The sequence below is a fragment of the Rana temporaria genome, chromosome 13 (assembly GCF_905171775.1).
Source record: "Rana temporaria chromosome 13, aRanTem1.1, whole genome shotgun sequence".
NCBI classification, from domain to species: domain Eukaryota; kingdom Metazoa; phylum Chordata; class Amphibia; order Anura; family Ranidae; genus Rana; species Rana temporaria.
The window spans coordinates 64,495,046-64,567,134 of NC_053501.1; positions in this window are offsets into that span (position 1 = coordinate 64,495,046).

Sequence of the window (72,089 nt, forward strand, 5' to 3'; positions counted from 1 at the left end):
GAAGTTTTTTACCTGGCAGCTAGGGGCGTTATTCTGCTCCAGCAATGCTGGTCCCTGACTGGTTTCACCAATGTCACGCAACGGGGGGGTACTTATCGGGATGTTCCAGCCCAGGACCGGCCTCCCTGGCACTTTCCCCCATCTACTCTGCTCTGGTGTCTGCCACTGTTTATCTCCACCCGCCTCTGTGCTGGCCCCTGCCGACACCTGCCTGGTACGATCCCAACTCTCCTTTAGTATGGAGAGTCTTCTCAGTGTTGACAGTTGCTTCAGAACCTGGGCTTCCAGGGAAATAATGTGCTTACATTTTTCACAGCAGTATTCGCCCATATACATGCTACAAGATGTATATCAAGTAGCATCTCCACACCCGCCGGGCATCGTACCCACTAATTTAATGGAAATTGGAGATTGTACCCTGTCCAAATGAACTAACATCTAGCTTCCTGCCACTAATACTCAACAATACATAGGTACTCAACGATACAATACACGGGTAATCAACGATACAATACACTGGTACTCAACAATACAATACACAGGTACTGAACGACACAATATAAGGATAATCAACGATACAATACACTGGTACTCAATGATACAATACATAGGTACTCGCAGCACTCATGCATCCACAGCACACGTGCACTCACAGCACAGGTACACTCACAGCATTCGTGTACTCACAGCGCATGTGCACTCACAGCATACGTGCACTCAGATACTCACAGCCCACGTTCACTCATAGCACTCGGGTACTCACAGTATTCGTGTACTCACAGCCCATGTACACTCAGATACTCACAGTTCACATTCACTCACAGCACTCGGGTACTCACAGTACATGTGCACCCACAGCACACGGGTACTCACCATACACAGGTACTCACAATACACAAAATACACAGGTACTCACAATACACACAATACACAGGTACTCACAATACACAGGTACTTACAATACACACAATACTCAGGTACTCACAATACTCAGCCTGTGGGGAACAAATAAGCTACTGCTATTTGTTTGTACTGTGGATGCAAACCAAAACAAACAGTTCATGTCCAATAAATCTCCACTTTTATGAGGAAACAGTCTCCAAGTACATCCCTTGCCAATCTGTGAATACCTTTTAGGGCCATAAATCTTTCACCATAGACAGAAAATGCAAACACCAAACTGTGCCTGAGCCTTTGTCCTTTTTTTTTTATTCAGAAAAATATCTTTAGGAGATCATGAATTGCCATCTTGTTGGGCTTGAACATATCTTTAGTATGAGGAAGGCTTGGATAAAAAATGTATTCTAAAAGCTAAAAATTCTCTGGATAATTAACCACTTCAGCCCCGAAAGATTTAGCTGCTCAATGACCAGGCCATTTTTTGTGATACGGCACTGCGTTGCTCTAACTGACAATTGCGTCGTACGACATTGTACACAAACAAAATTGATGTCCTTTTTTTCCCACAAATAGAGCTTTCTTGTAGTTTTATTTGATCATCTCTGCGGTTTTTATTTTTTGCGCTATAAACAAAAAAAAAGTGACAATTTAGAAAAAAAATCACAATATTTTGTACTTTTTGCTATAATAAATATCCCCATTTTTTTTTTTTTTTTATGTTTTCCTCAGTTTAGGTCAATATGTATTTTTCTACATATTTTTTGTAATAAAAATCACAATAAGCTTATATTGATTGGTTTGCGCAAAAGTTATAGCGTCTACAAAAAATAGGGAAAAAGATTTATGGCATTTTTATTATGTTTTTTTGTTTTGTCGGTGATCGGCTATTTTTATCGGTAAATTATGAAGGTAAAGATGGGATTTTTATTATTCTGTATCTTCAGAATAATATTTAGACGTATACCAGTTATCAACTTTATTCCTTGTTATCAGAATTTAAAAGGTACATAAATTCTTGTTTGGTTCTTTCCAGCTAGGGGCACTTGAGAAATATTTTCAATTTCTACCTTTTCTACCTTAGAACATCTGAATTCAACCCAGAATCTGGCTTCTTAATTGGGCTAATTTGTATTTAATTATTGGCCTCTGTGGTACACCAGATGAGCCATGCTTATACAAGGGTTTCGTTGATCTCCGGGCCTCCACATCCATCTATTAGTGATTGACATCACCTGTAGGTAATTATCAAACCCCACTTTGGTCTGCTCGTGAAGTCCTAGCTAATAGGGTATTGTGTATTTGTATGTGTCATTTTATTTTATTTTTGTATATATATTTTTTGTTTATGTGTTTTTGATTTTATGTTTTCTATCCTAGCAGACAGTGCCTGATTAATCCAATCTATTAAAGAAGCTATTCTATTGGCGAAACATATGTAGAGAAATTGTTCAAAGTCTGCACTTTCAACCTATTTGTATTGTATATTGGATGGATATTTTGGGGTAGCTCCACAAAGAAAGTACGCCGGCGTATCTATTGATACGCCGGCGTAATTTCAAAATTCTTGCGTTGGATCTTTGTTTTGAATCCTCAAAACAAGATACGACAGCATCTGGCTTAGATCCGACAGGCGTACGTCTTCGTACGCCTTCGGATCTTAGATGCAATTTTTCGGCGTCCGCTAGGTGGCGTTCCCCTTCGTAATCCGCGTTGAGTATGCAAATGAGCTATTTCCGACGATCCACGAACGTACGACCGGCCGTCGCATTTTTTTACGTCGTTTCCGTTCGGCCTTTGTCTGGCGTATAGTTAAAGCTGCTATCTGGTGGCGTACTCAATGTTAAGTATGGCCGTCGTTCCCGCGTATAATTTAGAAAATTTTACATTGTTTGCGTAATTCGTCCGTGAATGGGGCTGGACGCCATTTACGTACATGTCGAAAACAATGACGTCCTAGCGACGTCATTTGGAGCAATGCAACCTGGGAGTTTTGACGGACGGGGCATGCGCAGTTCGTTCGGCGCGGGGACGCGCTTCATTTAAATGAAACGGCCCCTACCCGCCCAATTTGAATTCCGCGCCCTTACGTCGTGAGAGATACACTACGCCGCCGTAACTTACGGCGCAAATTCTTTCAGGATTCAAAGAAAAGAAAAGTAAGTTACAGCGGCGTAGCGTATCTCACATACGCTGCGCCCACGCAGATGTATGTGGATCTGCCCCTTTATCTTTTTGTATTTTGATACTATAATACATTTTTATTTCTTGATATTTTTTGTGTATTTTCACACCCTAAAAATCCCATGTTTACCTTCATAACTTATCGAATTTAAGGGGTGAGGTCCCAATCAATGCAGTTGATGAGTTTGCTTTTATTCTATTTTTATCGGGACTGCGACATTATGGCGGACAATTCAAACACTTCTGACACAGCGATCAGTGCTTTAAAAATGCACTGATTACTGTGTAAATATCACTGGCAGGGAAGGGGTTAACTGCTTTACCTAGGGAGTGATTCTAACTGCTGCCTGAGTGAGGAGACTGATCATTGTTCATACTTGGTATGAACAAGAGATCGCTCTCCTCACCTCTGACAGGGTGGAGATCTGTCTGTTTACATTGACAGATCTAAGTTCTGTCTCTGTGTGGAGCGATCACGGATGCCTGTCGAGCATTGGCTCTGGCGACACGCGCGCCCACTAGTGGTCAAAAGGCGTATAACTAAGACAGTTCGCCCAGGGGAGCCAACCTGTCGCAGTATAACTGTGGCGGATGGTCGGGAAGGGGTTAAAGGAGTTGTAATGGCAGAAGTTTTTTTATCTCAATGCATGCTATGAATTAAGATAAAAAGGCCTTCAGTGTGCAGCAGCCTCCCCAGCACCCCCTAACACTTACCTGAGCCCATCTCTGTCCAGCAATGTCCACGAATGTCTCAGCCTTCCAAGATTCTCCCTCCTAAATGGCTAAGACACAGCAGCAGCATTGGCTCCCGATGCTGTCAAAGTCAGCTAGCTAATCTGGGGAGAGAGGGGGCGGGGGCGGAGCTCTGTGTCTGAATGGACACAAGGAGCTGTGACTCGGCACGGGTGCCCCCATAGCAAGCTGTTTGCTGTGGGAACACTGAACAGGAGAGATAGGCCAGGAGCACAGAAGAGGGACCCGAGAAGAGGAGGATCTGGGCTGCCCTGTGCAAAACCAATTGAGGGGACTTTGGTATAACATGTTTGTTATTTTTATAGGAAATAAACAAGCCTTTACAATCACTTTAATATATAAACCTAATGCCCTGTACACACGATCGAGTTTCCGTCGGAAAAAACTCCGACTGGGTTTTCCGACGGAATTTCGTTTAAGCTGTCTTGCATACACTCGGACACACCAAATTCCGACCGTCAAAAAAAGTGATGACGTACAACACTACGACGAGCCTATAAAAATTAAGTTCAATGCTTCCGAGAATGCGTTGAATTGTTTCCGAGCATGTGTGGGGTTTTTTTCCCGTCAGAGTTCCATACAGACGAACGGAATTTCCGATAGAAATTCACCTAATGGGCCTCTGCATTCACCAATCATTACCTAAAAACTTTGAGCCAGATTCAGGTACATTTACGTTGCTCCGCGGCAGCGTAACGTATCTGATTTACATTACACTGCCGCAAGTTTACAGCGTAAGTGCCTGATTCACAAAGCTCTTACCTGTAAACTTGCGGCGGTGTAACGTAAATCCGCTCAGCGCAAGCCCGCCTAATTCAAATGGGGCGGGCGCCATTTAAATTAGGCGCGTTCCAACGCCGAACGAACTGCGCATGCTCCGTCGGGAAAATTACCCGACGTGCATTGCGCTAAATGACGTCGCTTAGACGTCATTGGTTTGACGTTAACGTAAATGGCGTCCATCGCCATTCACGGACGACTTACGCAAACTACGTGATTTTTTGAATTTCAACGTGGGAACGACGGCCATACTTAACATTGCTTAGAACACCTAGGAGGCAGCCCTAACTTTACGATGCGTATCGCTACAGGAACAACGTAAATTTAGATCGTCGGGCATCGCGGACGTTCGTGAATCGCCGTAACTAGTCATTTGCATAATTTACGCCGACCGCAATGGCCTCGCCACCTAGCGGCTGGCCTACAATTGCATCCTAAGATCCGACGGTGTAAGTCAATTACACCTGTCGGATCTTAGGGCTATCTATGCGTAACTGATTCTATGAATCAGCCGCATAGTTAGGACGGGCGGATCACAGAGATACGACAGCGTATCAGGAGATACGCCGTCGTATCTCTTTTGTGAATCTGGCCCTTTATACTTTATGCAGTCTATATAAACTCTGTACTTTGCATTCTAATTGCATTAGGTAAATATTATTGCTCCTTCTGGACTTGGCAGCCTTTGGTCCCTTAGGCCGCGTACACACGATCGGTCAAAACCGATGAAAACGGACTGAAGGACCGTTTTCATCGGTCAAAACTGATCGTGTGTGGGCCCCATCGGTCAGTTATCCTTCGGTCAAAAAAATAGGAACTTGCTTTAAAATTAAACCGATGGACGCCTAACCGATAGGTCAAAACCGATCGTTAGTATGCAAAAGCATCGGTTAAAAACCTGCGCATGCTCAGAATCAAGTCGACGCATGCTTGGAAGCATTGAACTTCGTTTTTTTTCAGCACGTCGTTGTGTTTTACGTCACCGCGTTCTGACACGATCGGTTATTTAACCTATGGTGTGTAGGCACATCAGACCATCAGTCAGCTTCATCGGTTAACCTTCGGACCATTCTCATCGGATGGACTGATCGTGTGTACGCGGCCTTAGATTTATGTGAGCCAGGCTGATTTATTTGAAAGTGCTGCTTTTAATCACAGTGCACCTTTAGTGGGAGTTCTTCTTTAAATACTTACATTAGAAAAGAACAGAGAAAAATTCTAAACATGTACACTGAGCAACATAGAACCATCACTGTGTTCCTGGAGCCCCAAGCGGTACAAGACCCAGAAGCCGTGTCTTTTTCAAGAGGAACAAAATGAGAAAAAAAAAAATTCCTTCATTTTGTCATTGTTTAGCAACAGAGATGCTGTAAATATTACCCATGTGGCAACGCTAGGATGCTTGTTTACTTGCAATTTAAATGATCGGGCCCAACCCTGACAAAACGAATGAAAGTGTTGTCATGGCAACGAGGACAATATACGTCTTTTTATTTCACAGCAAGCCGGCGAACATATGGTTTGGTTTTAATGGACGCTTGGCTCCCCATTATCATAATAGCAATGTACGGATTCAGACGGAAAAAAAAAGACAAGATCATATTCAAAACAAAAGATATAAAGAGAGAGAAATGTTAGAATCTCATGTGCCTCCCACCATTAGTAGATTTGCTGGGAATAATACAATTCAATCCTACTTCTATAGATATGCAAAGTTTAAGATTAGGTCAGAGACATGACCTCAGCTCAACAACTGTGGGACCTTCATTACAAGAACCTATTTTACACCTTCACACACGTCCTCTCAAACCAAGATCACATTACGGTAATTAGGTGTAAATTATGCAGAAACCACTGACTCATTAACATTTATTTTTCAGTTCTGATTGAGTACAACATTGCTATTTTTGCAGTTGCGACATTAGTGGTACAGAAGATAGTGTTCAAGCTGGACATAACGATGGACTTTACATATCAGGGCATAAAGGGCAAAAGTAGAACATGAAAATGTGGGGCGTTAAGCCTGGTACACGCTACAGGTTTTTTCTTGCATCTATTTCTTCTATGGGGGGACTTAGGGCCAGATTCACGTAGAGCGGCGCAAATTTAGTTTGTCCTAACGTATGTCAGTTAAGTTAAGGTGGCTCAATTTTGTGACGTAAGTGCCGTATCCACAGAGCATTTGCGCCCAAATGTGCGCCCGCGTAACGTAAATACTGAGGCGTAAGGCGGGGTTATTGCAAGTGGGAAGGAAGTGGGCTGTGATTATGATTTGGTTTATGTGTGTGAATTATGTATGAATGTGGGGGTGACATTCCTGATGAAAAAAGGGTGTCACCCTCAGTTTTGGTGGAGTAGGGATCCCCAGGACCAGGGAGAAGTGATCCCAGGTCCATGTGAATGGTGTATGAATGCACAGTGACATAATTGGAGCCGTGGCAGGGCGTTGCTGCTCCCTAGTACCATGGGGGGTACTTTGGTCTAATCCAATTCGATGAGGATGTGATGTGTCTGTGCTAGGGACCACAGTGGGTGTGCATGCATGCATTCTCATTGTGCCATGATTGTTTGTGTTTACTGTGCAAAGATGCATTCTGCGAGGCGTCTCCTGGCTGCTGTTCCCACAGAAGAGGGGGTACCCTCGGTTACTAAAGTCACTAGTATAGCTTTGAGCATGGATGCCCCTGGCATGTTGGCATACAGATTGTTGTCCTGCAAGTGTGTGTGCTCAGCTCTTCCCTAACGGTGTTGCTTTAGCTGACATTTACACGGCTGGTGTAAAGTTAGGGCAGCTTTTAAAAGGTGTAATATTCCGCCGTGAAACTAGCAGATGCGCACAGGGCGTAGCCTACGCCGCACAAGTGTACTTTTGTGGATCGCCCTATCTCCCTCATTTGCATATTAGCATAGAAAATCAATGGTGTGTCTAGCGTATTTTGCGCTTCAAGATGCGCCGGTGTAATCGTTTTACGTCGGACGGAAAAATCTGGTTTTCAGGCGTATTTCGTTTTGAGGATACGGCGCAAAGATACGTGCGGCGCATTTTTGAATTACGCCGCGCATCTCTAGAATACGTTGGCGTAAGTGCTTTGTGAATCTGGCCCTTAGGGTATATTGTTGATGGTCTAATTAGAGGTAATGGCTTTATCTTCTGGTAACAAAAGGGGTTGAGTGCATTAGAGCAAATATGTTTCTAGTCATACACATAAAAATATTACTCCATGTTTAAGTTTAATTATAATCAGCAGAAAACACTGTGTGATCACGCTCAGTTGTGTAGCAGCTTTGTTTTTCTGGGTTTAAATGTTCGTTAATTGAAGATAAATGTAACAGGTGTTTCTAGCCCTACCATCTACATGTAAACACAAAATACTGTGAATTGTATAATGTGTACAGTGTAGCTTCTGCATAAACAAGATTACAGCTCCACTTTTATAGAGTTTATTACTGGTCATACTCTTATGCCGCGTACACATGATCGGAATTTCCGACAAGAAAGGTTCGATGTGAGCTTTAGGTCGGAAATTCCGACCGTGTGTCTTTTTCTGTCGGAAAAAAGCTGGTTCTCAAATTTTCCAACGAGAAAAGTTCTTGTCTGATCGTCTGTATGCAATTCCAACGCGCAAAAAAAACATGCATGCTCAGAATCAATTCGACGCATTCTCGGAATCATTGAACTTATTGTACGTCACCACGTTCTTGACTGTCGGAACTTTGTGTTTGAGCCAAATTTCCTTCTGAAAAAAAATCCATAGTTTTCTTGTGGGAATTTCCGATCGTGTGTACGCGGCATAACAGTTTTTTTAATTTCTTTATGTTTGTAGCGCATACAGTACCCCAGACTGAGCTGGCTGTATTATCCAAGGTTTCATTCTCTGTGGGCCAGATTGCAGCCAGGCACACAGCAGTTCACAGTCACTCAACTTTTTGTAGTTTATATGCTGGTTTAACTTGGATAGGGTGTGGGTGAGCCTTGAGATACTCCAAACTAGCAGAAAGATAATGGAGGAGACTTCTAACTGCACGGTCTCTTCAGGGTACAGCCACCCTCTTGTATTCAGTGCCTGACCCTACAAATGCGCTTCTGGAAGAATGGTCAACCATTCCTATCTTCCCAGAACAGCCTTCCCAGAAGAGGGAATCAACTCAACATTGAACAGTTGCAGCTGGTGCAAAAAAAAATTGGTGGGGGGCAAACAAACCCCTTCAGGTCCACACTCAGCAGAAGACGACGTGAGACTTACGGTACCTACAAATGGAGCCCTGCAGCGGTCACGGCTCCCCTCATACCTGGCGGCTTCTGTTTTAACCCAGTTTTCTTTCCAGGTTCCAAATCTTCAGCCTCCTGATTGGTCGGTACGAGAAGCCGGAAACTGGAAGTGACGCAATTGGAAATATTTTTATTTATTCCAATACGTTTTTATTGAGGAAAATAAAATCAGGTTACAATGTCATCAATACGTGAACAATACGTGTATACAAAACAGTATTTGGAGTAGATCTGTAGTACAGAACTTATGCATGTATAACAAAATCAACATGTATTTTCTCCGTCTTAATACCTAACAATGTAGCAATATTAAAATAATCACGAAAGAAGCAAAAAAGGAAGGAAAGGAAGGAAGGAAAAAGCTCCTCTACCATTGGGTTCCTAACGGGTGACGCTTTATGTATTTAGGGTCCCCTTTCATCTTAATTTGCGTTGAAGTGTTTCATGAGGAACAACGTAGTGGTATTAGATATTAGGACTTACTCTGGAGAATTAAGCTAAGGTATTGTATGGATGTGAGGGTCAGGGAGGGTAGGAGAAGGGGAGGAGGGGGGATACGGAAAAATGGGGAAGGATGGGCAAGGGATTTGACTCCTGGGTCACCACCAGAAGCCCTATTTTGTCTGTATGACAACCTATTGTTGTATGTGGAGGGATGGAGGTGGGATGCTCATGCTGTTGGTATGCTTGTGGTTTGGGTCTTCAACTATTCCCCCCCCCCGTACTCGTCTCTTGGTTAGGGGCAGGGGGCTCTGTGTCTATTTGAGAGGCATGGCTTGGTTGCTCCATAATTTCATTCAATTTAACCTGTTAGTGCATGACATCATTGTGTGACCCATCACTGTTGTATAGTTATCCGTGGTTCGGAAGCGAGTCCAGCATGCCCAGGTGTGTGCGAATTTAGATGCGGCATCTCTAGCTGAGTGGACTAGTTCTTCCATTTCTGCAATTCTATTGATGGATTGAACCATTCTTAGATGGTTGTGATATGAGATGAGCCCCAGTGTGTTGGAATGTACATTTTGTCAGCGCCAATATAGTGGAGTGATGGAGGAGGAATTAAGTCGGAGTCTGCTCCAGAGCATATGTGGAGATTTGCGTTGTTAGTTTATGTACTTGTGACCAGAAATTTTGTAAAAGGGGGATTGACCACCAGATACGTTGTAGAGTACCAGGTTCCCTGGAGCATCTCCAGCATGTGTTAAAACACAATGGCAATTGGCTCCAATCACATGCTTGTAAAAAAATGACAGACCTAATAGAAACCCATTAGTCTGGCGCCCCACACAGTGCACACACATAGAACAATTGATTTTTAAATAAATGATGATATGACTAACATTTTTTAACTTTAAGATGTTAGTCATATTATCAGTTATTTAACCACTTTAAACCCGCACGCCGTCAAATGACGTCCAAAAAGGGGATCTGTTATCCCGGGTGTATGTCATATGACGTCCTGTACTTTGTGCGGGGATGTCTGAATGATGCCTGCACCTAGAGGCATCATTCAGATATCATCTTCTTCCGGCGGCGATCCTGCACACTGTAAGAATGATCATAGCGGCGGTTACACCGCTTGATCGTTCTTACAGGCGGCGGGAGGGGACATCCACCCCCCTCCCGCCGCCATCCGGTGCTTCTCCGGGCTCTCACGTGCCATCGGGGGCCCGGAGAGATGATCGCCGTCCGCCTGACTAGCAGCATAGAGATGACTGGTGACCAGATGGTCACCAGTCATCTCTATGACTGTCTGATGCCCGGGCGCGATGTGATGACGTCACGCCCGGGTACCCGTAAGTAAACAAACCGCATTTTTCACGATCTCGCTCTTTCTAGCCTGGAGGAGAGATGTGGGGTCTTATTGACCTCCACACACTATTCCTATTACAGGGGATGTTTACATTCCTTGTAATAGGCATAAAAGCGATCAAAAAAAAAATAAAAAAAAAGTGTAAAAAATAAATAAATAAGTAAAATAAAAAATAAATAAATAAATAAGAATTAAAACGCCCCTGTCCCCGGTAGCTTGTGCTCAGAAGCGAACGCACACGTAAGTCCCGCCCACGTATGTAAACGTCGTTCAAACCACACATGTGAGGTGTCGCCGCGTGCGTTAGAGCATGTGCAACAATTCTAGCACTAGACCTACTCTGTAACTCTAAACTGGTAACCTGTAAACATTTTAAAGCGTCGCCTATGGAGATTTTTAAGTAACGAAGTTTGGCGCCATTCCATGAGTGTGCGCAATTTTAAAGCATGACATGTTAGTTATCTATTTACTTGCCGTAACATCATCTTTCATATTTTACCAAAAAATTGTGCTAACTTTACTGTTTTGTTATTTTTTAATTCATGAAACCATTTTTTTTACAAAAAAAAGGCGTTTGAAAAATGATTGCGCAAATACCGTGCAAGATAAAAAGTCGCAATGACCGCCATTTTATTCCCTAGGGTGTCTGATAAAAAAAACATATATAATGTTTGGGGGTTCTGAGTAATTTTCTAGCAAAAGAATGATGATTTGTACCAGAAGAGAAGTGCCAGAATAGGCCCGGTATGGAGGTGGGTTTTAAAGCCCGGTATTGAGGTGGTTAAAAATAAATTGTTCTATGATTAGCTTTCTTATTTGAAAACTAACTTTTGGAACTTTGGGGGGGGGGGGGGGGCGGGCAGTTGAGGTGTATTTGGGGTCGTTATGTGGCCCAGTCTCTGAAGGGAGGGGTTCATGGTCTGCTTCAGCATGTCACAGTACATGTTGCCATTCATGGTTCTCGCAATGAACTGTAGCTCCCTAGTGCCGGCAGCACTCAGACCATGACACTCCCACCACCTTGCTTGACTGTAGGCAAGACACACTTGTCTTTGTACTCCTCACCTGGTTGCCACCACACACATTTGAGAGCATCTGAACCAAATAAGCTTATCTGGGTCTCATCAGACCACAGGACATGGTTCCAGTAATCTTTGTCCTTAGTTTGTTTGTCTTCAGCAAACTGTTTGTGGGATTTCTTTTGCATTATCTTTAGAAGAGGCATTCTTCTGGGACGACAGCCATGCAGACCGATTTGATGCAGTGTGCGGCCTATGGTCTGAGTACTGATAGGCTGACCCCCCACCCCTTCAACCTCTTCAGCAATGCTGGCAGCACTCATACGTTTATATCCCAAAGACAACCTCTGGATATGACACTGAGCCTGTTCTGAGTGGAATCTGTGCTGCAGCTCAGTTTCAGGGTCTTGGCAATCTTCTTATAGCCTAGGCCATTTTTATGTAAAGCGACAATTCTTTTTTTCAGATCCTCAGAGAGTTCTTTGCCATGAGGTGCCATGTTAAACTTCTAGTGACCAGTATGAGAGAGTGAGAGAGATAACACCAAATTTAACACATCTGCTCCCCATTCACACCTGAGACCTTGTTACACTAACAAGTCACATGACAGCGGAGAGGGAATATGGCCAATTGGGCCCAATTTGGACATTTTCACTTAGAGGTGTATTCACTTTTTTGCCAGCGGTTTAGACATTAATGGTTGTGTGTTGAGTTATTTTGAGGAGATACTCTAGCAAATTTACACTGTTATACAAGCTGTACACTCACTACTTTACATTGTAGCAAAGTGTAATTTCTTCAGTGTTGTCACATGAAAAGATATAATAAAATATTTTCAAAAATGTGAGGGGTGTACTTACTTTTGTGAGGTACTGTATGTATATGTATATATTGGTTTCAGTAATGTATATGAGCACAATAAACTTTTTTGTGGTGTTTATGATATAGTTACATTGTATTGATTCCAATAAAACACAATATACACTTTTAGTGGCATTGCTATCTCTGGCTTAAAATAGTTGTAAAGGAAAAATTCCTTTTTGCTAAAATATCCTGCTGTTTGTCCTGCTGTATAGAGCCACAATAGTTTAATGATTTGTTTTTAAAAAGAGTAAAAAGCGATTAAATTGATTCATATCTCTTACCTGCTGGTTTTCGAGTTTCGTTTCTGCAGTAGACTTCCTGATTCTCGGCGCTCGTTCATGTGAGCGACATCGCCGTCATGCTGGGAACTACATTTCCCAGTATCCTTTGCGCATCGCGCATGCGCAGTTCAAAAAAGCGGGCACGAGCGCTCTGGAATATTATTTGAATAACCTGCCCACTATACCTCCCACTATACCACCCAACGATCATTATTCAAGCTATTCAACACACCCACAGCGATACACTCCAGAATTCAGCAGCACCAACAGAAAAAATAAAAATAAAATGTTAAGATTTATTCTAAATTTATTATCAGCAACTGGAGCATTTGAAATTTAATTTGAAGTGAAGGGAATGAAACGAAACTGATTCAAAGGGAGAAGGTGCTGTGGGGTTTTTAGACACACACTGCTCACACCTCCTTGAAGTCTCTGGATCACGTAGAGAGCTTTCCTGACGCACTGCTATAGTCCATACAGTGGCGTCACTAGGGTTGGTGTCACCCGGTGCGGAAAAAATTGGTGTCACCCCCCCCCCCCGATCAACTATAGTCCCCCTTCAGTATAGATCACCCTCCCTCTTTATTGACCCCCCCCCCCCCACTAAGTACAGACTCCCTTTAGTCAATATAACCCCTTCCCATTAAGTACATACCCCCCTCCATCAGTATAGACCTCCCCTCAGTGCAGACCCCCCCTATCAGCATAGACACCCCCCAGAACAGACCCCTTTCATAAGCATAGACCCCCCTCAGTGAAGCCCCTCTCCATAAGCATTGATCCCCCTCAGTGCAGACCCCCCCTCAGTGCAGGCCCCCCTCTCTATAAGCATAGTAGATCCCCCTCAGTGCAGCCCTCCGCCATAAACATAGATCCCCCTCAGGGCAGACCCCCTCTCCATTAGCATAGATCCCCCTCAGTGCAAACCCCCCTCTCCATAAGCATAGACCACCCTCAATGCAGGCCCCCTCTCCATAAGCATAGTAGGCCCCCCTCCATAAACATAGATCCCCCCAGGGCAGACCCCCCTCTCCATAAGCAGAGATCCCCCTCAGTGCAAACCCCCCCTCTCCATAAGCATAGACCCCCCTCAATGCAGGCCCCCTCTCCATAAGCATAGACCCCCCTCAGTGCAGAACCCCCTCTAACCACCCATAGCACCCCCAGGCTATAATATATATATATATATATATATATATATATCTGTGTCCAGTTCCCCCCCCCCCCTACCATCATCAGACCAGCACGGGCTACCGACACCATGGCAATCCCCCCTCCTCCTCTCACCTCGGGTCGGCGGCGGTCAACCCCTCAACACATGCTGACACCCTTCCGGCACTCTGCCCGTTACAGCACCAGCTTGGGGCCACGCAGACACACGTGAGATAGTGCAGGCACATGTGACAGGCTCAGCACGCACTGCGCAGCAGGAAGGACACACGCACAGCTGCAGCGCTAGAGATGTTTGGCCAGGACCCTCCTCACCCAGTCACCCTCAGAAGAGTCGGGATGGTGTCACCCCGCTCTAGCGGGTGTCACCCGGTGCAGAGCGCACCCCGCTAAAGGGGCATGTCAGCTAAAAAAAAAATCCTCAATGTCATCGGGATGGTGTCACCCCTCTAGCGGGTGTCACCCGGGTGTGGACCGCACCCCTAGCAACGCCTCTGAGTCCATAGGACGGGGGCCAGCACGTTAGTGACCACAGAGAGAAAGCTCCCAGTACTGTGGTCATCAGGAAACAGACAACAGAGAAGAATTACAGCAACATCAGAGCAAAAACGAACAATGAGGACATGAAACCAGGACTGCAGTAAGGTAAAGGAAACTATTTAGCTAAAAAAATAAATCCTTTAGTGACCCTTTAAGTACTTATTGTAAGTCAAGTCAGAAACTTAATAAGTATTGAAGCTGAAGGCTCAGCATGAAATCACGGCAACCAACAATTTCCAAAGGAAGGGTCAGCAATGCCGGTATTTGTACTACTCTGAGTTTAGATTTCCTTTACAATAAAATCTTGTGACACCTTTGAACTATTTGCACTTTCAACTCCTTACCAATACCACCACAGACATGGAAGGAAATGCTGGGCACTTCACACCAGCCCATCTCATTTGCATGACCATGGAATAAACTGAGCAATTTTTGCTTTTTATGATGCTAATAGCTACTATCTAACTACAAGAAAGGCAAAATTATTACAAATGAAGTCAGGATTGCTATCGTGACATATTTCTGGGAGGAAGATAATGCTTGCCCTTTTCATTTCACATTTCAGTTTATGTGAATAATAGAGGAAATGATGTTACAAAGGAAATTATATTACAAACTAACCAAAAATAATTTAAACTGCAAATGTCTATAGGTGTAAGAGGCTGTTATTCCAGAGAGCTTAGTATGTAAATGATATTCATGTGATAGCACAGGTGAGACTTTATAATGTGCTCAATTACATCTACCCTTTAAAATAAAAACAATGAATGAAAGTAGACAAATCAATTTTTTTTATATGCAAATAAAACTTGCAAAAAATATATATTACTAAAGTTAATAATTAGCAATTAAAGAGCCAGCTGATATGAGTGATATTTGTTTTGAATAGAGCAGGAAGAGTCAGAATCTGTGTCAGTTTTTTATTTCTGTTTTTACTTCCTGTCATGCCAGCAAATCTCGGCAATGGGAACACAAGCAGAAAAAAAAGGAAAATGTTTGCTTTCCTACCAGTAATTTTCTGTTCCTGGCACATATCAATATACAAAAATACAAATGTGGCGCTACCCCCGCAGGAGCCGCTGGTTGTTTTGGGATCGGCGTATTAACCACTTAAGGACCGCACCAATATGCTGCTAAATGACCCAAGGGGTTTTTACAATTCGGCACTGCGTCGCTTTAACAGACAATTGCGCGGTCATGCGACGTGGCTCCCAAACAAAATTGGCGTCCTTTTTTCCCACAAATAGAGCTTTCTTTTGGTGGTATTTGATCACCTCTGCGGTTTTTATTTTTTGCACTATAAACAAAAATAGAGCGACAATTTTGAAAAAAATGCAATATTTTTTACTTTTTGCTATAATAATAAAAAAAAAAAATATATAAAAAAAAATGTTTTCCTCATTTTAGGCCGATACGTATTCTTCTACCTATTTTTGGTAAAAAAAAACGCAATAAGCGTTTATCGGTTGGTTTGCGCAAAATTTATAGCGTTTACAAAATAGGGGATAGTTTTATTGCATTTTTATAAATTTTTTTTTTTTACTACTTATAGCGGCGAGCAGCGATTTTTTTTCGTGACTGCGACATTATGGCGGACAATTTTGACACATTTTTGGGACCATTGTCATTTTCACAGCAAAAAATGCATTTAAATTGCATTGTTTATTGTGAAAATTACAGTTGCAGTTTGGGAATTAACCACAGGGGGCGCTGAAGGAGTTTCGTTTCACCTAGTGTGTGTTTACAACTGTAGGGGGGTGTGGCTGTAGGTGTGACATCATCGATCGTGTCTCCCTATAAAAGGGATGACACGATCGATACAGCCGCCAGTTTACACACGGCTCTCCCCGTTCTTCAGCTCCGGGGACCGATCGTGGCGATCTTGTCCGCGGGACACACGGTCCCGGAGCTTCGGACCGGGCCGCGGGCACGCGCCCGCGACCCACTGCTGGGTACTAGTACATGACGTACCTGTTCGTACATGTGCCCAGCCGTGCCATTCTGCCGATGTATATGTGCAGGAAGCGGTCCTTAAGTGGTTAAGTTACCTCTTACCGTTGTCTAGGGGTGAAGTTGATGAGTAGATTTGTAAGCGAATGTCCAGTCGTCAAATAAAGGTTTTCTGAATGCTTTATTTTCGGCCCAACATGACCAACATCAACATGAGGTAGGGAGAAAAGGTTGATGAAGCAAGAGAACTTTGCAGTATCAGGCCTGGATATGGAAAAGAACGATCCTGCTCTCAGTAGTAGTAGATACAGTTCGTCGCCACTCTAGCCAGAGTGGGTGAAGTGCCCTCGGACAGACTCCTGCCACGAGTCTGGCAGCCGAAGTGTCACTTTAGGTTGCTGGGAGGAACAGGTCTCTGCCACAGGCCCGGCTCTAGGGACCTCTGCCACAGGCCTAGTACTTAGATGATCTGAATGGATCGAGCGAATCCTCCCGGTAGATTAAGTCAGGGTCACCGGTTGACAGTGGAAGTGTACCTGTCAATGTCCCTGTCACCAGATCCACGATGGTTCGCTTAAACCCTCCTGGAGAACCTGCCTCAGGGTTCTCCTCAAGTCGATCCCCAGCCGAGCGGCATACAGCCTGGGATCTCCTCAGTAGATGGGGGACCCAGTAAGTCACTGGGGCCCCTTAGTAGCATCCGTCACTCCAGGCCAAGAGGGCCCAGAGTCTGTAACTCCGCGTAGCGTGTGACACCAAGCCAGGTAGGCCATAGTGGTGGGACCCAGGTGTGTTAGAGCAGCAAATGAATATTTGCTTTCCTAACATTGAACCGCCTCTCTGGGAATCATGTGCTTGGGTCTGTTACCCGTCACCTGATTGTCTGAAATGACAGGCACTGTGATTGGACACCTGATGGGAGGAGAGGAGGAGACGCACAGAGAACACAGCTCGCCGCCGTCACCCGCTGCCCCACCGAGACAGGGTAAGTTTGATGGGCACAGTGGCAGCATTTGATGGGCACAGTGGCTGCATTTGATGTTTTTTTCCCAGTATTTTTCATTTTGTCTGCACCCCCCAATTTTTGAGCACCAGCCGCCATTGAAAACAATACAAACTCAGTAAAACATTTAGAACCAAACACAATTGTAACAGTTCTCTATATGAGCTAAGACTCAAAAAGTCTAATCCCTAGACATGTGCAATTCAAATGTAAATTCGTACAAATTTTTGGTTATTCAGATGTATCCAAAACTCTGAATGAAATAGTAATGAATTTCATTGAAATTTGTTTTATTTATTCACTTTCTATTTCTACCGAATTCCAAATTTCCGTAAAGATTTATATTTGGATCGAATAAGGATCGACCGATTCAAAATCTGTGTGAAGAATAGCTAGTTGTTAAAGCAGAGTTCCACCCATTTAAAAGTCAGCAGCTACACTTTTTACCCTTAGGGTCTGGTATGGACTTTAAGGAGAACCCCAAGCCAAAATGTTTTAAAAAAAATGGCGTGGGATTCCTTCCCAAAATCCATACCAGACCCTCATCCGAGCATACAGCCTAGCAGGAACCATACAGACCACATTCCCTTAACATTGGGGGGTGCATTGGGGTCAAAGGCCTCATTCCCACAACCCTGGGTGGTGATTGTGGGGGTTTACGGAGGGCTTATCAAAATCCGCAAGCTCCTTTAACAAGGGGGTCCCCAGATTCTGCCCACCCCCCCCCCCATGTGAATGAATATGGGCTACTCCTACCCATTCAAAAAAAGTGAATAAAGATACTACACAAGTATTTGGCAAGTCCTTTATTAAAAAATCCCCCAAAACAATTTTTTAATTGTGACCTGGCATGGATGGGGGGGGGGGGGGGGGAATCCCACGCTGTTTTTATCAGGATTTTCTATCTATGGAATTCTTTTCTTTACAGCCTACTGACAGCTGATGACTCATTGGTTGTCGACCGCCCACCACATACTGCCTACTTTTCCGTCTGACATTTCTTAAATAGCTAAGGGGCAGGGACACCTGACAGATGTGACATCACTGACCCAGAATGCGCTGCTCCACAGAGAGGCAAGATGGGGATCTGCCTATGTAAAGGCAGATCCCCGTTCTGATAGGGAAGTACACACAGGGCCGGCCCTACCATGGGACCAGATGGTACCAATGTACCAGGCGGCACTTTCGGGGGAGCGGCAAATTGCCGCCCGCCATCACCGTTCCTGGGGTAGCGAGAGCAGCCGATTCCCCCCGTGCTTCCAAACAGTGGCCACATTATAACAGGAGAGCGGGACAGCTGCGGGCTTCATGTGCTTAAGCCGGATCCCCGCGCTGCTTCGTCCTCCCCTCCAGCATGACAGACATCCCCTCTTCCACTCCTCTCTCCCTGCTTGTGTGCTGCTGCATCTGTGAAGGGGAAGTGGGGGCAGGAAGATTAAGGAGCCGACAGCCACATCGAGAGGAGCTGCTGACTGAAAGCCCCCAGGGACCATTCATGTGAGAGCACTGTGACCAGACCATGCCCCTCCTCTCTCTCTCTCTCCCCCTCCCTCCCTCTCTCTCTCTCCCTGACCCCTCCTCTCTCCCTAATCCCCCTCTCTCCCTGACCTCCCTTTCTCTCTCTCCCTGACCCCCCTCTCTCTCCCCCTGACCCCTCTCTCTCCCGGACCCCTCTCTCTCTCTCTCTCTCTCTCTCTCTCCCTGAATCCCTGTCTCTCTTCCTGACCCCCCTCTCTCTCTCCCAGACCCCCATCTCTCTCTCTCCCTGACCCACCTCTCTCTCCCTGACTCATCTCTCTCTTTCTCTCTCCATGACCCCCCCCCTCTCTCTCTGCCTCTCTCTCTCCCCTCTCTCTCTCCCTGCTCTCTATCTCCGCCCCTCTCTTAATCCCTAATCTCTCGGCCCCACCTGTCTCTCGCCCTACCTGCTCTCTCTCTACCCATCTGTCTCTCCCTGCTCTCTATCTACCCATCTGTCTCTCCCTGCTCTCTCTCTACTCCCTCTGTCTCTTCCTGCTCTCTCTCTCTATACCCCCTCTGTCTGTCCCTGCTCTCTCCGCCCCTTCTCTCTCTCTCTGTCACTTCTCTCTCAGTCCATCCCTTATCTCTCTCTGTCCGCCCCTCCTCTCTCTCTGTCCGCCTCTCCTCTCTCTCTCTCTATGTCCGCCCCTCCTCTCTCTCTGTCTTTCCCTCCTCTCTCTCTCTGTCCGCCCCTCCTCTCTCTCTGCCCCCTCTATCTCTCTGCCCCTCTCTCTCTGCCCTCCTCTATCTGCGTCCCTTTCTCTCTCTATCTGCCCTGCTCTCTCTATCTGCCCTGCTCTCTCACTCTCTCCACCCCCTCTATCTGCCCCGCTTCTCTCTCCATTCCCCTGTCCCCTCTCTCTCTCTCGCTCTCTCTGCCCTCTCTTGCTCTGCTCTCTTCCTCCATTTAACACTGGCAGAGGTGCTTACAGTGGTCATTTTCTATTTATTCAAAAACACCTTTATCCCAAAAGGAAAAATACAAATGAATTCAGCCACCACATCTAAGTATTGGTAAGCTGTACATTGTAATCCTCCCCATTTACAGCAGATTCTGTGAGATGGCCAGTGGGTCTACCCTGGGGAATGTTGGTGGTCAGGCCAGGGGGGGGGGGGGGGCAGTACTGAAGTATTGTAAGGGGCCCCAAAATTTCTGATGGCTGCCCTGGTGAGGACACTCGCAGCCTGCGAGGAGCCCGGCGCCACTGCCGTTAGTGGTGGCGGGCGGGCAGAACACTCGCAGCCTGGAGGGGGCAGTCAGCAAGTGAGGCAGTTAGCATGTATAGAACCATGACAGGTCCTCTATATACTCCTACATACATGTATAGAGCCATGACAGGTCCTCTTTATACTCCAATATACATGTATAAAGCCATGACAGGTCCACTTTATACTCCTATATACATGTATAGAGCCATGACAGGTCCTCTTTATACTTCTATATACATGTATAGAGCCATGACAGGTCCTCTATATACATGTATAGAGCCATGACAGGTCCTCGTTATACTCCTTTATACATGACATGTATAACAGAGTATAAAGAGAACCTGTCATGGCTCTATACACTTATAAAGAGGACCTGTCATGGCTCTATACATGTATAAAGAGGACCTGTCATGGCTCTATACATGTATATAGGAGTATAAAGAGGACTTGTCATGGTTCTATACATGTATAAAGAATACCTGTTATGGCTCTATACATGTATATAGGAGTATAAAGAGGACCTGTCATGGCTCTATACATGTATATAGGAGTATAAAGAATACCTGTCATGGCTCTATACATGTATAAAGGAGTATAAAGAATACCTGTCATGGCTCTATACATGTATATAGGAGTATAAAGAGGACTTGTCATGGTTCTATACATGTATTACATGTATAGAACCATGACAGGTCCTCTTTTTACTTCTATACATGTATACCTTGACGGGTCCCCTTTAGTCATCATGATATATAATAATGAATGTGGGGGCCTTTTGGTGGGCGTGATTTTTTTTGGGGGGGGGGGGGCAGAATTTCATTCTTGGTCCCAGGCAGCACAATGTCTTGGGCCGGCACTGCTTGTAAGCAGGAACACAGATCTATGTGTTCTTCATGTCAGTCCATCCCCCACACAGAAAACACTCCCGCAGAGGTAATAAAATACCACCAAAAGAAAGCTCTGTATGTGAGAAAAAAAAAACATACATTTTATTTGGGTGCAGCATCGCACGACCGCACAATTGTCAGTTAAAGTAACACAGTGCCGAATGGCAAAAAATGGCCTGGTCATTAGAGGATAAAACCTTCCGGGGCTAAAGTGGTAAAGGATGCGGCAGTGCGCTCCTTAACAACCAGATATTCTTCACACAGAATTCGAATCAGTCGATAATTTTTTGACAGATCTGAATTTGAATTGTTACAAAAATTTGAAAATTCGTTAGAAAATTAATAAATAAAACTAAATTGAAGAGGAGGTCCAGCCTGGGTGAAAACAATTAAAAGTCAGCAGAATAATGTAGCTGCTGACTTTTAATATTAGGTGAAGCGCGCTGCACTTTCTAATTGGCCCAGCGGAGGGGGAAGGAGGAGGGGGGCCGAACTTTCAGGAGATCCATCTGTAACTAAACACATTTTTCTGTTCTGCGCATGTTTATTAAGCCTCTGGTCAATGGGTCAATAAACAGCCTTCCATGGTTCTCCTCTAGGAGTGCTCTATGAGGGTGTCAGTAAAGTGCTGCAAGACTCAGCTAATGAGCCTTTCATTACAAATACAGTTCTGGTCTCCTGTAGTCCCCTGTAGGCAAGGTCATGCCACACCCACACACCCAGGGCTCCCCTCTCAAGCCAGCAATAGCTAGGTTAGAGGCCTTCTCCTTAGCTAGAATTTCCTGACACCAGACATGGCAGCACATATATGATATGGTTCCGCCCCTATATCCACCCACAGGACTCGTTTAACTCTATAAAAGACTGAGAGCTACCTCCCCCACTCAACCTGGGCAATGCCATCTTCTTGGGCAGCATGGGCCGGATTGTCTCTGGAGACAGTCTGCAAAGAGGCTAGCTGGTCATCACATTATACGTTCTTGAAAAACTACAGGGTGGATCCAGCAGCTCTTACTACAGTAGAGTTTGGGAGAAAAATCTATCCAAGTGTAGCGCCTGTGTACTTATCAGTACAGGTGCTATCGTTAAATTTAGTGGGATAAGAGACTTACTTGCTCTCATCCATGTTGATTTATTCAAATTTGGCTTTCGCCAACCCTGAATTGTTCTGTGGGTCATTCTGTGTTCGGAGATGCCGTTTCATCTCTGGATGACAGGTGGCGCCAGAGGGGTCCAGGCGGAGCCGCTTCTTTCCAGCAGCCAATAGGAGGAGTTTTCCCTTGCGGAGCATGCTGGGGAGGGTATTTCTGTGGCGGAGGCCATTACTCTGGGTTCTTCGCGGGTTCCTGGTTCCAGGTGCAGCACCCACCTTTAGGGTGTGCGCACATCAGGGGCCCCGGCGATATAGCCTACCAGGCCGGGCGCACGTGCTACGCAGAGTTCCTGACTCTGGGCTCTCATGGCCCGGAGCAACTGATGCTGCAAAGGGACCCCAGTGATTGACTGGGTTCCCCATCCCTCACCAAGCGAGTTGTGCTGTTCGATGGGGGGGTCGGTCTGAGGTGAACCCGGAGGCAGGTGATCCAACAGGGTGCAGACGAACCATTGGGGATCAGGGTGGTCGGACACTGACAGGTTGTATGCTGCAAACTGTCAGTCGGTGACTCAAGGACACAAGGTCTATCTGAGGGAGATTTAGACTAATCATTGACGGGGAGGATTCGCTCTACCAATTACGCTCTCGATACACCGGGCCTGTGGCAGAGGCCCTTCCAATCCTAAAGTTCAATAGAGCTGGGTCTGTGGCAGAGACCTATTCCTCCCTGAAAAGCTATAAGTGACGCTCTGGCTGCCAGGCCTGTGAGAGGGGTCTGTCCAGGGGCACTTTACCCACTCCGGCTGGAGTGGCGACATGACAGGTGAAATTATTTGGAGGCAGGACTGCTTCTTCTATCCATGGCCTGAATCTGTGAAGTTTATTCTCTTTTCACCAATCTAACCTGTCTACATCAAGTTGACTGTTGGTCGTGTTGGACCAGAAATAAAGCATTGAAAACGTCAACCAACAGTCTGGACATTCTGTTACTGCTCTCATAACTATTCTACACCTGGACACATCACGGAGGTAACTTAAATACGCCGATCCCAAATCTAATCAGCGGCTCCTACACAAGCTTCTAGGTCTATTGTCAGATAAACACTAAGTTTGTAGCATAAACCCTCCCTCTCAAAAGCTTTTTTATGTATCATTTGTATGCTGCTATGTCTGGCGTCAGGAAAATGGAAAATTGTATCGAATACTTACCGTAATTTTCCTTGCCTAACGCCAAGACATGGCAGCATACGAACCCTCCCTCTGATCATTGTGCTTTATATGGAGAATGGGGGGGGGGGGGGGGGTAGTGCTCAGTCAGACTTTTATAGAGTTAAACGAGTCCTGTGAATGGATATAGGGGTGGAACTATATCATATGTATGCTACCATGTCTTGGCGTCAGGAAAGGAAAATTACGGTAAGTATTTGATACAATTTTATATTTTTCTGTCTGATGCTCTTCCCTATACTGCTCTGCCACAGAAGCTCTCTGCAGCCAGTCTCCGCAACCTCTCCCTGATCTGCCTATCTGCAACTGTGTCCACATAACACTCTGCTCTCCACACCAATTTGCCTGTGAAATTCATGTGCAAACCATGAGTCGCCAGAGTTGCAGCTTACATAGGGCTATTGACTCCCCATGTGATGGTGCTGATTTTGCCCGGTCATGTACAATGAATCACATGCTCCTCCGTACATTCAAGTAAAGGGTATTTTCTTCTAAGTTTCGCAGTAGGGTTGCCACCATCTCTTTAACCCCTTAACGCCCGCCGCACGACTATTTACGTCCACAGAATGGCACGTACAGGCAGAAGGACGTATATATACGTCCTTGCCTTCTAGCAGGTGGGGGGTCCGATCGGGACCCCCTCCGCTGCGTGCGGCGGGCAGATTCCCTCGGGGAGCGATCCGGGACGACGGCGTGGCTATTCGTTTATAGCCGCTCCGTCGCGATCGCTCCCCGGAGCTGAAGAACGGGGAAAGCCGTATGTAAACACGGCTTCCCCATGCTTCACTGTGGCGGCGTATCGATCGAGTGATCCTTTTTATAAGGGAGACTCGATCGATGACGTCAGTCCTACAGCCACACCCCCCTACAGTTGTAAACACACACTAGGTGAACCCTAACTCCTACAGCGCCCCCTGTGGTTAACTCCCAAACTGCAACTGTCATTTTCACAATAAAGAATGCAATTTAAATGCATTTTTTTCTGTGAAAATGACAATGGTCCCAAAAATGTGTCAAAATTGTCCGAAGTGTCCGCCATAATGTCACAGTCACGAAAAAAATCGCTGATCGCCGCCATTAGTAGTAAAAAAAATAAAAAAAAATAAAAATGCAATAAAACTATCCCCTATTTTGTAAACGCTATAAATTTTTTGCGCAAACCAACCGATAGACGATTATTGCGATTTTTTTTAACCAAAAATATGTAGAAGAATACGTATCGGCCTAAACTGAGGAAAAAAAATGTTATATATGTTTTTGGGGGATATTTATTATAGCAAAAAGTAAAAAATATTGCATTTTTTTCAAAATTGTCGCTCTATTTTTGTTTATAGCGCAAAAAATAAAAACCGCAGAGGTGATCAAATACCACCAAAAGAAATCTCTATTTGTGGGGGAAAAAGGACGCCAATTTTGTTTGGGAGCCACGTCGCACGACCGCGCAATTGTCTGTTAAAGCGACGCAGTCCCGAACTGTAAAAACCCCTTGGGTCTTTAGGCAGCATATTGGTCCGGGGCTTAAGTGGTTAATTACCACCTTAATCAGCCACAGAACCTGTGTAATTAATCTGTGTTTGGTTTTAGAGGAATGAGGTGGCAACCCTAGTTCTCAGTGCTGAGCAGTGGGGGACTTAAGGTAAGTATATGCTGGGGATTGGGGCAAAGCACAGGTTTGCTGAAATTGTGCCCAATACCCAAGTGGCACTAGGCAGATCTTTGCTGAAAATTTGGTTTAGTTTTAACACCAGCGTTCTAGTGCCATACCTGCATAAGGATTAGGTGGAATACTTTGAGCTTCTATGTGTGCAAGCTCTTTCCTTCCACTTCAGTAGAAGCCATCACTCAGGCTTATCACCAACACAAGCATTTCACACTTTTTTCCTGTATCAGCACACCTGTCCACCTGATACCATCAGCCCTATACAAGCCAGGTAAGAGGTTTCTATTGAGAAGACCTGTTGCTTATCTCAGCCTGAGTGTTTGTTTTGCCTGGATGTCTGTAATGAAACAAAGAGGATTTAATCACGTTAAACAAAAGAGCTTTACTGAATGCTGGAGTGGGTGGATGGAGAATGCTTTCTGTTCTTTTCTCTATGCTCCCAGTTCAGATTTCATCAGCCCCCTCCTCCCTTTCCTCACCTAAGGCTTGGCATTTCAGGGTAAGACCCCCAGCTCACCATGTTATGACAGGTGTGTTCTTTGGTGCTTGTTGGACTTATGGTATGAAACCCCTGTTTAGAATTAAGAAGTTGTTACATGGGTGAATGCCTTCATTGTGCTGCCAATCCAGCATGTGATGAGAGGAACTGTAGGACTAACCCCTCTAAAGCCAGCCATACTTGGAATCAACAAGAGATGGCCTTGACAGGTTTAAACATTAAGGCCCAGATTCACAGAGAGCGGGCGCACATTACGCCGCCATAGCGCAAACAATGTACGCTACGCCAACGCAGCGCAGAGAGGCAAGCATGGAATTCACAAAGCCAGTGCTTCCAAAACTGCGCTGGGTTTCGAAGGCGTACGCCGGCGCAGGTGGAAGTTGGCGTGAGCCATGCAAATGAGGCGTGACCCCATGCAAATGATAGGCCGAGCGCCAGACAGATACGTATCACGAACTGCGCATGCGCCGAGACGTGGACGCATCCCCCTGCGCATGCTCACAACCAGGTCGGAACAACTGCCTAAACTACGCCTATCACTGCGTACGCCGTGAACGGAACCTACGCTCAGCCAGAGACGTCCAACGTAAAGTACGCCGGCTTGTGTTCCCTGGTGCAGACCTTTGCATGTCTGCTGCTGGGTTACACCTCCTTTATGGGGAATAACTTTACGCCGGACGTACAACTTACGCACACTGCGTCGGGCGCACGTATGTTCGTGAATCGCCGTATTTCCCTCATTTGCATATTTGAATGGCGAATCAATGGGAGCGCCAGCCTAAATGTGCACCCATCCTACGCCGGCGTAGGCAAGTTACGTCGGCGGGGTGAAGCCTGTTTTTAGGCGTATCTTAGTTTGTGGGTCTGGCGCACAGATACGACGGCGCACATTTCCACTTACGTTGGCGCAATCTGGGCCTACAATTTTATATGTGAGCTGCAGAAGGGTTATGGCTTCCTCTGCAGCGGCCAGGATGAGGAAAGAAGAGCTCCCTACCCCCTTTCCCGTCGCTGCATTTTGTGGGGTTGGGTCACCCCAGAATCTGGGGGGGGGGGGGTGTATTCATTGTTAAATAGAGTTTAAGCTGCCCGAGTTCTGATAACTGGGCAAAGCCTATTTGATGATATGATGTTTATGTTATGCAAGTTGGATTATTTAGAATGTTTGTTTATAAGACCCCTTTCACATTGGGGCGTTTTTCAGGCTCTTTAGCGTTAAAAAAAACGACTGTAAAGCACCTGAAAGAAGCTGCATCTGCCATCCCAATGTGAAAGCCTAAGTGCTTTCACACTAAAGCGCCTGAAAAACGCCCAGTGTGAAAGGGGTCTTAGCATAAAAAAAAGCACCTGAAAGAAGCCTCATCTGCAATCCCAATGTGAAAACCCGACTGCTTTCACACTGAGGCGCTGCGCTGGCAGGGCGTCAAAAAAAAGTCCTGCAAGCAGCTTCTTTGCAGAGCTTTAGGAGCGTTGAATACATTGTCTCCTGTACTAAGTCTGCAGTCTCTGACCGTCTCCTGTACTAAGTCTGCAGTCTCTGACCGTCTCCTGTACTAAGTCTGCAGTCTCTGACCGTCTCCTGTACTAAGTCTGCAGTCTCTGACCGTCTCCTGTACTAAGTCTGCAGTCTCTGACCGTCTCCTGTACTAAGTCTGCAGTCTCTGACCGTCTCTTGTATCATGTCTGCAGTCTCTGACCGTCTCTTGTATCATGTCTGCAGTCTCTGACCGTCTCTTGTATCATGTCTGCAGTCTCTGACCGTCGCCTGTACTGTGTCTGTAAGGATCCCAGGGTAATGAAGACTTTGTGGTGGAGCATCTCTGTGGTTGATTGTCATTGCCATAGAAACATTTGTAAAGGGGGTGAGTTAGTAAAATGACCACGCCCACGTGGGGGCGTCAGAAATATTTCTGCACCCAGGCGCCTGTGACCCTAGGATTGGCCCTGTCCCAACCAATGGTAAAATATAATACAAAGCTGGCCATACACTAGTAGATTTTAGTACAATGAATAATGCCATCAGAGGCTTGACGAATGTTATTCAAAAGTATTTCAAATCTTGTTTTATCATTTAATATTTGGAATGAATAGAAAGCAAAAAACATTTTAATGGTTAGAAATTTATTTATTCTAGGACATTTTTCAATCCTACGTTTTTCCTTTTTGCAGCTACTGTCAAACAATCAATTTGATCGTATTAACTATTAAAAAATCAAACAAATGTTCTGAAAACAAATTTTGTGCAAACAAAATTCTACCCATGTACGACCTGCTTTACACTGAGAACAGACATGTTCATTGTACAGGCACAAAGCAATGTTAAGAGTACTGACTGCAACTTTTTGCAAAGAATAATGGACATAAATAATGGGGGCCACAACCAATGATTTTCCACCATTAGGCTTCTGTCACATGGACGGTGGTTGAGCTGTGGACTTACCGCCCCAACCGCTGTTCACATGCCGTAGCCGCAATGCTTTGAGTTGTGACTACCACAAATTTAACACACCATGTCAAGTTGACAGACTGCACTGCCTATTAAACTTGATCATTCAAGTCAACAGGGCTATGCCACAACCTGGAGTGATGTATTACTCCCATTTAAAATTTCTGTTGGAAAAAAAAAAATAGGCATTCATGGGGCAGCGGTAGCGCCACTTTAACGCATGAAAGCAGCTGCTTAGTCGCATTATGAAAAACAATCCACTGTGCATTCAAAGTATGGGCTAGAGTAAGCTTAGTTTTATAGGTTCTCACTATTGCGAATTGGATGTGGATTTTCGATGCATCCAATTCGCATGTCAGGAGATTGTGACCGGCTCTCTATGGCGCCGGTTCACACATCTACAGAGCGGCTTTGGAGCAAATTGCACAGGAGTCTGTGGGTCTTCTGGTTAATTTCAGGTCCGAATTCAGCCAAAAATTTACTGAAATCAGACCCGTTACAGTGAACAGGGACACACCGGACCTCTGCTGGGAGCCGCTCCGTGAGGTAGTGTGAACACAGCCTAATCCCGTACAAACTATTAGATTTTCTGCAGATTTTTGTCTTCAGATTTACCAAAACCATATAATATGAGGTCAAACCTTAAGATTTTCAATTTGTATGCAATCAGGCAGGCCCTTGTACTATGTGTTTTTGGTAAATCTGAAGAGAAAAATCTGTAGAAAATCTAATAGTGTGTATGGGGGTCTTAGTTTCTTGGCAATAGCACCATGAATGAAAAAGTTCAAACAAGCTCTTCAGTGTTTTTTTACAGAACAAGCTGATCTTACCTCACATGTTACAAATGTGCTTTAATTAGTAGCAGGTTAAGACCCCTTTCACACTGGAGGTGTTTTTTAGGCGCTTTTGCACTAAAAATAGCGCCTGAAAAAAGCCTAATCTGCAATCACACACTGGGGCGCTGCGCTGGCAGGGCATCTAAAAAAAGTCCTGCCAGCAGCTTCTTTGCAGCGGCGCTTTGCAGGTGCTTGTAACTCTTTTTCGGCCACTAGCCGGGATTAAAATTGCCCCGCTAGTGGCCAAAAAGTGCTGCAAAAACAATGTTAATTAGCTGCTAAAAATAGCCGCGCTCTACCCCCGACAATCTATAGTTGCGGAGTCCTCCTTTAAGACTCCTATGCCATGTGAAATTTCACCTTTAGGTTTCCACTTAGTCAAGGAGAAAATTTGGGGTGGTGATTTCATTGATCTGCTGTCATTATTTCCAGCATCCAAAGAATTCCTTGCCAAATCTGACAGGAAGTCGGAAGACCACACTGAAGAAGATAGATGGAGGGCTGTCCCCAAAACCTTTCAGAATTGGTTGCAGGCTTTCTGCATTTATGCAGCTGTGCTGGGAGAACAATTTCCTGAGAAATGCTCAAGCCTATTTCAGCACGTGGATATAGTTTCATAAGCTTTCCGTCACTTTGGTGGTACAGCATGGTTCACCTATGACGAGAATTTTAGGCAGAAATTAGAAGTTCACCCTACCTTACAATGGGGATGCAAGGATGTGGGTTTATGGTTGAACCTCATGCTCACACAGGAGCCGCAATTCACACCTTGAGCAGTGGCTATCCCACAGAATGCCTTACGTAAAGGCTTCCGCTTTGCCTTTAATGAGGGGCAATGCAAATTTTTGTCAAACTGCAGATCTAGGCATGAGTGCTCTTACTGCAATGGGAACCATTCTTCTAGTAGATGTTTTCGGAAGTCATCAGCAGCTTCTTTTCCATCGTTACCCTACGATGCTGGTGGCAAAAGCCATGATGCCAGTGAGCTTGCCAAGAATGCTACCATGGTTAGATCATTACCCAGATCGCATGATGGAACGGCTGCTAATTGATGGTTTCAAGGAAGGCTTCTTGGTTCCCTCCTTTTGTGGGTTGGGATGTACTTGGGTTGAAAATTTACGTTCGCCTATGATCCACCCTGAAATGTCCGGGATAAGATTTCTAAGGAAGTTACGGAAGGAAAAGTAGCTGGCCCTTTCCTTCGCCCACCTTTTACAAACTTCCGTCTCTCCCCCTTGGGCATTTTTCCCAAAAGAAAACAGAGTATTTTCAGGCTCATTCACCATTTGTCCTATTCAGAGGATGCTTCACTCAATGATGAGGTTCCAGAGGTTATAGCTAATGTTTCCTATTCTTTGCCTTTTGCCTGCTACCCATACATCCACAAGGTTTCAATTCCCTGGGTTTGCATTTTCAGAATCAATTTTATTTTGATAAATGTATGCCCATGGGTTTCTCGTTATCGTGTTTTTATTTTGAGGCCTTCTCTAAATTTTTACATTGGGTTCTGTCTGAATGTTCCCCATAAGGGGGTTTCCTGCATTATTTAGATGACTTTTTATTTCGTGGGGCTGGCGGACTCTCCTTTGTCTTGAGTCACTGAACAAATTATTTTGTATCTGTGATTCCTTCGGAATTCCCATTGAGCATGAAAAGACGTTTTTTCCTGCATCCACTATAGAATTTTTGGGGATCACTATTGACTCATCCTTAATGGAGTTCAGATTGCCCATGGGTAAATTGCATCGTATCAGAATAATGATGACGTTATTTTTTATCTAAACGTAAGGTGTTGTTAAAAGAGGCCCAATCCTTATTGAGTCTGTTTGCATTCACAGCTAGGGTTATTCCAATAGCTAGGATTTTTTCTAGGCATTTTTTGTTTTGGCTACTAAGGGTCTTAGGAACCCTTATTCTCATGCTTGTATCTCTAAAAGTGTCAAAGAGGACTTAACAATTTGGGATTCTTTTCTTTGCAACTTTAATGGGTCCACCGTCTGGCAGCAATCTTTTACCAATGATTTTCAGTTAAATTTCTTTACAGATGTTTATCAGGCTTTGGTTTTTCTGGATGGCCATTGGTGTGCCTCTGAATGGCACTCCAGTTGGTTGCAACAGGACATTTTACATAACATAGTCCTCTTCGAGGTGTTTCCTGGTTATAGTTTCAATTGTAATCTGGAAAGAGCAGTTTATGAATCGTAGGGTTATCGTGCATACGGATAACAAAGGTGTACATTTTGCTATCAATATGCTATTGTCTAGATCTGAGCTAGTTATCAAACTTTTAGGTTTCTTAGTGTTGCAATATCTGGTTGAAAGCATGACGCATATCTGGGATTGATAATAACAAAGCTGATGCTTTCTCGTTTACAGTTCCAGAGATTCTGGAAATTGGCTCCATCAGTGGATCAGTGCGCCACCCTTTGCCCAGATTTCCTCTGGGGCTTGATCTGGGACTGATATCTGCTCTTCTTCGGAATTTGATAGCACAGAAGACGTGGCTGGAATATAGTCTGGCATGGTCCAAATGGTGTTCCTTTTGCTCTTGCATGCTTATAGATGTCTTGGAGGTGAATGCATATGTCTCCTTAGCTTTTGTGTCCTTTCTGAATCAGTCTGACCTTAGTCCTGCCTCAGTTAGTAAGGTATTAGCTGGTGTGTCAGTTTTCTAAAATTTGCAGGCATGCCAGCTTTGACCTCCTTTTTTTTCAGGTCAGTCAGATCCTCAAGGGATTCAGGAAGTCATGCCCCACTCAGGATTCCAGACGTCCCATTTCGATTAATTTATTGATTAAGCTGCTCTCGATATTAGAAGAGGTTTATTTTTCTGAATTAGAACTCTTGCTTTTCAGGGCAGCTTTCTGTGTTACCCTTTTTGGTGCTCTAATGCCACGTACACACAATCGGAAATTACGACAAGAAAACCGTGGATTTTTTTCTGACGTAATTTTGGCTCAAACTTGTGTTGCATACACACCGTCACACAAATGTGGTCGGAAATTCGACAAAACTACGACAAGCCAAAAAAATGAAGTTCAATGATTCCGAGCATGCGTAGGATTTTTGCGCGTCGGAATTGCATGCAGACAATCGAAATTTCCAGAAATAACTTTTCCCGTCGGAAAATTTGAGAACCAGCTCTCAAATTTTTGCTGTTGAAAATTCCGACAGTAAAAGTCAGATGGGGCCTACACACAGTTGCAATTTCCGACCAAAAGCTCACAGTGAACTTTTCTTGTCGGAAAATCCGATTGTGTGTTTGTGGCATTAGAGTTGTCCTTTTACTGTTTTCTCATGTGTTTCTGGAATCGGAATGCCTACGTCTATTTATCTGTAGGTCAAAAACTTTTGATTCAGGTAATGGTCAGTGGATATCTCTGGGTAAATCTCCCAATCAGTTGGTTTGCCCGGTGTCCCATGCTGCCAGTTATATGTCAGTCAAGCCCTCCTCCTGATAGTTCCTTTTTTATTCCCCAGGACTTGTCCCCTTTGACCCGATACCAGTTTTCTGCTGTGCGGTCTTCATGCCTTAAGCGCCTTAACCTCTCCGGTTTAAAATTCTCATTGCATTCCTTTAGAATTGGGGCCGCTACCACAGCCAATTTGTTGGGATTCTTGCCCGAGGGTCAAAAAGGGTTGGCAGGTGGGCTAGTAGTAGATATAAAATGTATGTTCGCCCTGAGTTGTTAATTGTATGATTTTCTATTTTCAGATTCCTCTAGATCAGGGGTCTCAAACTCAAATTACCTGAGGGCCACAAGACAAGTTTTCATATCCCATGGGGGGCCGCATGTAAACTTTCCAACTTTAAAAACAGTACTGGTGTCAGCGAACACATTATTAACCCCCCAGCACTGGTGTGAGCGGACGCATTATTAACCCTGACCACTACACTACACACTGACCACTACACTGCACACTGACCACTACCCTACACACTGACCACTCACCATCAGGGTACAGCACATGGCACATCAGGGTACAGGACAGGGCACATGGCACATCAAGGTACATGGGCCACATCAGGGCACACACGAGCACACCAGGGCACATGGGGCATACCAGGGCACATGAGAGCACATCAGGGCACAGCACATCAGGACAGGGCACATGGCACATCAGGGTACAGGACAGGGCACATGAAACAGCACATCAGGGTAAAAAGCCCAGCACATCAGGGTACCCCATGTACCCTAATGTGCTGGGCTTTGTACCCAGATGTGCTGTTTCATGTGCCCTGTACCCTGATGTGCCATGTGCCCTGATGTGCTGGGCTTTGTACCCTGATGTGCTGTTTCATGTGCCCTGTACCCTGATGTGCCATGTCCAGATGTGCTGTGCCCTGATGTGCCATGTCCTGTACCCTGATGTGCCATGTGCCCTGTCCTGGTGTGCTGTGCCCCATGTGCCCTGATGTGCTCTCATGTCCATGTTCCCTGGTGTGCCCCATGTTCCCTGATGTGCTCTCATGTGCCCCATGGCACATCAGGGTACATGGGCCACATCAGGGCACATGGGGCACAATCGGGGCATATCAGGGCACATGGGGCACATACGAGCACACCAGGGCACAATTAGGGCACATGAGAGCACAATCAGGGCACATGGGGCACATGGGAGCACATCAGGGCACAATCAGGGAACATGGGGCACATAAGAGCACATCAGGGCACAGCACATCAGGACAGGGCACATGGCACATCAGGGTACAGGGCACAGGGTACCCTGATGTACAGAGCCCAGCACATGAGGGTACATGGGGCACATGAGGGTACATGGGGCACATGAGGGTACATGGGGCACATGGCACATTGGGGCACATGAGGGTACATGGGGCACCATCAGGGCACAATCAGGGCACATCAGGGCACATGAGAGCACATGACGGCACAATCAGGGCACAATCAGGGCACATGAGGGCACAATCAGGGCACATGAGGGCACATGAGGGCACAATCTGGGCACACCAGGGTACAATCTGGGCACATCAGGGCACATGAGAGCACATCAGGGCACATGAGAGCACATCAGGGCACATGAGAGCACATCAGGGCACATGAGAGCACATCAGGGCACATGAGAGCACATCAGGGCACGAGAGCACATCAGGGCACATGAGAGCACATCAGGGCACATAGGAGCACATCAGGACACAATCAGGGCACATGAGAGCACATCAGGGCACATGAGAGCACATCAGGGCACAGGTCAGCATTTACCTGTTTTCTTCAAAGGCAGAGTAGCGCAGGAAGCGTCTGTCATAAGTTCACTTGTCTCTCATGTCACGCTGCTACTCCCCGGCGGCCCCTCCCCCCTCTCTTCTCGTCCATCTCAGATGATGTCACAAGCAACTGGGGATGGACGAGAAGAGAGGGGGGGCCGCCGGGAGTAGCAGCGCAAGCGTGACAGAGACAAGTGAACTTATGACAGACGCTTCCTGCGCTACTCTGCATCTACACATTTCCGCGGCACACCCCGCACTTATGACAGACGCTTCCTGCGCTACTCTGCATCTACACTTCCGCGGGACCCCCCGCACTGCCTGCGGGCCATTTAAAACCGGTCCGCGGCCCGCAAATGGCCCGCGGGCCGGTACTTTAAGACCCCTGCTCTAGATGCATAATCTGCATAGTAGGCCAGTCCTACGTTTTCTGGACTGAAAAGCAGGCTGCAGCCAGGATTTTTTTCAAGCTATTTAGGTCTGAATCTTAATAACTTTACGGTTTTATGGTCTGGCATTTGGCCTTCTCCTCAGGTTCTAGTTCTTCACGTTGGAGCAAACGACATTGGTAAAGTTAGAACATGGGATCTACTATGTGAAATTAAGAGGTGGTTGTTGGTCTTTTATTTTATTAATGACTTATTTGTGCTAGCCCATGACAGATCCATGCATTATGAAGGACCCACATGGGAGAGCTCATGCATGTTTCCCTATGTTGTTTTGCAGGATTTCCATTGGTTACAGCTACAGCTTCCAATGCGCAGCAACAAGCAGTGGATTGGAGGAATTTGGCGGGTAGCAAAGCCCGCGATTCTGGAGGAGATAAAAAGGGCAGTCCGGTCGTTACCTGCAGACCCTGTGGAACAGGACTGGGACTCCCACCCGCCCTCCCTATTTCATGGTGTTGTTTAGTGGGGGAATAGTTGTCCAGTATTGTCTGGATGGACACAGTGTAAAATTTTGGGTTGATGTACTATAGCCAAGATGGCTTCATATTTATTAAAATTTTCGTGAATTTATTATCAGATTACCCCTTGAACAACATTGTGGCCTAGGTTTAATTTTGCGTACACTTTTGGCTCTATTTTGGGACCATTTACATGTATACAGCGATCAGTGCTAAAAAAAAAGGAATGATGAATGTGTAAATGTGACTGGCAGTGGAGGGGTTAACCACTAGGGGGCTAGGAAGGGGTTGAGTGTGTCCTAGGGGGTGATTCTAACTGTTAGGGAGCGTGGCTATGAGTAACACGTCACTGATCGCTGCTCCTGATGAGAGGGAACAGACAATCAGTAACCTGTCACTAGGAAGAACAGGGAGATGTTGTGTTTACACTGACATCTCCCTGTTCTTCAGCTCTGTAACACCATCGCAGGACACCGGCGGACATTGAGTCCACAGGGCCCACAGGCACGATCAAGGAGCTCGTGGCAGGGTTGGGCGCGCGACCACACAGCGGAAAATTTAAAGGGACGTACATGTACGCCCATTTGCCTGTCCATGCCATTCTGTCGACGTATAAGTTCATAAGACGGTAGGCAGCTTCATTATTATGCCATTAAAGAAGATGAGAATTTTGACATTTTATCAATTGCTGCATATTCTAATTCTAGATTACGAACGGTAGTTTAAAAGACCAAACTCTTCCCAGTCGTTCCTTGATTCCGAGCATGCGTGTTTGTACTTTCAACTTTTGTGTGAAGGATTTGTGCACTGATCATCCGAAAGTCAGATGTGGAGCCATCGGTTGCCCAAAATTTACTAGCCTGTCATCCAACATTTGTTGTCCAAAAATTGGAAAACAATTGTCAAAAGGAGCGTACTTACAGTAAGTATTTCGGACAACAGCCTGTCAAACTGCAATCCCCTTACGAATTTTGCATCGTGTGTATGAGGCTTTAGACTTCCAGGGGAGCAGTAAAACCACAGCTCAGTTGCCTGCATTTATAGCCCCCGTGCCACCAGTGTAAAGGTCTTAAACGTGGCAACTCTAAGGCTGGGTTCAAACTTGTTTGATGCAGGAACCGACGCAATTCCAGTGTGGGTTCCTGCTTGGCATGTCGCTGGCAGGCAGTTCACACTGTCCTCTGCGTAGCCACAGCTGTCCACAAATATGGAACATCACAAAGCATGTATAGAAGAAGAGACTGTGGGGTAGATTCAGATAGATCAGCGGATCTTTATATCTGCGTAATCTATCTTATTTACGATCCGCAAGCGCAAGTTTTTGAGGCAAGTGCTGTATTCAGAAAGCACTTGCCTCTAAAGTTGCGCCGGCGGATCGTAAATCCCCTGGCAGAATTCAAATTCCGCGGCTAGGGGGAGTTTACTATTTAAATCAGGCGCGTGCCCGCGCCGATCGTACTGCGCATGCGCCGCCGGCTAAATTTCCCAGCATGCATTGCTCCAAATGACGTCGCTAGGACGTCATTGGTTTTGACGTGTACGTAAATTACGTCCATCCACATTCGCGACCGACTTGCGCAAACGACGTAAAAAAATTCAAAACTCGGCGCGGGAACGACGGCCATACTTAACATAGGATACACCGCATATAGCAGGGGTAACTATCCGCCGGAAAAAGCCGAACGCAAATGACGTAAAAAAAAAAAGCGACGGACGGGCGTTCGTTTCTGAATCGGCGGATCTCCTCATTTGCATATTCGTTGCGTATACAAACGGAAGCGCCACCTAGTGGCCAGCGGGAGATTGCAGCCGAAGATCCGACGGTGTAAGTCACCTACACCTGTCGGATCTTAGGGAGATCTATGCGGAACCTGATTCTATGAATCAGGCGCATAGATCCGACGGACGGAACTCAGAGATACGACGGCGTATCAGGAGATACGCCGTCGTATCTCTATCTGAATCCGGGCCCGTGTTGTGAAGTTACCAATGAGAAAGGTCACGCAGTTGTATATTTTAGCACTCGTGCCATTGTCCATATATTCCACATGTTTGTGTTATCCCTGTAAAGCCAGCAAGAACAAATAAATAAGTACAGCAATGTGAGTCTGCCATACTTTTTTGTTTAGCATCAGTTTCAGCAACTTTATAATCCTCGTGATTGTTAAACATTCATACATGTTGCAATAAAATTAGTAGGGGAAGATGGGTGTATTAGCATAAATAGCATGCCATAAAGTTCCAACAAATTCCACAGTGTTGTAAATAGCAATGAGACTCAAAGTCTTCTGCAGTAGTATGCGCTTCGATTTCTATGCAATAAATCAGGAATTATCGTTCCAAAATGCTTATCCACTCACTGCTAATGGTAACAGCAGTACGCATAGTTCTCTATACACTCACCGGCCACTTTATTAGGTACACCTGTTCAATTACTTGGTAACAAACTACTAATCAGCCAATCCCATGGCAGCAACTCGGTGCATTTAGACATCTATATGTGGTGAAGATGACTCGCTGAAGTTCAAACTAAGGATCAGAATGGGGAAGAAAGGGGATTTAAGTGACTTTGAACATTGCATGGTTGTTGGTGCCAGGTGGGCTGGTCTGAGTATTTTAAAAAACTGCTGATTTACTGTGATTTCCACACACAACCAACTCTAGGGTTGGTCTGAAAAAGAGAAAATATCCAGTGAGTGGCAGCTGTGTGGAGGAAAATGCCTTGTAAGATGTTTGAGGAGAATGCCAGAATGGGTAGATGATAGACAGGCAACAAGGTGTATATAAAATGGGATAATACTATGCAGGTCATTTTTTGTACAGTCTTTGCCAATAGTTTACGTACAAGTCAAAATACTACGTTTTCACATGGATTGAAACGCGGTGTCCACATAAAAGATCTAATTTGCAATGTAGCAACCACACACAGGTATTGGTGACAATTTCTTTTTGAGAAGTAGAGAGAAAAGAATGTTTGCTCAACATGCATATAAAGCTGTAAGTGTCAATATCCAGTGTCCAAGGTAAGTATAATGTTTGTCCTGATTGGTATTGTCAAAGCAGCCTGTACTGCAAATCTACTGTTTTGTGAGCAAACCCTCAAATGTTCCTATACTACTTACCTTGGGCTTTGTATTGTGCTATTGTTATTAGACATGTGCATTCGTTTTCGTCCGAATGCATTTTCGTCCGAATTTCAGGTATTTTCGTTATCGTTTTAACAAACGATAACGAAAGCAGAGAGTGCGAAAACCGAAAGATCCGACATAAACAAATGCTTTATTTTTGTTGCGGTCGAATGTGCCTAACGCGGATTCTAACGCCGAGCTGGGATTTCTGCGAGGAATAGGCGTTCCTAAGCCAAGCGGATTTGATTGACACTCGGGTGTTTACGGCGCTATACGGCACCTGCGCCTGCCGTGTAGAGCTGACTGCGCAGGGGCTGTAAACACCCGAGTGTCACTTCGGGTATTTTTGGAAGGCGTGACGCGCTTTAGCAGCCCGTCAATCAACTCCGCTTGGCTTAGGAACGCCTATACCCAGAAGGAATCCCCGCTCGGAGCCGGATAACAACGGCTAATAAAACGATAAGTACAAAAAAAAAAAAAACAGCAGATGTCAGCAGTATGCTGGATCTAATGGCAGAAAGTTGATTTTTGCGTGAACCTCCGTTTTAAAGTGGAGGTTCACCCAAAAAAAAATGTTTTAACATTACATTCAACCGAGTTGTCCTAATGACAATGGGCTGTTTTTTTTCTTCTTTTTTTTTTTCGTACATACCGTATTTCACCGCCGCTTCCGGGTATGTCTTCTGCGGGACTGGGCGTTCCTATCTGATTGACAGGCTTCCGACCGTCGCATACTACGCGTCACGAGTTGCCGAAAGAAGCCGAGCGTCGGTGCGCAGGTGCCGTATAGAGCCGCCCCAACGTTCTGCTTCTTTCGGCAACTCGTGACGCGTAGTATGTGATGGTCGGAAGCCTGTCAATCAGATAGGAACGCCCAGTCCCGGAGAAGACATACCCGGAAGCGGCGGTGAAAATACGGTATGTACGGGGGGAAAAAAAAAACAGCTGATTGTCATTAGGACAACTCGGCTGAATGTAATGTTAAAAAGTTTTTTTTTTTTGAGTGAACCCCCGCTTTAACTCTATTAGTCCAATATTATTCTACATAAAGAGAAAAGATTCGACATAGAAAGACATGAGAAGGGTCAAATTTTTTTTTTTTTAAGATTCTGTCGAATCTTTTTATTTATTTTTTCTTAGAACATTCGACAGACACCATGAGCCTTTAATGACATAAAGAGACATGAAGATTCGACATAGAGAGACATGAAGATTCGACATAGAAAGACATGAAGATTCGACATAGAGAGACATGAGAAGGGTCACATTTTAATTTTTTTTTAAGATTCTGTCGAATCTTCTTTTTTTTTTTTTTTCTTAGAACATTCGACAGACACCATGAGCCTTTAATGACATAGAGATACATGAAGATTCGACATAGAGAGACATGAAGATTCGACATAGAGAGACATGAAGATTCTAAATTATTTTTTTTTTTAAAGATTCTGTCGACTCTTCTTGTTTTTTTTCTTTTTTTTATCCTAGAACATTCGACAGACACCATAAGCCTTCAATGACAGATTAAACCTTAATTTGGATTTTTGGACAAATCCATTTTTTTTACGATAAACGAAATAAATAAAAACGAATTTCGGGAGTAACTAAATACATTTTATTTTTCGGCCGAAAACGAAATTCAGAAACAAAATATTTCAGTGTGCACATGTCTAATTGTTATCTGTTCCCTCTTAAGGACTTGCCATGCCTTGTTCTGCAAGGTGGCTATTTTGGTAGAGGGGCATCTCTATTATGCCTCGTACACACGGCCGGACTTTCCGAGAAAATAAGTCAGATGGGCTTTTTTTCTCGGAAAGTCCGGCCGTGTGTAGCTTCCATCTGACTTTTTTTGTCGGAAGTCTGACGGACCTTAGATAGAGAACCTGTTCTCTATCTTTCCGACGGACTCACGGCGGACTTTTGCATGGTCAAAAGTTCGACCATGTGTACAAGGCATTAGAGTTTCAGTAGTAAAAGATAGCAAATCTTACTCCTAAATTGTCATATCAAGATATTATGAGATAAGAGTTCTTTAGAAAGAAAACTTTTTAATAAATAGTAACACATTCTTAATAGGGGGCAGAAAATTACTCAGAACATAATGTAATATTTTCAATGATCATGTCAAATAAATTCCAGAAAACATCAAGCCTTTCTTCTTAGCAGCCTTTTAGGTAATACATTGATCAGCACAATTTGTAAGTGAATGGTAGGACTATGGATAATTATGGTCTATTAAGACTAATGTAGGTTTTACTTGCAGGTAGCACTGAGAGCAGCATACATCTTATCCATTATGGTCATTAAGTATGTATTTGTAGTAGTTCAACCCATTCAAAGCACACTATTATGACGGGAATAGTATCCCACTAGAGTCTATAGAGGTTCTTCTCAGTTTTTTTACTCCATGAGGGAAAGAGTGCTGAATGATTGGCTGTGTGATCCAATGAGCATTGACAGGATGCATAGAGTGACTTGTAGTGGTGTTACCAAGTATGCCAAAATCCATCCCCTGGGGCTCCATACAGGTGTGTATACACCTGGAGCTGGAATGGGCTTAATCACCAGTTCGCTAATTACTTCTATGCAATTGTCTTCAGTTTCCTATGTCCAAACATCTCTCATCCCTCTAGCTACTTATCCTAAGGGGCATCCTTTTGGTTTAAGGGTGGATCTCCTGTGTGCAGCAGCAGCGATTCAGTTCACTTTCTGACCGGTACAGTGCCAAATTCTTGTAGAAAATCTCATATATCCCACAGGCACATATGATGGAAGGACCATGTGTACCATTTCAGAAAAAAAGTCTGCAATAGGGTAAAGTATAGTTTAAAAGGTCACGCTTGATCTGGAGCATGCAAATAATTTATTATAATTTTGTTATAAATTATTTTCTTTCCTAAATGTGGTTTGCAGCAATATATTCTGTTTCCCTAGATAAAAAATACAGGGCGCATTTACACTGTGTGCGGGGACTGGTGTCTTTCATGCTGGATAAACGCCGGTCACCGCAAAGGCGTGTAGAAATGCAGACATGGTGCAATTTCTTTTCAGCACAATGGATAGCACTGCAGGTCATCGTACTGCAATTACGGTTTCCACCTCATCTCCTTAAAATCAAACGCATATGAATTACACGGGTTCGGAGACTAATTTAATGTACATAAGGAACCAAGTGAGTTTGGTTACCACCTTAACCGCTTCTCCACCGCCGGCCGTCATATGACGGCGGAGATCTCGTTCTGGGCGGGCGTCATATGACGTCCTCACCTTCCCAAGCCACTAGGGGGCGTGCGCGCTCTCGCCGCGGCACTGGGAACCCGATGCACGTGTCCGGCGGCCGCGATGTCCGCCGGGCACTCGCGATTGCCCAGTAACGGAGCAGGACCATAGATCTGTGTGTGTAAACACACAGATCCACGTCCTGTCATGTGTGTTCCCAGTACAGAGGAACACCGATCTGCCTCCTCCCCTTGTGAGTCACCTCCCCCTACAGTTAGAATCACTCCCTAGGACACATTTAACCCTTTGATCGCCCCCTAGTGTTAACCCCTTCCCTGCCAGTCACATTTATACAGTAATCAATGCATTTGTATAGCACAGATCGCTGTATAAATGTGAATGGTCCCAAAATAGTGTCAAAAGTGTCCGATCTGTCCGCCGCAATATCGCAGTCACGATAAAAATCACAGATCGCCGCCATTACTAGTAAAAAAAAAAAAAAGAAGAATAATAAAAATGCTATAAATCTATCCCCTATTTTGTAGACACTATGGGGCGCCGGGCGCAGCGTATCTAAGATACGCTATGCTACGCCGCCGTAACTTATCTTTTTTAGTTTGAATCCACAACGAATCTGCGCCGTAAGTTACGGCGGCGTAGTGTATCTCTCGCGGCGTAAGGGCGCGGAATTCAAATGGCTGTGATAGGGGCGTGTTTTAACTGCGCATGCGCCATCCCTGGGGGTATCCCAGTGCGCATGCTCGAAATTAAACCAGAACCAGCCAATGCTTACGACGGTGATGTCATTCTACGCAAATTCCTATTCTCGAACGACTTACGCAAACAACGCAAAAAATTCAAAATTGTACGCGGGAAGGACGGCCATACGTACGCCAACCATATAGCAGCTTTAACTATACGCCGGAAAAAGCCGAACGCAAACGTCGGAAAAAAAATGCGCTGGGCCGACGTACGTTTGTGGATCGGCGTAAATAGCTAATTTGCATACTCAACCCGGATTTAGACGGGAAAGGTCACCTAGCGGCCGCCGAAAAATTGCATCTAAGATCCGATGGCGTACGAAGATGTACGCCTGTCTGATCTAGCCGAGATGCCGTCGTATCTTGTTTTGAGGATTCAAAACAAAGATACGACGCGGGAATTTTGAAATTACGCCGGCGTATCAATAGATACGCCGGAGTAATTTCTTTGTGGATCTGCCCCTATAACTTTTGCGCAAACCAATCAATATAGCTTTTTTTTTTTCTTACCAAAAATATGTAGAAGAATAAATTTCGGCCTAAAATGAGGAAAAATGTTTGTTTAAAAAAAAAATATTTTTTGGATATTTATTATTGCAAAAAGTAAAGAACATTGTGTTGTCACTCTTCCTTTGTTTATAGCGCAAAAAATAAAAACCGTAGTGGTGATCAAATACCACCAAAAGAATGCTCTATTTGTGGGGGGCAAAGGACGTCAATTTTGTTTGGGTACAGCGTCGAACGACCGCGCAATTGTCAGTTAAAACGACGCAGTGATGTATCGCAAAAAATGGCTTGGGCAGGAAGTGGGTGAAAGTGCCCTGTATTGCGGTGGTTGATCAGCCACAGAACCTGTGTAATTCATGTGTTCAGTTTGGGGATGGGGTGGCAACCCTAACTGCAATGCTGTAGAGCAGTGGTCATCAACCCTGTCCTCAGGGCCCACTAACAGGTCAGGTTAGCAAGATAACTGAAATACATCACAGGTGATATCATTTGCTGCTCAGTGATTTGCAGTATTCTAGCCTGGATCTCCCCAAGGTAATACATAAAATCTGGCCTGTTAGGCCCCTTTCAGACAGGGCAGCGGAGGTGCGGTGGCGGTAAAGCGGTGCGTTTTTTAGCGTCGTATTTACCATGATTTTCGGTCGCTAGCGGTGCGGTTTTAACCCCTGCTAGCGGCCAAAAAAGGGTCAATACCGCCGGCAATGCGCCTAGGCGCATTGCCGGCGGTATTGCCGCGGTTTCCAATTTATTTTAATGGAAAGGAACGGTATATAGCACCAAGAATAGCACCGTGCAATTCCAAGTAAATTTATGTCAAACATAAATGCTCAAATACATCAATAAAGTTCATGAGTTAAAATAGTATAGTAAGATGTCCTTTTGGATGAAACGTACGTAGGGTGGAGATACATGGATGATGTCATTCTGCTGCTTCTTGATGTTGTGCAGCGGCTTGTTATGCGAGTTTGTTTTTCTTTCTTTTTGTGTAATGGATGCTTGCTGGCACTCTTTTATAAATACTACACTAAAAGCATATTTTACCGGCTCATGTGGTGAGCCTTTTCCTTTGATAGAGTGTGGTGTGAATTCACCTGCTCTCTAATTTTGAACCATAACTACAAGCTAAGAAAAAAAATACCTTTGCAGTGGGGCCCCTGGCAGCAAGGGAAGTTCCCACATGTTTGTTTTTGCCTAGGAGTAGAGAAATAAGGTGTAATACTTGCCTTCTTGCTCGCTGCAGCAGGGTTCCTTCAGCGTTTGTTCTGGTACGGTGAAGCCTCCTCTCCAGAGTCTTCCTGACCGACATTGCACTCTTGCCTTTTCCACATACAATATAAGGTTAATAGCCCTGCATTGTATGTGATGATGTAGAGCAGGGGTGTCCAAACTTTTTTCAAAGAGGGCCAGATTTGATGAAGTGAACATGCGTGAGGGCCGATCATTTAGCCCGACGTTCTTTGAACCATTAAAATTCAGTCTAAGTGTGTTTGTTTGAGCATTAATACACAGCCCAACAAGAATTCTCTTGCCTTTGTGGCTGTGTGTGGTGAAGAGATGAGCTCAGGCATATTATTTGGTTATACCGTATTATTGGTGTATAACACGCACCTTCACTTTAAAAAATCTTAATTTTAAATTTAAAACTGTGAATCAAAATAAGGATCAATACAGCCTCACAAGTGCCATAAATGTAGCACCCACATTGCCTTGAATGCAGCACCCCCCTTGCCCTAAATGCGGCACCCCCCGTTGCACTAAATGCGGCACCCCCGTTGCCCTGAATGCGGCACCCCCCGTTGCCCTGAATGCGGCACCCCCCGTTGCCCTGAATGCGGCACCCCCCGTTGCCCTGAATGCGGCACCCCCCGTTGCCCTGAATGCGGCACCCCCCTTGCCCTGAATGCAGCACCCCCCTTGCCCTGAATGCAGCACCCCCCTTGCCCTGAATGCAGACTCACCCATGCAGCCTGATTCATTCATCTGCAGCATTGGAGGAGACAGGGAGGGGGCGGGACGAGTGCCAACAGACATACAGGATAATTTCCTGTTTTATCGGTGGCCTCTTTAATCGAAAGTGCCGCCTCCTGTGACGGACAAAACAGTCATCCAATGGCAGCGCAGGAGACGAGACTTCCTTTTACACAGGTCACCATGTAAACAGGAAGTACTCCAGTATGCACAGCGCTCATCCTGCCTCCTCCAAGGCAGCCAGCATGTACCGTATTTATCGGCGTATACCGAGCACTATTTTGCCCTGAAAATCAGGGCAAAATCGTGGGTGCGCGGTATACGCCGATACCCGCTTTCCCGCGCTTAATTTGAATACTGCGCCGGCATATACCGAGCGCAGTACACTCGTGTATCTTCGGGCAGTTTCGGCGCCTCTCGCACTGACGTCCTGGACGTACAGGACGTCAGCGCGTGAGTAGCCGAGCCTGCCCGATGATACACGAGTGTACTGCGCTCGGTATATGTCGGCGCAGTATTCAAACTCAGCGCGGGGAGGATGCGAGGACGCCGCAGAAGGACGCCGGACCCAACGAAGAGGACACCCGAAGCCGCAGACGGACGCCGGACCCGACGAGGCCGCCGATGGACCCCGCGGAAGACACCAAAACTGTAAGTACAAAAAATCTTTTTTTCACAGGAATCCGGGTCAAGTTTAGGGGAGCGCACTATACCCCGATAAATACAGTATTTCTTTTGTGGATTAGTTGGGGGCCACAAAAGACATACATGTCAAAATGACCAGGCGGGCCATTCCGAAACCGGAACGCGGGTCGGACTTTGGACATGCCTGATGTAGAGGGTCTGCCCATAGCCCAGAGCACCAAAGGGAAAGGAGGACAGCAACAAGGCCAACCAGAGTGGGGGGTAAGATGGGCAATACAGCCTTTTCATCTTCCATTTTTCTGCTCTTCCATCTGGGAGTTGGGTTTTTATAATAAGAAAAAGAGATTCCTTGTTCTGAACATAGGAGCTCGTACAAAATTTCACCTTCAGCCCCACCTGCTGCTGAATTCTGGTACTGAGGTGCGACCATACCATACCAGGTTATTTTTTTAAGCAGGTTATAACTCAGCCAGAGCTTCCAATAAAAGTACGAAGGGGTCCTACAGAATGATTTGGGAGCTAAGAAGACAAGCCCTCTGGGCCAGATTCACAAAAGAGCTACGACAGCGTATCTCCTGATACGCCGTCGTATCTCTGTTTTAGGGGCTTCCTAACTATGCGACTGATTCATAGAATCAGTTACGCATAGTTTGCCCTAAGATCCGACAGGTGTAATTGTTTTACACTGTCGGATCTTAGGATGCAATACCGCGGCTGCCGCTGGGGTATGCAAATTAGTACTTACGGCGATCCACGACGGTTTTTCGCGTTCGCTACGTCGCTGCTAGTCTAGTTTCCTGTCGCAAAGTTAGTCGTCGTTTTAGCTGCCCTAACTTTACACAGCCCATGTTAAAGTATGGCCGTCGTTCCCGCGTCGAAATTAAAAAAAAAAAAATTTTTGCGTAAGACGTCTGGGAATACGGAAATACGCTACGCACATCGCTGTTCGAAAAAATGACTTCACTTCGCGCAAAGCACGGCGGGAATTTCGAAACGGAGCATGCGCAGTAGGTCCGGCGCGGGAGCGCGCTTAATTTAAATGGCACACGTCCCTTTGAATTACGCGGGCTTACACCGGAGGCCGCAGGCGTACGTTTTCAATTGCAAGTGCTTTGTGAATCAGGCACTTGCGATGAAAACTTGCGGCGGTGTAACGTATCTACGATACGTTACGCCGCCGCACTTCTACGTGAATCTGGCCCTCTGTTTTTAAAGCAAAAGGGGCCTTGTAAAAAAAAGGATTATAATTTTTTTGGGAAATGCCCTGTAATTTTGGTTCAACTCAGGGTGCAACTCAGAGTCCTGGCAAAGGAGGCACAACTATCTCATGGGCACATTGTGATCTGTTTTGATACATTGTTACCAGTGGTATAAATGTGCTGCTTGTGATAAACTAGTTTATCATAAACTGAGAAAAATGTACATGCTAAACACATTGAAAGCAGGAGATGACAACTGATTACAACATTTGATCTGCGTATTTTTCTGTTCTTATCTCTCTACTATGGCATACAGCTGTGTTCATTAAATGCTGTAAAAACCTAAACTCCCACCTGGAGTTCTCTTACACTGACATGAATAATGGAGGTCTAGATCTGCCAAATTAGAACTTAAATCTAGATGCAAATTACACTTTAATAGGTGTATTCACATCAGTATGCTTAGTAAATAATCTGTTAAAGTGCACCTTCAGGAACTTTGCATATCAACAATTGTTACTTTCCTATATCTAATAAATGTCTATAGACCACTAGCAATATTTATACAAGCCGCAACAAGAGGCTTTTCCTAAACTTCCTCTAAACTGTCCAGTTATTTGTTATAAATGGAGTAGACGGTCTTCATAGATAATTGCCTTGTGAATGGTGCCATCTACTGGCGGGTGGCTATAAAGAATGTCCAATCCTGCATTCCAATGAATTCCTTTGTTCTCACAGGCTTGTAATTCAAATGTGTTTACATTTTATGGTTTATGATAATAATGAATAAGTGTGAGTAATGGTACAAACTCTCTGTGGATAGGAAATATACAAAGCGGTACATTTAAAGTCTCCTGTGGTGAGCTAATCCTTACATAAAATGATATACAATAAGGAAAGAAGAGCTCTGGTCTTTTTTTCCTCCTATTCACTGTTGCATTTGCAGACCGGTTTAACTAAGAATTGTGATATTTTCAGTCGGCTGCATAATTAAATAATATGGGCCAGATTCTCGTAGAATCCGCGGCGGCGTAGCGTAAGCCATTTACACTACGCCACCGCAAATTACTGGAGCAAGTGCCGTATTCTCCAAGCACTTGCACCGTAATTTGCGGCGGCGTAGTGTAAATGGCCCGGCGTAAGGCCGCGTAATTCAAAGGGGCGGCTTGTATTTAAATTAAGCGCGCCCCCGCGCCGATCGAACTGCGCATGCGCCGGACGTAAAAAATAGCCCAGTGCGCATGCTCCAGCTCACGACGGAAAACGTCAATGACGCCGAAGTAAAGCGTCATTGCCGTAAAGTCCTATTCGCGAACGAGTTAGGAAAACGACGGAAAAAGAAGACGCTGACCCGACGCCATACTTAACATGGCATACGACGGACCTTCTTAAACTTGCCCCTCATATAGCAGGGGCAAGTTTACGCTTACGGAAACGTCGTAAATTCACTGCGTCGACCGCGCGTACGTTCGGGAATTCGCGTAAATAGCTAATTTGCATAGACGACGGGGAAAACGACGTCGGCGACACCTAGCGGCGGGAAAAAAAATTGCATCTAAGATCTGACAGCGTAAGAGCCTTACGCCTGTCAGATCTAATGGATATCTAAGCGTAACTGATTCTAAGAATCAGTCGCATAGATACAACGGCCCAGATTAGGACTTCAACGGCGCAAATGGCGTTGCACCGTCGTAAGCCCTTTGAGAATCTGGGCCTATGACTTTTAAAGTAGAACTATAGGCAAAACTTTTTGTTTTCATTCTGGATAGAGTAAAGCCTCGTACACACGGTCGGACATCCAACAAACTTTCCCTTGGATTTTTGTCCGAAGGGAGTTGTCCGGTCACACCCATAGCATACACACACTCTGGCCCAGATTCACGTACATCGGCGTATCTTTGTGCGGGCGTAACGTATCCTATTTACGTTACGCCTCCGCAACTTTTACAGGCAAGTGCCATATACTCAAATGTACGTTCATGAATTCCCGTATCTAGCTGATTTACATATTTCTAGGTGTAAATCAGTGTACACGCCCCTAGCGGCCAGCGTAAATATGCAGTTAAGATCCGACGGCGTAAGAGACTTACGCCGGTCGGATCTAATACAAATCTATGCGTAACCGATTCTAAGAATCAGGCGCATAGATACGACGGCTCAGACTCAGAGATACGACGGCGTGTCTGGAGATATGCCGTCGTATCTCCTTTGAGAATCTGGACCTCTGACTTTTTCGGCAACAAACACGAACGTAGTGACGTTTCAACGTACTGACTAAAAGAGGAAGTTCAATTCTCCGGCGTCACCCTTTGGGCTCCTTCTGCTAATTGAGAGTTAGTAGAGGTTTAGTCTGTGTGCATTCGCGATTTTCAGTTTCGTGCAATTTTGTTTGTTTCTGAATGTCCGTTCATCAAGCAGACACGTTGCGCAATGGGGTTGTGCTAACTTGACCCACAAAAAAATAAATATAAATATGTTTGATTCATATAACCAAAATCCACTAATCCATAGTAAAGACATTTGTTTTTACTCCGTCAGTATCACCAGCAAAGCAGCTTTTAGTATCATCACATTATAAAAAAGAAGAGAATGTGCGCTGCTTTTCTTGATTTCAGAACTTGCCGCGTCACGAATGTGCTCTTTCAAATACGAACGCTAGTTTTACTAGACAGAACGCTTTCGGCTGGTCTTTGCTTCTGGGCATGCGCGTTTGTACTTTGTACAAAAGTCCGATTGCTTGCTGTACACACGGTCGGACTAGGCACCATCAGACTTTTGTTGACGTAAAGTTTGTCCGATGAAACCCGAAAAAGTTGGTCCGATGGATCGTACACACGATCGGACAAATTTTAAAACTTGCAGATTTTGAAGTTTGTAGGCAAAAAGTCAGACCGTGTGTACGGGCCTTATGGGGGGTTATTACGCTTGTCAGATATATATATATATATATATATATTTTTTTTTTGCCATCTGTGTCCCATTGCAGAGATTCTTCTCTACTTTCTGTTCCATAGCCAAACAGGAAGTGAGATGAAATTTCTGCAAATTAAGGGAATTCTATGGGACTCCCCAGGTCACCAGAACTAGTGTCCCCATTGGAATATTTACTTGCTAAGGGCCCTTTCACATGGACTGTCCAATCAGCTCCACCTGAAAAACAGAAACTCCATTCACCTCTATGGAGCGGCGGATGTCAGCGGTGACGTATCCGCTGACACCCGCTGCTATCTGATCCTAAGCTCTTCACCAAAACCACGATGGTGGTCCTATTTTCCATCCATCTGGTGGATCTGATTGGATGGGTTTAGATGAAAATTGACAATCTGTTTGTTTTTACCGGATCTCCCCATAGAGGAGAGTGGGACTCTGTCCATCTTGGCTCTTCTCAGTAAACGGATCGGACCTGCTCAGCGGGGATCACCGTAGCAATCCCCCACTGAGCAAGTGGATCCTGCAGAACGGAGGCGCCCATGTCAAAAGGGCCTAATACTTTTCTGGGGACAACCCAAAATTTGGGATTTTCTTTTACTTTCAATGATAATGATAAACAGTTCACATAGAGAGGGAGACAGCAATAAAAACTGAAAGGTGTTCTAATCCCTCTGCACTCTATTCAAAACTAAAAAAAAAGTTTTGCCTTTAACACAGAGGATATAACATATACTTTAGGGATTTGTATCCTGTTTGGATTGTTAATAATAGTAGGGGACAAATTAAATGGATATGCTCAATGTACTCCTATTATAGGCTTTGCTGCCTTAAAGTATAAGTTTAGTAAAAATTTAAAAAAAATCAGCATAAGGGACATTGCTTACAATCAATATGTGTCCCTTGGGCTGCAGGCTGGTACTTTAGTTAAACACTTCCGTCCTCCAATGCCTCCCTTACCTCTGCTGCCATAATAAGTGCAGAGGGGGTTAATATAGCCAAGGGACCTTTCATATGTGTAGCACCCTCTAGTGTGCTAGAAGTGTAGTACTGTGTTTTGGTAAGAGTAGGTACATTTCCAGGCTTGGTTGCCGAACAAGTTTGGGCGTGTTTTTTATATGGGTCTGGGAGTGACTTAAGGTAGAACTGCATCACCAGGACCTCCTACTTCTTTCCATAATGTTCTGGTGTTTTCTGTAAGGAGAGGTGGAGAGGGGAGGTGGAGTTGCTTGGGGTATTTTAAGGAGCCTTGACCAATCCCCAACTTGGATTACCAGGGGGCAGGCCTCCTTAATCCTAGGGTCAGCCTAGCTGGGAAGGGGTTGGTTTGGGAGGAATCTGGAGATGGAGTGCCGGGCTGTCGTGGCTTTGGGGGGAGCTCCCCAGTCTGGGGCGGCTGATCTTGGGCCTGGGCTTGGACAGGACCTTCTGAGAACACGTGGATGTGTCCTGAACTGGGGGCATGGGAGCAAGGACAGGACAGTGGGAGAGAGAACTGCCAGGAGAGAGCAGTTTGGGATGGGTGCATAATCAGAAGAGTGGACTGTGGAAGCATGGGCAGGAGCGAGAGGAAACTGCAGCCAGGAGGACTGGCAGGGCCTGAACAGGTGGTACTGGGAGCAGTAGCCACGTGTAGGACAACTAGCACTAAGGACTGTCATATTTTTGCTACATCATGGGGATCCTAAGTCCCTAACCACAAAGGGAGCTTTCAAGGCCTGGCTGAGCCAGTCTCAGGCTTAAACCTGTGCTAGTTGGCCCTGGAAGTACAAGTAAGTGATATCCTGGAGGTGTTGAGGAGGAATAGTCTGAAAGCAAGTGTTGTTCTGAAGTGAAGACTGGAGTGTATATAGTTGGTCCCATGTAAATATTCTGCAATTCAGTGGGGATCCCATATTCCCTTATCCCACAAGTTATTTCCCCTCAATAATAATAATAATAATAATAATAATAATAAAAAAGTCCATGGACTGTTTTCTGTCTAAAGAGTGACTGGAAATCGTGTGCCTGGCTGGGCGGGGTGACAGGTGGACTACAACACTCAGTAGCCCTCACAAGGGTACCAATACATATGTACTCATCAAGAGTGCCAACCATGCCCACCCTTTCTGCCCACATCCTGTATTAATAGAAGCTGATAAATGAATGAAGAAGGCAGATCTTTCATTCATCCGCCCATCCTCCATTTATAACTTTTTTATTCATGGAAGTTGTATTAGGGCTGAAAGGACAGACCTAATCGGCACTATTGATGACTTGAGGTATATGACAGGTTCCTCAGCCCTATTAACCCCCATCGCAAAGAAAGGCTACTGGGGCAGTGGGTCAATGGAGGATTAAAGATTTTAGCTAAAGAAGGAACCAACAGCACAAGGGACACATCACATTGACTGTAAGTAAAGTCCCTTGTGCTGTTTTTTTTCTAAACTTAAGCTTTATTGGAATCTGTGATATTTTGTCTTACTGTATACACTGATAGCCCTGTGTTCAAATTTCTCCTGAACTGTATAAGTGCAGAATTGCTATTTTGTATTTAAAACACAATAAATATCACCTGTTAAAATAAAGAATATAGCATATATTTTTTTCTTCCTGTTTTTACTATGTGTGTATGGGTAGTCCTGTAAAGCTGCCCAGTGTCGGCAACACACTGTGAAAACAGCAGTCCACCTCTCTAGTGTGCTACTAAGACAGGACAGCTTTTACAGTACTATGCACACACACATAGTAAAATTTAAAAAGCATTATTGCATGCTGTGCTTTGTGAAGTGCAAAGAAAGAAAGGGGGCAGAGCCACAACACAGAAACTGGTGCCTGTCAAAGACACTGTAATGATGCAGCTGGAAGCCAGAAGCAAGGTTCCCGCTGTACTTCCCAGAAGCAGCTCAGTGGATCTTACAGATAGGAAAACAGTTGCTGATGAAACAGGAATTATAGTAGATTTTACCAGTCAAAAATGAAAAAACATGTTTGTGCCTGGATTTGAGCTTTTAGATGTTGTACTGGCAAAGTCAGAATTTGCATATAACTGTCTGCCTTTATCCGTATTGATTGGTTTTCACTGACGGTAACCTCTGCTTATGTATTCTTCAATGATTCTCCCAGTTTGAATTGCCCATATACATAGGTGTGCGCAGCCTATTGCATTATCTTGCAAATCTTAAACACATACAGATATTGCAAATCTTAAACACATACACCTTTCTCTGCAGCCTCAGCTGCACAGGCAGTGAATGAATTGGTCTGTGCTGAGTGTCTTCCTAATTATTTACAAATTGAAGCATAGAGAGCGTATTTTATATGCTTCAGTTATGAATGAACACAGTGAGCGAGTGTGTTCATTTACAAAAGGAAGGGGCAGGTAAATTGCATATTTACTAGCCCCTTTCCCCGCTTTCTATCCTAAAACATATCCTGCAGCATCTGGGAGGAGAAGAAGGAGGGTAGCTAAGCTAGCAGCACTGCAGGGCGGTGGAGAGCCCGGGCAGTAGGAGGATACTATTTCATGTTCTTTTGTGCTTACATGGCTGCGGTTGCCTGGAAGTCAGCCGGGGGAGCTGAAAGCCACATGCCAAGAAAGCCCATTTTACTGCTGTGTGAGAGGGTAACAGCCAGGGAACTAACAATTTGACAGCTGGCAGAGGATCATCAAAGGCCAACTTGGCAGCGGACAGTGGATCATCAGAGGCAGGCTTGGCAGCAGACAGTGGATCATCAGAGGCAGGCTTGGCAGCAGACAGTGGATCATCAGAGGCAGGCTTGGCAGCAGACAGTGGATCATCAGAGGCAGGCTTGGCAGCAGACAGTGGATCACCATAGGCAGGCTTGGCAGCAGACAGTGGATCACCATAGGCAGGCTTGGCAGAAGACAGCGGATCACTATCTGCAGGCATTGAGGCAGACTGAACCCCATTGGCAGGCATTGAGGCAGACTGAACCCCATTGGCAGGCGTTGAGGCAGACTGAACCCCATTGGCAGGCATTGAGGCAGACTGAACCCCATTGGCAGGCGTTGAGGCAGACTGAACCCCATTGGCAGGCATTGAGGCAGACTGAACCCCATTGGCAGGCATTGAGGCAGACTGAACCCCATTGGCAGGCATTGAGGCAGACTGAACCCCATTGGCAGGCATTGAGGCAGACTGAACCCCATTGGCAGGCATTGAGGCAGACTGAACCCCCATTGGCAGGCATTGAGGCAGACTGAACCCCCATTGGCAGGCATTGAGGCAGACTGAACCCCCATTGGCAGGCATTGAGGCAGACTGAACCCCATTGGCAGGCATTGAGGCAGACTGAACCCCATTGGCAGGCATTGAGGCAGACTGAACCCTATTGGCAGGCATTGAGGCAGACTGAACCCTATTGGAAGGCATTGAGGCAGACTGAACCCTACTGGCAGGCTTGACTTTGACAGGCATTATCACGTACCTGGTAGCAGACAGTGGATCATCAAAGGCAGGCTTGGCAGCAGACAGTGGGTCACCATAGGCAGGCTTGGCAGCAGACAGTGGGTCACCATAGGCAGGCTTGGCAGCAGACAGCGGATCACTATCTGCAGGCATTGAGACAGACTGAACCCCATTGGCAGGCATTGAGGCAGACTGAACCCCATTGGCAGGCATTGAGGCAGACTGAACCCCATTGGCAGGCATTGAGGAAGACTGAACCCCATTGGCAGGCATTGAGGCAGACTGAACCCCATTGGCAGGCATTGAGGCAGACTGAACCCCATTGGCAGGCATTGAGGCAGACTGAACCCCATTGGCAGGCATTGAGGCAGACTGAACCCTATTGGAAGGCATTGAGGCAGACTGAACCCTACTGGCAGGCTTGACTTTGACAGGCATTATCACGTACCTGGTGCTGTAGGCCAATAGAGAGAGGGCTTTCCTTGCGGCTAAGTTCCATATTCTCCTGAAGGTGAAGCAGGAGTCAGGCCCAAAGTAGCACAGGTCGCCTGCTGGAATGCTTGCAGTGGAACTCAGGCGTATGTATAGCTGATGGTAGTGTCTGCAGACAGGTGGCACCTGTGAGACATGGCAGGTCTTTGGTAGCACAGAGACAAGTTGGTTCGAAGCCAAGATCAGGTGCCAGGTGGGTTTCATAGCAAACGTGGTCAGCTGGATAGCCAGGGTCAAACACAGGAGAGCAGGAAGAGAAGATCCATTAATCAAGCCAAGATCAGGTCAGGAGGTGGGCAGGAGACAGGTTCAGAATAAGCCAAGTCGGTAACAGGAAATCACAGGAGCAAGAAAAACGCAGGAACAACGCACTGGAGGAACCAAAGATCAACCAGCAACTTCTGATACTGACTGGCTTTCTTATAAAGGCACCAAACTAAGCTGAGGGGCGTGCTTAACTGTGCGCATGAGTGGTCCAGCATGTATCCATGTGTGCACTTGTTTGCCAGTGCGCAGGTGTGCGCCAATGCCCCAGGGGTTTGAAGGCCCTGGAGCACCAGGACAATGGATTAACCTACAAAATGACCCCATTTTGGAAGGCAAACACCCCAACGTCTATTCTATGAGGCATTATGAGATCTTTGAATGGTTAATTTTTTTTCACAAGTCTTCGGAAAACTTATTAAAAAAAAATATGAAAACCAATTTTTTTTTTTTACACAAAGTTATCAATTTATAAGATATTTCTAACACATGTATATAGCAAACATGACACCCCAAAATATATTCTGCTTCTCGTCCCGAGTATGGCGATACCACATGTGTGAGACTTTTACACAGCCTGGCCACATAGAGAGGTCCAACATTGAAGTAGTACCTTCAGGCGTTCTAGGAGCTCAAATTACACATCTCATTTCTTCCTATCACACTTTTGAAGGTCCTGGAGCACCAGGACAGTGGAGTTACTCACAAAATGACCCCATTTTGGAAAACAAACATCTCAAGGTAAATTCTATGAGGCATGGGCTGTAGATAGGTACTCGGGCAATCTGATGGGCTGCAGATAGGTACTTGTGTACTCTGATGCGCTGCAGATAGGTGAACTTGGGTAACCCGATGGGCTGCAGATAGGTACTCTGATGGGGTGACAGGTACTCGGGTACTCTGAAGGGCTGGTGACAGGTACTCAAGTACTCTGGCTTGAGTGCGTACAGGTGTAAGGGGGGTCGGATGACATATACAGGTGTGAGAAAAGTGATTGATGCATACAGTGCGTACAGGAGTGAGGGGGTGCTGCTGAGTGCGTACAGGTGTGAAGGGGGTGCCGAGTGCGGATTCGGTGAGATGGCCTGTGGGCAGGCCCTGGGAAATGTTGGTGCGCAGGCTCGGGGAGGGGGGGGGTGGTTAAGGCCTAAAGCTGTGTAAGGGGCCCAAAAATTTCTGATGGCTGCCCTGGAATCATCACCTGTACTTTTTGGCCGTTTACAAGGAAGAGAAGGTAAAACAAAAAATGCTAATTGATTGACTTACTTGATGGTTCCTTACATTTCTCAGGGACTTCAGTGATGAGATAGTTTGTCCATCTTAACTCCACATAATTGCCTCCACCTTATAGTTATCTCCCCATTTCCAGTACATTCATACTGCCTCCTCTCAGTGCAGCCGGTACCAACACTTCAGAACATTCATCACTTTTACACCAATCCTGTCAACTAATCTCCTCCACTTTCAAAAGCAACACGTTCACCACACATCTGACCATTCATACATCTTTTTACCTTTTCCATTACTCCATCTACCCAGATCACATTACTCGCCCTCTACAACATCTTTTGCTTAATGCGCCACAGCTTACCTTCTCCCTAAACCAGGCCATTCATTGAATCCAGTGATAATATAAATAGGATATATTTACTTAAAGTGGAAGTAAACCCTTCAATTTGATAGTTACAAAAACAGTTAACATTCCCGGCATGCCGGAAATGCTAGCTGTCACATTTGATTGTGCTCTCAACCAAACTGCCAAACCATCCAATGGCTGGTTTAATAACAGGTCACATGTACAGCATCATGGCAGTTGCAGATTAAACTGAGGTCAAGATGGCCGCTTCCTTGGCTGAAAACGATAGGAGGGTTTACTTCCACTTTAAGGGTCAGTGACAAGAGTTCTGCTCATTGCAATCTGAAAATCACCATCTATCTCTAGTTTTACCAAAAGCCCAGATCATGTTTTCCAAAATTTACTTGAAATTGTTATACGAATCACCAGGTTGTACAACCGTTTCTACAAGGCTCTATTCATACCACACCTATAAATAATCTGATGAAGGATGCTTCCACTTTTATCAAAAAAGGCAGCAGGTATAAGGCTGGGTTCACACTTATGTCAATTGGATTCAGATTTTCTCTGCATCCAATTCGCATGACAGGAGAGTGTGACCGGCTCTCAATGGAGCCAGTTCACACAAACCGGGACGGCCACGGTCGGCACTGCAAAATGTTCCTGTGTGTCTTTGGCTCAGTTTCAGGTCCGAATTCAGGCAAAAATTCAGACCCGATTCGCATCTGAAGCGGAGAACAGGGATGCACCGGACCACCTGCTGTGAGCCGCGGCCACAGCTAGGGTGAACCCGGCCTAAGACCTAAACTCAATTCTCACACTCTGCACCTCTTCACACAAGTTCACCCTAAACCAGGGGAACCACCTGTAAAGAAGAATTTGCTTTGACCATCGCCCATCCATTGCTACCATACATTTACCAAATCAACACTACTCTAAGAATGATTGTCACAGATATCTGCCCGTCTGTTTATTAACAGAAATATCCTTACCTGAAGCTAACACTGGGGCACAGTTGGCACTTTAATCCCTTTCTTTGCTCTATAGCACAAGAAAGAACCCTGCCCACTCACAGAAATATTGAACAAAAAAGAGCGCACTCAACATTTGGAGATCCTTGTCATTGCAACCTAGATGGTCATCAATTGCCCAATAATGGCAAGCCATGCTTGAATGTGGAAGCACCATCTGTAATTAGTGGCTGGCACTTTTAGGCAAACTAGGAAAAGATAAAGCAAGAAATTAACATATATTGAATCATATTTGCTTCACTTAATTACATTTCAGTAGATTCTGAAGAATTAAACCAAAAGGTGGTTTCTTACGTCTCTCAGGGATGAGATATTTTTTGTTATGAAGTGTGGAACAGGAAGACTATGAACACCAATACATACATATTGTACCAAGAGGAGTGGAAGGTGACCAAGTCACAGTTTTCATAGAAATAAAGACTGTCCAAGGAATTCTAAATTTCTAAAGTGAATCTGCACTTTGCACGTAGTTACCGTAATGCAATGTATTTTTAATGTTACCCTTTCTTTTTTGGCACATGTCACCATGGCAGTGCTGGCCAACCCATGACTTTTTTTTTTTTTTTATAAAAGCTGGCAAAATTATTTTAAAATAGTATTAAAAAAAAAAAAATAGCAAAATTCAACTACCATAGACTTCACCATAGACCCCCACAACCACTGGGCAAGGGTTGTGGGGATGAGACCCTTGTCCCCATCAACATGGGGACAAGGTGCTTTGGGGGGCACCCCAAAGCACCCTCCCAATGTTGAGGGCATGTGGCCTGGTGCGGTTCAGGAGAGGGGGGGGCGCACTCTGTCCCCCCCCCTCTTTTCTGCAGCCGGCCAGGTCAATGTGCTCGGATAAGGGGTCTGGTGTGGATTTTAGGGGGAACTCCGCCATTTTTTTTTTTATTTGGGGTGGAGTTCCCCTTAAAATCCACACCAGACCTGAAGGGACCTAAAGGGTCTGGTTATTGAATTTGGGGGGACCTCCGTGCATTTTTTTTTCCCGAACTCCGAATCCGAACTTTCAGCAATTATTCGGATTTGGGTCCGGGTTTGGGAAAAACCCAAAGTCCGTACCGAACCCGAACTTTACAGTTCGGGTTCGCTTAACTCTAGTAGTCAGTCTAATTCTGTGGCCATGAGAGATCTAGCTCCATCTGAGTCTATCAATTAGCCAAGGGCTATGGTATCTTCCCATTACCCCCTGTGTGAGTGGCAGCCCAAGTTAATGCAGAAAATGTTTGTGTCACCAGGACTATTTCTAACCTCCTGCTTGAAGACAGGGGCCAGCGGACACCAAAATACATTTTTGCACGGATTTTTCAGTTTACAAGTGAAGCTGGAGACTGGGTTTTATCCGAGGTGAGTTGTTTGATAAGCTAAAAGAAAAAAAAACAAGTGATTTACGACCTGTTTAGGATTACCTTTATAAGTCATACAGGTATCTTTTGGAATTCAGTGTTGCAGAATTATCGGCACAGAATTCAGCTATGATCGGTATATCCTGAAGAGGAAGGTCTACTTTTTAGATCTGGTACTCTGAACGTTTTTTATGAAGTGTCACAATAAAGAGACTGGCCATGTTGTCGGCTGCCCGGCTCTGAAATACTATTATCAGTCTGTTTGTTGTTTTAATAGTTGATTAAATGCGCTTTCTCTCCTTTTGACATAGCACTAGGAGGTGGCAGCCTTAACTAGAGGGGAATGTCGGAGGGTCGTTTTAAGATATATAGCCAGATTCAGTAAGACGAGCGCATCTTTAGTTTGGCGTAGCGCATCCCATTTGCACTACGCCGACGTAACCTAGTGAGGCAAGTACTGTATTCACAAAGCACTTGCCTCCTAAGTTACGTCGGCGTAGCGCAAATGGCCCGGTGTAACCCCGCCTAATTCAAATTAGGCAGGTAGGGGGCGTGCTCCATGTAAATTACCCGTGACCCCATGTAAATTAGGGACGTTGGTACGGCACATGCTCAGAATCACGTCGCAAATACTCCTTGCTTTCGACGTGAACGTAACCTACGCCCAGCCCCATTCACGTACGCTTACGCAAACAACGTAAAATACGACGGCTGTTCCGTCGTCTATACCTTGCATGGGCTGCGCCATCTTTTTGGTGGTTTATCTTTACGCCGGTAAAACGCCTTACGTAGACAGCGTATCGGGCGCAAGTACGTTCGTGAATAGGCGTATCTTTCTCATTTGCATATCCTAGGAGTAAATCAACGTACACGCCCCTAGCGGCCAGCGTAAATATGCAGCTAAGATACGACGGCGTAAGGAGACTTACGCCAGTCGTATCTTAGCAACATTTAAGCGTATCTCGGTTTGAGAATACGCTTAAAGATACGATGGCGCAGATTCAGACTTACGACGGCGTATCTACTAATACGCCGTCGTAGGTCTTACTGAATCTGGCTAATAGAGTTCTTCTGCAGGGAGTCCATAACAACAGCTGCTCCCTCTCAGCTGATGTTGGAAGTTTCACCCTTTAAGGGTAAAGTGACAGTGAAATTCCCCCCCTGACCCACTGATTCCTCCTCCATCGCAACCAACACCAAAATATCCAGTAATAGCTGGTATTGGAAGCTAGGCCAATTGGCAATGTCACCTATGCATTGTGTGATTGTGCCCGGGCCTAATGAATGGCTGATAGACCCAAACACTGTCACACGGTGGGAGGAGGGGGGGGTCACATGCTCCCTTTTACCCCTTTACCCTGGAGTACTGGGTAAATTGTGCTGGTGGAGCTAGAGTGGAAGGTGATTGCTGGAGATGTAACTCTTAGTGAGTTGGGTGGGATCCTTTACATAGGCACCATCAAAGGGCGAAGTGACAGTGTCTTATTAACGAAAAGTCTTAAAACATGTGAGAAGGTGTATGTACAGTACAGACCAAAAGTTTGGACACACCTTCTCATTCAAAGAGTTTCCTTTGTTTTCATGACTATGAAAATTGTAGATTCACACTGAAGGCATGAAAGCTATGAATGAACACATGTGGAATTATACATAACAAAAAAGTGTGAAACAACTGAAAATATATTTCATATTCTAGGTTCTTCAAAGTAGCCACCTTTTGTTTTGATTACTGCTTGGCACACTCTTGGCATTCTCTTGATGAGCTTCAAGAGGTAGTCACCTGGCGCAGCACCCCATCACTCTCCTTCTTGGTCAAATAGCCCTTACACAGCCTGGAGGTGTGTTTGGGGTCATTGTCCTGTTGAAAAATAAATGATGGTCCAACTAAATGCAAACCGGATGGAATAGCATGCCCCTGCAAGATGCTGTGGTAGCCATGCTGGTTCAGTATGCCTTCAATTTTGATTAAATCCCCAACAGTGTCACCAGCAAAGCACCCCCACACCATCACACCTCCTCCTCCATGCTTCACGGTGGGAACCAGGCATGTAGAGTCCATCCGTTCACCTTTTCTGCGTCGCACAAAGACACGGGGGTTGGAACCAATGATCTCACGTTTGGACTCATCAGACCAAAGCACAGATTTCCACTGGTCTAATGTCCATTTCTTGTGTTCTTTAGCCCAAACAAGTCTCTTCTGCTTGTTGCCTTTCTTTAGCAGTGGTTTCCTAGCAGATATTCTACCATGAAGACATGATTCACACAGTCTCCTCTTACCAGTTCTAGAGATGTGTCTGCTGCAAAAGGTGGCTACTTTGAAGAACCTAGAATATGAAATATATTTTCAGTTGTTTCACACTTTTTTGTTATGTATAATTCCACATGTGTTCATTCATAGTTTTGATGCCTTCAGTGTGAATCTACAATTTTCATTTCATAGTCATGAAAATAAAGAAAACTCTTTGAATGAGAAGGTGTCTCCAAACTTTTGGTCTGTACTGTAGCTCCATAACTGCTATATGCAAATTAGGAATACTTTATAGTTACCCGACTAAAAAAAATGCAATAATTACAAATTATACCAAGCACTGTACCTTTACTCCTAAATCTTAAACAATAATGTAAAAGAGTGAGTGTGCTTCCTCTGAAGACGCAGAAAGCAGCAGATTTGTGATCCCTATAGACAGATAGCAGGTGCACAGACCATGAGAAACATTACCAGAGGTGAGCAGCACATACACATGGGAACAAACTCTTTCTGTTTATATGTACCCAGAACCAAAAGAACAAAGAACACAGTAAATACTTGGCCCCCTGAGCTTGCCATCCAGACAGATGTCTCCTTAACAAACTGTCTGACGAACGTATTAAACCATCGGTGCTCTAAGCAAGGCATGTGGATGCTTGGCGAAACGCTTCAGTACTGTGATGTAATATATATTCCGAGTGTGTGTTTATGTAACACTGCTGTAAGTTGATCGTTATTTTAAATACATGTAATTTCATCAGCTGTCTTTTTCCAAACATTGATCTTCTGTAATCAGCCGTAATAAGATGTTCTGTGAGACATTTATGAAAACTTGTGTATAGGAACAAATTGGTGTTGTAGACCAGCGAGATAAATAAACACATTTTTTTCATAGGTAAGGGCGTCTCAGCAAAATATTTCTTTATTGATAACACGCCCATTCTAAATGTCCTAAATATAGATTTAAAAACCCACCCTTCTTTTTCTCTAAGTAACATAGTTGTCCATTCTTCATGTTCGGAGATTTATATAATTACACCCTATGGTTCTTCACTTTAGTGTATCCTCTTGGGATCATGGGCAGAGATGAGAATAAATGTGTCAAAAGGCCACACAATGGTGACATGTGGGGGTGCCCACCCATGCTGCTGTGTAGCCATCCCAACCCCTCCTGTGCCATTCCTGCCCTGTTACAGAGCTAATCAAAGAGTTTTATCATCACCCATATATAAGCATAGAAGGAGTAAATATTTTCCAGCTGGACAGACCAGTTTGCTTCAGCTCCCAAAATTTTGGCATTATCAACCTCCAACACTTAGGCCTCTTTCACACTAGCAAAAAGGTGGAGTTGCGCTTAAAAAAGTGAGTATGCCTTATCAAGGTCATGTAAGAGTATGTGAAAAAATTCACAAACATACATAAATTATAGTCCAATTATTGAATATTCAAACAATCAAAAAAAGTCCAACAGCGTATCCAATCTGTGTAGTATAAATACTGCTGCAAAAGTAAAAAGTCTGGAACCACCACCCAATAGAAATGCTGACCCTTACCAGAATCTGAGATCCTGACAGATCAGATAGTGCAGAAATAACCAAATCAAATGGATTGCAATGTAGCCTGCCTCTTGATACGATCTTCCAAGAAGTCACCAATTCACAGACGGGACAGCCAGAAAAAATGAAACTAACATAGTGTAAATCTGTGTAGTGATCAACGCACACAGGACATCCCCCAGTGAGTGATAACAGACAGTGTGAGATAGAAAGGGGAACCACCACCAATGTACACACTGACCCTTACCAGAGCCTTTGATCTGTAGGGATCAGGTAAAGCAGAGGAGATGTATACAGCATGGAAAACGAAGCGTCCCAATGGTAATATCCTCAGAGTTGCCAAGGAGTAACAGGATGTTCATAGGGAAGAAAACTCACAATAGTGTGATACCGCATAAAAAATTTAATACAAAAGTAAGCAACACACTTACAATTACGAAGTTTAAAATCAGCATAAGTAAGAGCCGGCCGGCATGTCAGAACGAGTTCGTCCTCAGCGTGCGGTGACGTCAGCACGTCGCCTCCCGACGTTTCGTCTAAGATAGACTTGATCACGGGAATGAGGAGACGTTCTGCGTCACCGCATATGAACACAGGGGGGACGGAGTCAGCATCAGACAAAAGTTTCAAACGGCCGCAAATCCGCCATTTTAACTAAGGGAAAAAGTAAGGGAAAGGGCTTTAAGTACTAGTAAACATGGAGGCATAGCAGGTGAGTGCTAAGGACTGTTGCCAAATGATTGGACATCGCCCCATTTACGAGAATAATACCTCTTAAGGCAAGGACACGTAGAAAAAATCAAATAAATGGACTTTTATCCGCCGTTTGAAACCAATGTCTGGACAAACAATTTATATTAATACCACATCGTAAAACGGAACAAGATATTAGCACGGATCCAAGAATGACATATAAAAATATGCACAAATACAGAAAAACTAAAATGTAGAGCTCCTGTACATATAAATTATAAAGCAATGTCAGCCCATGTTATAAGCAAGATATATGCATCAAAACTTAATTAGTACAACAAATATCCAAACTAATGGAAACATCCAGAAGCATGAATATAAATATACATACCACCAAAAACAATGAAATAAAAATAAAAATAATACAAAAATATACAAATAAAGTGTAAAAAATGTGAATGAATGAATAAAACACATCCTAAGTTGTCAATGAAGCAGTTAACATCTACCTCTATGTTAAGACCATACGGTTCGTAACACTTGAGTGTATGGACCCACATCATCTCAGTTCTGGACAAATAATGGACAAACAACAAATGGACAAACAACAAATAATGTTTAGAAACAGAGTGGTTGGGAAAACCACTGTAGATGTTGGCCAAATGTTCATTCAAACGTATTTGTAAAGAACGTTTGGTTCTGCCCACATATTGAAGCCCACAAGGGCATTGGAGTAGATAGACGACTCCAATAGTGGAACACGTAATGAATGATTTAATTGGAAAACTCTTGGATGATTGACTTGAACAAAAACTGGTGGTTTTCTTAGGGGTACGGCTGTTGACTGCACAAATTTGGCACCTGCCACATTTAAAAAACCCCACAAGTTCAGACAAAAACATAGATGGAATCCTGGGTGGATCCAACACATTGGGTGCCAGTTTATCTTTTAAGGATGATGAGCCCCTAAACACCACCCGTGGTTTGTCAGGCAAGATAGCACTCAAAACCTTGTCGCTTTTAAGAACATGCCAATGCTTGGCCATAATATGCCTAACATTGGCATGTTGACAGGAATAGTCAGTTACAAAGGGAGTTTTGAAACAACCCTCTTGGTCACGTTTGGGTTTGGTCTGAAGTAAGTCCTCTCGATTGGTGTTGGTTACCAACTCTAGTGTATCCAAAAGAGAGCTACGACAATAACCTTTTTCGATAAAACGTTCTGTCAAGACGCCAGCCTGACCAAGGAAAGTATTATGTTCACTACAATTCCTTCTGAGACAAAGGAATTGGCCCTTGGGCACAGCTTTGAGCCATGCGGCATGATGACAGCTGTCTCTCTTATTTATTTATTTCACATTTTATGCACATCCTTTTATCATTCATTCATTGCACAAATTAAAGGGTGGCACACTGTTTCTAGACACTAAAAAGCATCATTTTTGAATGCACATTTTACTATTCACTATTAAGGCACTCTTAAGGCAGTGCCACTCCTACATTCATACCCTAATCAACTGTGTAAATGTCACTGGCAGGGAAGGGGTTAACACTAGTGGGCGATCAAGGGTTTAACTGTATTCGCTAGTGTGTGTTCTAACTGTAGGGGAATGGGAGTGACTGGAGAAAATGACAGATTGTAGTTCCTAGCTAGTAGGAACTCACGATCTGCCTCGCCTCTCCTCACAGAACAGATGCTCCTCAGATGCTTTGAGGGCAGAGGAAAGATCTAGGGTCTAATAGACCCCATTTTTTTCAAAAAAAGAGTACCTGTCACTAACTATTGCTATCATAAGGGATATTTACATTCCCTGAGATAACAATAAAAATGGTAAAAAAATAAATAAAATGGAAGGAACAGTTTACCAAAAAAAAGCTAAATAAAAAAAAGCATCCCTGTCCCCCCCTGCTCTTGCGCAAAGGCGAACGCAAGCGTCGGTCTGGAGTCATATGTAAACAGCAATTGCACCATGCATGTGAGGTATCACCATGAAGGGCAGATCGAGGGCAGTAATTTTAGCAGTAGACCTCCTCTGTAAATCTAATGTGGTAACCTGTAAGGGCTTTTAGAGGATTTTAAAAATGTATGTAGTTTGTCGCCACTGCGCGTTTGTGGGCAATTTTAAAGTATGTCGTGTTTGGTATCCATGTACTCAGCCTAAGATCATCTTTTTTATTTCATCAATTTGGGTAATATAGTGTGTTTTAGTGCTTTAAAATAAAAAAAGGTGCATTTTTCCCCCAAAAAAATGTGTTTGAAAAATCGCTGCGCAAATACTGTGTGGAAAAAAATGCAACACCCACTATTTTATTCTGTAGGGCCTTTGCTTTAAAAAAAATATATAATGTTTGAGGGTTCAACTTAACTTTCTTGCAAAAAAAAATATGTTTTTATGTAAACAAACAGTGTCAGAAAGGGCTTTTTCTTCAAGTGGTTAGAAGAGTGGGTGATGTGTGTCATAAGCTTCTAAATGTTGTGCATAAAATGTCAGGACAATTCAAGCCCCCAAATGACCCCATTTTGGAAAGTAGACACCCCAAGCTATTTGCTGAGAGGCATGTTGAGTCCATGGAATATTTTATATTTTGACACAAGTTGCGAGAAAAGGAATTTTATTTTTATTTTTTGCGCAAAGTTGTCACTAAATGATAGATTGCTCAAACATGCCATGGACATATGTGGAATTACACCCCAAAATACATTCTGCTGCTTCTCCTGAGTACGGGGATACCACATGTGTGAGACTTTTTGGGAGCCTGGCCGCGTACGGGACCCCAAAAACCAATCACCGCCTTCAGGCTTTCTAAGGGTGTAAATTTTTGATTTCACTCCTCTCTACCCATCACAGTTTTGGAAGCCATGGAATGCCCAGATGGCACAAAACCCCCCCCAAATGACCCCATTTTGGAAAGTAGACACCCCAACCCATTTGCTGAGAGGTATGGTGAGTATTTTGCAGATCTCGCTTTTTGTCACAAAGTTTTGAAAATTTAAAAAAGAAAAAAAAAATATTTCCTTTCTTCATTTTTAAAAACAAATGAGAGCTGTAAAATACTCACTATGCCTCTCAGCACATAGCTTGGGGTGTCTACTTTCCAAAATGGGGTAATTTGGGGGGTTTTGTGCTATTTTGGCATTTTATGGCCTTCGAAACTGTGATAGGTAGTGAGGAGTGAAATCAAAAATGTATGCCCTTAGAAATCTTAAAGGCGGTGCTTGGTTTTCGGGGTCCCAAATGCGGTTCCCAAAAAGTCCCACACATGTGGTATCCCCGTACTCAGGAGAAGCAGCATAATGTATTTTGGGGTGCAATTCCACATATAACCATGGCATGTGTGAGAAATATATCATTTAGTGACAACTTTTTGTAAAAGTTTTTTTTTGTTTTGTCATTATTCAATCACTTGGGACAAAAAAATTTAAATATTCAATGGACTCAACATGCCTCTCAGCAGTTTCCTTGGGGTGTCTACTTTCCAAAATGGGGTCATTTGGGGGGGGGGGGGTTTGTACTGCCCTGCCATTTTAGCACCTCAAGAAATGAGATAGGCAGTCATAAATTAAAAGCTGTGTAAATTCCAGAAAATGTACCCTAGTTTGTAGACGCTATAACTTGCAAAAAACAATAAATATATGCTTATTGCGATTTTTTTTTTTTTACTAAAGACATGTGGCTGAATACATTTTGGCCTAAATGTTTGACTAAAATTTAGTTTATTCGATTTTTCTTATAACAAAAAGTAGAAAATATTTTTTTTTCAAAATTTTCGGTCTTTTTTCGTTTATACCGCAAAAAATAAAAATCGCAGAGGCAATCAAATACCATCAAAAGAAATCTCTATTTGTGGGAAGAAAAGGACGCAAATTTCATTTCGGTACAACATTGCAATTACCAGTTAAAGCAGCGCAGTGCCAAATTGTAAAAACACCTTTGGTCCTTTAGCTTCATATTGGTCCGGGTCTTAAGTGGTTAAAGGGGTTGTTTTTTTCCTAAATAGCTTCCTTTACCTTAGTGCAGTCCTCCTTCACTTACCTCATCCTTCCATTTTGCTTTTAAATGTCCTTATTTCTTCTGAGAAATCCTCACTTCCTGTTCTTCTGTCTGTAACTACACACAGTAATGCAAGGCTTTCTCCCTGGTGTGGAGTGCCGTGCTCCCCCCCCCCTCCCTTGAGGAGGGGCGAGCAGGAGTGTCAGGACTCTCTACGTTGCAGATAGAGAAAGGAGCTGTGTGTTAGTGGGTGTCCTAAGGGGAGGGGGCGAGCACGGCAAAGAAGGATCACGGTTTGCCTGAAACTTTTTTTTTTCCCCAAAAAAACACGTTTGAAAAATTGCTGCGCAAATACCGTGCGAGATAAAAAGTTGCAATGACTGCCATTGTATTTTCTAGGGTCTTTGCTAAAAAAAACATATATAGTGTTTGGAGGTTCTATGTAATTTTCTAGCAAAACCATTATGATTTTTACATGTCGGAGCGAAGCGTCAGAATTGGCCCGGGCCTGAAGTGGTTAATAAAAAACAAACAAACAAAAAAAAACTGCGCTCGTGAAATAAACTCAAACTAAATAATGTAAATGAGCAGCACCACTGACGTGAGATATTATCACATAAACAAGTAAATGGAAAAAATGTGTTGCGCTAGATAAATCAGTCCGTATGGCACCAGTGTGAGGCCTTCACAGCAATCTTATATGTGCAAAAGTTCTTCTGTAGCAACATCAAATTCAGTTCCTCCACCTTGTGAATAAACCACCAAAAGTTTCAAGGAGTTGTAAATTAAAACATTTTTTTTTGCTGAAATGACTGTTTACAGGGTAGAGAGACATAATAGTTAACCGATTCCTTTTAAAAATAGATAAAAACCAATCATATAATGTACCTGTAGTTTCTAGTTTCGTTTTTGCATGTTTCCTGCCTCTGCTGTACAGAGCCACAGAGCCAATACAGGGCAGTGATGGTTTGGAAAACAAAACTGATTGGTGCTGAGGGGTTTTAGACACACAGTAATCACACCCCCTTGATTAGTGACCACAGAGAGAAATCTCCCAGTACTGTGGTTATCAGGAAACAGACAACCAGGAAGTGTGGAGATCAGAGAAGAATTAAAGCAACTTGAGAGCAAAAAACGAACAATGAGGACATGAAAACAGCACTGCATTGAGGTAAAGGAAGCTATTAAGATGAAAAAAAAAATTCTTTACAAACCCTTTAAGACAGGGGTGCCCAACGTTTTTAAAAGCAAGGGCCACCTAAGCGACTTGGTAACCAGTCGCGGGCCACAATGAGCGGAGCGGGTGGATGGCATCTCACTCGGCTCTATAGAGCCCACCAAACTCGCAGGTAATAGAAGCCTATTGCTCAGTGCAGGTAACCCAGAGGTGCACTTCTCTGTACCTGTGGATCAGTTTGAAAGCAGCCCAGTAACCACTGAGAACAGATCAGCCCATGTATACACTGTGTTTTTAGTAATAAACTTACCTTTAATAACAGTATTCGATTCTGTTTTATTCCATCCCAGAGCAGGAGGTCATGGGCCACATCAGAGGGCTCCGTGGGCCACATGTGGCTCCCGGGCCACTGGTTGGGCACCCCTGCTTTAAGACCTATGAAGGGGGGGGTCAAAAAGGGCTCATGTGTCTCATTCTGCTCTATCCAAGGTGACTCCTCAGTGTTGGGTAGATGAGGGGGATCATCCAGCCATCATATGGCGATAATACTCCTCGGGCCTCTGACCATAGTGCTCAGTGGAATATGTCAGCAAAGAGAAGACGCCAAATAGTGTAAAATCCTTTTAAAGCCACCCAAAAATGGAGCTTTTCCAGTTTCTCCAACCCCCCGGTGTCACATTTCAGGGGGGCAGCATATACCTGTCTAATACAGGTATTTGCCCCCACTTCCGGCAATAGATCGTCAGCAGATTCTGCGGCATTCTACGCCATGTCCAGCCCCCCCCAGCTGTATTCTGGGAGACCCACAGGTCCCAGAAGACAGCAGGGACCAGTGAGGACGTGCAGAGGGACTCGTGCTTTAGGGAACCAGGCTGTGAAGCTGCAAGGCTTCACTTCCTGATTCCCTTTTTGAAGATGCCGGCATCTGCACCCGGGAGCCGAGGGACAGGTCGGCTTCAGGTGAGAACATTGCGGGCGCCCAGGACAGGTAAGTGTCCTAATATTAAGTCAGCAGCTGCAGTATTTGTAACTGCGGACTTTAATTATAATTTTTTGGGGCAGAACTCCGCTTTAAGTTGGGCTTTATTGAAAGTAATGCACTTGACATGCCATTACATTTAAAAACAAATGTATCTTCCTCGGCATAAACGATCGTTGGCTCAAACCAAAAAACAACAGGAAATGATGCCTTAACCTGACCAGTTTTGTCTCAAATGTACTACCCTATTTATCGGCGTATACCGCGCACTTTTTTGCCCTGAAAATCAGGGCAAAATCGTGGGTGCGCGATATACGCCGATACCCGCGCCGAGTTTGAATACTGCGCCGGCATATACCGAGCGCAGTACACTCGTGTATAGTCGGGCAGGCTCGGCTCCTCTCGCGCTCACGTCCTGGATGTACAGGACGTGAGCGCGAGAGTAGCCGAGCCTGCCCGACTATACACGAGTGTACTGCGCTCGGTATATGCCGGCGCAGTATTCAAACTCGGCGCGGGAAAGCGGGGATGGCGCCGCAGGACGCCGGACCCGACGAAGAGAACACCCGAAGTCGCAGACGGACGCCGGACCCGACGAGGCGGCCGCGCAAGACACCAAAACTGTATGTACTAAAATGTTATTTTACAGGAATGTCAGGTCCACTTTAGGGGTGCACGCTATACGCCGGAGCGCGCAATACCCCGATAAATACGGTATAATTCTTACCTGGCAGATATCTGTAAAATATTTTGTGCCGTGTTCAAGCCCCTCTCTAACATGTTGCTATATTAAAAACAAAATAAGTGGGAGATGTGAGTGACAAGGACACTACCCATTGGATGTTCAGAAGAGGGAATCAGCACTCTCGGACTCCATCCCAGCGTTAGGTTAACAGTCCCCCAAACCTGAAATTGGCATTGATGCGGGTCCTTATTGGAAGACTTAGGTGGGTATAGCTGGCTTTACCAGGTAGTGAAAAAAAAAGGTTGACCCCTTCCTGGTCCAACATAACTACACACCAGTGCACAGAGACATGGATGAGCGAGTTTGAGGTGGAAGAACTTGACTGGCATGCAGAGTCCTGACCTCATCCGATAGAACACCTTCAGCATGAACTAGAGCGGAGACTGCGAGACAAATGTGCTTCTGCAAGAATGGTCAAACATTCCCATAGACACACTCCTAAACCTTGTGGACAGTCTTCCCAGAAGAGTTGAAGCTGTTATAGCTGCAAAGGGTGGATAAACTCAATATTGAACCCTAAAGACCAAGGTGCCATTAAAGAGAAAGTTAACCCTGATGGTTTTTACTTCCTCTTTTTTTCCCTGCAAAGTTAAAGCATTGCATACTAGCCCATTATGTGTCACTTACCTGCAAACGAAGCCAGCAATGTCCCCGCATCCATCTTCACCCTGTTTCCTTCTGGGGCAGTGGGCTCTGTGACTGGCCGGCGTTGCGCAGGAGCTGACAGTCACGGCATGGGCCCTGTAGAAACTGCATAATGGTGCCCTTTCTTCAGTGTGCATGCACTGATGAGGTTGGCGCAAATGTATATGGTAAATATCTCCTAAACCTTCACGGTTTAGGATATATTTCCAGTACCTACAGGTAAGCCTTATTATGGGCTTGGCTGTAGGCAAAAGTGTTATGTAAACCACTTTAAAATTCATGTATCCCAATACTTTTGACAATATAGTGTAAAATGTATAGACTGTTTTTTTTACTGTGCATTGTTGAATCTTTTTTTTTTAATCTAGAATCGTAATCCACTAAAGATTATCAAACTAAATAAGTACAGAAAATCGTTTTTCTTGCCAAAAGTGTCCTTGTCACTTCCTGTCAGGTCAAAAGAAAGTGCAAATAACATTACCTTTATTGTGCAATTTACTAGTCCCAAAAATTCAATGTAATGGCAGCCAGGATATCATGAGACCGTGCTCCATAAATCCAGTGCAGAAAAAAAAAAGCATAGACACAAAGGGGGCAGAAAGCATGTCATTTGCAGAATAGGTGAAAACAAAAAAAAAAAAAAAACAGAGAAAGGAAAACTAAAGCAGCCACCACAGCTAAGCTGCGACAGGAAATGTTTGTTTTGGGTTTAGAAAGGCTTTAACCTGCTATGTAGTTTACCATTGTCTCCTGATCTCAGAAGAAACACGTAGGCGGTTGAGCAGCAGTTTGGCAGCCCCAGTGGCGCCACTAGGGTTGGTGTCACCCCCCCACCAACTATAGTCCCCCCACAGTACAGACCCCCCCTCCATCAATATAGACCCCCTTTCCTCAGTATAAACCTCCCCCACAATACAGACACCCCCACCTCAGTGCAGACCGCTCCATCAGTACAGACACCACCTAGTGTAGACTCCCCAGCAGTACAGACACCCCTCTCAGTGCAACCCCCCCCCATCAGTACAGACACCCCGCCTCAGTGCAAACCCCCAAAGCAGTACAGACACCCCCTCAGTGCAGACCCCCCTCAGAGCAGGCCCCCCTCAGTTACAGACACCTCCCTCAGTGCAGACCCCCCAGTTACAGACAACCCCCTTTGGTGCAGACCCCCTCAGCAGAACAGACACCCCCAAGCATTAGACACCCCCTCCCCATCCGTATAGATGCCCCCTTACCTTACAGACCTCAGAACAGCATATACACACAGCGGTGTGTCCCCCGATTGTGGGCTCCTCCTTCTCTGTGGATGTAAACAGAGAGGAGGGACGGCAGCTTCGTTCCGCTCCGCTGAGGGACACAGCCGTGGTGCAAGCCATGAGGCACAGCGGGCGGTGTTAGTGGTGCCGCTAGCCAAGGGTGTCACCCCTCTGGTGGTTGTCACCCGGGTGCAGCCCACTGGACAACCCACCTGAATTGTGACAATACAGCCAGACAGGGTTATACACATGCTTGGGCTGTGATACTTTGGGCCGCAGCTGCAAT